The sequence below is a fragment of the Lissotriton vulgaris genome, chromosome 5 (assembly GCF_964263255.1).
Source record: "Lissotriton vulgaris chromosome 5, aLisVul1.2, whole genome shotgun sequence".
NCBI classification, from domain to species: domain Eukaryota; kingdom Metazoa; phylum Chordata; class Amphibia; order Caudata; family Salamandridae; genus Lissotriton; species Lissotriton vulgaris.
The window spans coordinates 1,863,853,837-1,863,925,925 of NC_141693.1; the positions used below are offsets into that span (position 1 = coordinate 1,863,853,837).

General features: G+C 44.9%; 1 protein-coding gene across 1 annotated transcript; it reads left to right on the forward strand.

Annotated features, from left to right (window-relative positions):
- The first annotated feature begins 22,418 nt into the window (after nucleotides 1-22,418).
- PNMT (phenylethanolamine N-methyltransferase) lies at nucleotides 22,419-41,847 on the forward strand. Its single transcript, XM_086920528.1, has 3 exons — nucleotides 22,419-23,002; nucleotides 29,914-30,121; nucleotides 38,760-41,847. Exons 1-3 carry the CDS (start codon nucleotides 22,849-22,851, stop codon nucleotides 39,196-39,198), a joined length of 801 nt encoding a protein of 266 aa, XP_086776654.1. The 5' UTR covers nucleotides 22,419-22,848; the 3' UTR covers nucleotides 39,199-41,847.
- Nucleotides 41,848-72,089: the final 30,242 nt, after the last annotated feature.

Sequence of the window (72,089 nt, forward strand, 5' to 3'; positions counted from 1 at the left end):
AAATGCCCCTTTACCCAAAAACTGAAAACTGACCCTGAACCCTAAAAATGCCCCTTTACCCAAAAACTGAAAACTGACCCTGAACCCTAAAAATGCCCCTTTACCCAAAAACTGAAAACTGACCCTGAACCCTAAAAATGCCCCTTTACCCAAAAACTAAAAACTGACCCTGAACCCTAAAAATACTCCTTTACCCAAAATGTATCAATATTATTTAATTACCAAATAATTATTAATTAACAATAACAATAAAGTAAATATATTAGCACATTAGCTGTTATTATTTTAATAATTAATATTATTTTTTCCCAATTAATTACTTAACAATAACACAAAATTATATATATTAAAATGTACTCTAATTAATGTAATTAACTAATTACAATTAATCAATTACCAATTAATTACTAATTCAAAATATGTACAAAATTATATTAATTAATTAACTAATTATTATTAATTATCAATTAATTATTAATTATAAATATTTACAAACATATATTAATTAATTAATTATTATTAAATTACTTCCCACCCTATTCCCCTATAAACCCACAACCCGCTACAGAATTACATAACGCAATTATTAAAAAAACAAAATCCATTTAATAAAATATTTTATAACATTAATACACACTTTTCACACATATTATTACATAAAAATACACTATAAAATATTATATATTATTAAAAATTCGATATTTTTGCTATCTATATTTTTAACAGTCGATATTACTTCACTTACCTGAAAAACGATATTTTTGTAGTCGATATTATGTCCAGTCGATATTTTGTCCAGTCTATATTTAAAACTCGATATTATGTCCAGTCGATATTTTGGAGTCGATATTTTGTCTGTTCACCGGTTTTCCTGGCTTTGATCGGTATCAGGTCAATGATTTTTCTGAGAGTTCTTAATGTGCCGATGCATTTTCCGATGATCTTGTTAACTTGGGATTTTCCTGATAGATCCGAGTCGATCATGATCCCAAGGTTCTTGACCTTCTCGACAGGTCGAGGGCATTCGCCGAGAGATGTGGGCCACCACGCTTGAGACCATAGGGAGGATTTATTCCCTATCACTAGCACCTCAGTCTTATCTCCATTAAGACGGAGGCAGTTACTGTCCATCCACACGGCCACAGCAGCCATGCACTCCGAGAAGTTTGAGGCGTACTCCTCGGTATTAGGAGTAAGCCTAAACATCAGCTGAGTGTCATCGGCGTAGCTAACAATGCCAACCCCAAAGTTCTCTATGATCTGAGCCAGGGGTTCCATATAGATGTTGAACAATGTAGGGCTCAAGCTAGAGCCCTGTGGAACCCCATGGCTGACGGTCCGAGATGACGATTTGAAGGGCGGGCAATGAAGCTGGAAAGTTCTGTTGGTGAGAAAAGATTTAATCCACGGCAATGCACAGTCCTTTACTCCGATATCTGAAAGACGGGACAGCAGCGTGGCATGTAGCACAGTATCGAAAGCTGCGCTTAAGTCAAGCATGACCAACGCTGCTGTTTCACCCTCGTCCACCATCTTGCGGATATATTCCGTGGAATACAAGACAGCTCTCTCCGTTGAGTAATTTGGTCGGAAACCGGATTGAGTGGGGTGAAGAATGTTTTCTTCCTCTAAAAACGCCATAAGTTGGATGTTAACAATTTTCTCTATTATTTTGGCGCATTGAGGCAGTAGAGATATTGGCCTGAGGTTTTGGAATTGAGTGATCGGAACATTAGGTTTTTTTTTCAGGGGAATGACTTGGGCGTTTTTCCAAGTAATTCTTGACAGATGCCAGCATTCCGATGCCCACTTCCAAGATGCTCTCCTTCAGCCAATGCTTCCGTAACTTGCCGACTACAAATACAAACCAAACAAAAAACAAATGCTTCAATATACACACAATGATGCAGGGAGGCAAATCAATCTTGTGACCATGAATGAATAAACACTGCATGAAGAATGCTTTTATTAAAAAATGAGAAATGTTTTGCTTTATTTGATTTATGGAGCTCGACAGACTATCAAGCTCATTAGCTCAGTTTATTCCCCAAGGAAGGCTGTGTTCCACGCGGACTATTTTCCTTTCAAACTATAAAATGCAGATGAAGGCTTGCGAGAGATTAAATAACATTTTACAAATAATTGCAATTTCAGACGTGCGCGTTGAAAAGAACTAATCCCCATTTTTAAAGATTTTATATGAAAATATATAAACACATAGTCTTATAGAGCAGTGGGCATTCGTGAATAATGTGCTCGTTTATGAGCGAGAGCGCTGCCTCCTCGCTCATTAAAGATGGCATCCTTAACAAAACACAAGGCTTTGCTGAATTCCCATTCTCCAATCCCTATCGTTTGGCAACAAATACCTAACTCTTCCTCAAAGCTGGCACTGACACCATTAGGATATTCAAAAGAAAAACGGCCTGCGTCATAAAGCTTTGAAAGTTATAAATTTGTTGCGGTAGGAGTTACTCTCATGTTTGAGCATCTTACAAGTGCTCACTAAAATCTTGACATGTTTCTTTGACTACTCACAGGCATTAAATATAACACGTATTTTCCCACACGTAAATCTGAAGCAAATGCACATTTATACCTATAGCTAAAATGTGTACATTTAGCCATTTTTTGTTCCTGCACGGTAAAACTATTTAGCCTCACCCCTGGAGACAGGCCTTCTTCCGCTTTCCCTTTATTTATGGTGTTTTCACTTCCTACTCTAAAACTGGAAATACCACGTACATTTTAAGGGCAAGCACAGAGGCTTACATTATACACCAGTCTAGCAGTTGTTAGAACATAGAAAAGAACACATCACGAAAAAACTTGCTTCCTTCTTACAGCCTGGAGCCTTTCAACTTGCAATCATAACCAATTCTGATTCTGTAAATACAGATTGTGAATTTAAGGGGACAGTGTGTTGTGCACCTACATTCGGCTTAGAGACGCAAAATTCTTTGTGAACCTGGCTGGTCAGCAGCAGGAATACGGTCGGAGAAGTTCAATTTCTTAAAATCATAATAACATTTTTGCTGACTTTCATTCCCAAAACACCTGGATAAGTACCCAATGTGACGCTGAGAATTCCAAGAAGAAAAGAAAAGTAACAAGCATTGGCATAGCCAATAGGTCGCGCCTTTGGGACATTATTAGTGTTTAGCCATGCAACAGTTAATATTGTTGCAGTAAGGATATTGTGCTGCATAACGAAATACCTGTAAGGTCCCAAAGGCGAGACCTATTGGCTATGCCAATGCTTGTTCTGCTTGTCACTATTACCTGTCTTTCTCTTTCTCTTTCCTTCTCCCTTTCTCTTGTCTATTTGGTAAATGCAGATGCTATCATGATAAGAGAGCTTCTATACTTAAGTATACTATAGAATTTACAGCAGATGCTTTCATAAATATTATTGCAAGAGCAAACTCCCACCCGACCTCTATTGCTTTACCATTGGCTGTTAACAACTCAAATGTCTAGGGCAATATCAAAAAATTATCTCTGTACATCAATTCCTTTGGATTATTTCTCACTTCTGTATTTATTTCCACTTTGTGAGAAGCAAGAGGCTTAAAAGAAGACAGTAGACATAGTAAAATTCTATTGACACTAGGCATACATTGAAAGACATTCCTGGTAAGTTTAGAAAGTACTAGACCTACAACTGGTCCGCTAGACAAACTTATTTTGTTGTGACAATACAAGCTTAATGATATCTGTTTGATTGTAGGAAGATTGCCTGACACAGAGATCAGGAACATCATATATAAGCTACCCGCCTCTACTCAGTCGCTCAAGAGCCTCGTCGAGGACACGAAAAGTACCAAAGCAAAAACTAACACATTTGGTAAATATACATAACAACTTAGTGTCAAAACTATAAAGATTTGGGGGCATATCAGCAAGGGCCGGCGATAATTATCGCAAAGCGCACTTAACGCTAGGATAATTATCGCCGGCCAACTCTGAATTTTATCGCGAAGATAGCGTGCTGTCAACAACGCTTATCTCCAAAGCGAAAAAATTCAGAGCACAAGTTGCCAACTGTGCGATTATCCCTGAAAATCCAGCAATAATCGCACAACTTTTGGCGAAAGCTTGCTGTTAGGGCTACACATACTTAGCCATGATGTTCACCTTCCATAGGATATCATGGCTAAGTCTGTTTCAAAGCAGGCGTAAGGAAAGTAGCGATAACAGAGGTTATCGCTACTTTTCTTGTCGCTGTGCTTCTTTGCGTGAGGCTTGCTAATAGGAGTAATGTCGCTTAGCAACAATTCTCCCGTTATCCTGTGGAGGAACGCCCACTTTGCATCTCATTAGAGATTCCAAGCTGATCGTTAAGGGAAAGGGCGAAGAAGCATGGATTCACGCGTTAGCGTGTCCTTGCTAATAGGGCGTTAAAACGATTGCTGCTTTTCGTCCAAAATGGATGCTAAAGCGGCGATAATTTGAACTCCGGCCCTTGCTGATATGCCCCTTAATATTTTCTTTATATAGTAGGATCAGGAGGGCACATGACAAGTATATTGATTCTACCTATTAAATCTGCAGAGAAGAGAAGGCCCCGCATACAAGGCCTTAGTGGCCAAACAGTGACCACACAGCAGCTCTACCAACCCTGCCGGCCCTGAGCAGGTTGGAAGGCCTGATTAAAGCTTCATTTCAGGCAGGAAAGTCCGTTATTGCCCTAGACATTTGAGTTGTTTACAGCCAATACTCTTGCAATAAATTATCATATTTACAGCAACTTCCACCTGCAACCGTTCCCGACAGACCTTGCCAAATGCCTCTCGATCTTATCCAAAGAACCAGTGTTAACCACACAGCCCATCATTACCCCAGAAAAAACTACGCTCACCATTAAGTCCATCCTCTCATGAGTCCCATAGGACCCCAGCCTCCACCATGCCTACTCCAGAGGACTGTAACTCCTCAGCGCCATGCTCACGCCAAATCTGAATAGATCCACCTCTTCCGCACCCCTCCCAGGTGCTTGGAAACACGCAACTGTTCTCCCTTTGTTGAAAAAACCCTCCTTGAGTTTCTTGCCAACTACAGAGTTTTGTGGAGTTCTTTTTTTGTTTTTTTATAAAGCGCAAATTAGACCCAGAGGTATCAGAGTGCTTTACATTACCACCAGTTACAATGCAGACGGACACATCTTTTTTTAGACACAGGGAGATTAAGCAATTTGCCCAGAAGCACAGAATGTTGAGCATCTCTGCTGAGACTAGAACCCGGTTCCCAAGCTCTGAGGTTTACCACCCTAGCTGTTAGGCCACAGTGATGTCCCTGCTACCTTTCCTTGCCAAGGTCTTGGAGGGAATTATCAACAGATGCCTCACCAAATACCTCAATGACGACCAACTCCCTGGCACCACTCACTCTGGTTTCAGCCCAACCACAGAACAAAACTGCCCTCATCGATGCCACGGATGGCATCTGGACAGAGTAGATGAGGAACCCTCATCCTTCTAGACCTCTCTACAGAGTTTGACACTATCTCCCACCCAATCCAATCCTCATCATATGACTACACAACATCGGAATCCAGAGACACGCACTTCCTATGGATCTGCTCCTTCCTTAGTGGAGGGACCCAGTCAACTCGCCTGTAGCCATAAGGCTCCCATGACCTCATGTCTGTAATTCCACAAGGATCCTCCCTGAGCCTGACCCTGTTCAACACATACGTGCCAACCTCATCCACTCTCATGACATCAATGTCCTCTCCTACAACAACTGCATACAGCTCATTTTCTCCCTCACAGGGAAGATGCCCTGTATCCAGATCAAGTTCAATGCCTTCATGACTGAAATCACCTACAGGCTGAAGACTAGCTGGTCTTGTCGGTGAAGACACAGACAAGACCAAAATCATGATCTTCAGTAAGAGCAGATCACCTTGGAACTCCACCTGGTTGCCAACAGAGTTAGGACCGGCATCCACCCCCACTACCCAGACCAAGAACCTCAGGATCATCATCGAGAGGAAACTCACCATGACCATCCAAGTCAATGCCTTCACCACCTCATTCTCCCATACATTGAAGATGCTGATGCAGACTTTTAAATGGCTCCCATTCAGCACCCAGAAAACCACCACACACGCCCTCGTCACAGGCCAGATGGACTATGGGAACACCCTTTACGCCGTGATCAACTAAAAACTCACCCAAAGGCTGCAGAACATTCAGAACTCACAAGCCAGAATCACTCGCAACCTCCCACGCCACACTCACATCACACCACACCTGAAGGAGCTCCACTGGCTCCCCATACACAAATGAGCACAATTCAAAATCCTCACCCACACTCTTAAGGCATTACATAACACTGGCCTGGTATACCTCAACAATCACATCTGCTTTTACAAACTGCTTTTCCAGACACCTCTGCTTATCCAGACTCCTTTTTGCACACATCCCATGCATACAGAAAACCAGATCTGACGGTTGAGCCTTGTCTTAGATCCCTCCTGAAGTGTGGAACTACTTGCCGCTACACATACCAGCCTTCTCCTCACTTCTTGAGTTCGATAAGAAGCTGAAGACCTCAAGAGCAATACCAGAGCTAGCTACAGGGTGTGAGTGATAGTAGTCTTTGCTGTCACACATCCAGAGCTGTACATTTTGTTCTACCTTTGATGTTGTAGTTCCAGAGCTCTGGGTGTCAGTACGGGCTGCCCTTTTGAAGTTGCGCAGCCAGGAGTCTCTTAGCTTTTGCTATTTTGAGCCTTTGAGATACCATGCAGCCAGAACTTTAGTAATTAGTTGGAGATGCTGGCAATAAATGATTGGCTTACCTATTTTTTCAACACAAATATTAATTTTTAAACATTTTGGGGGGAAAGTACTCATCCACACTAACATTTTTAATTTAATTTAATAATTAGCAAAAATGGTTGTGTTATGTCTTTTAATCATATATTTTGAAAATGTTTAAAAGTTTATGCAATTTTTTCATTACATGTATTTTTCAATTTAAAAAATAAAAATTGTATATATAATTTAAATGTTGCATTAATTTTATTAATTTAACATTTGTTCCTATGGGGTTTTATTTTAATTCCCTGCCTCTACTGATTTGTATGGGACAGTGTTGCAGACCTTTTGAGGGTCCGTGTGGGTGCTTGACTTTATGCAAATTTGGGTTGAAGTACATTTGACCCTGTTTTGAAACCTTTAAGTCTGTAGTAACTTTTGAAATGCATTGTGTTAGTTGCAATGATCTTAATCTTTTGAGGATGTGTGTTTGTTTTCTATTATCATGCACCTTCTAAGACCCTCCTTAAACTTACCTAAACATATTCCATTTAGTAGTAATTATTCTCCATTTGCGGCACACTGTACACGATCATATCAATGATTCAAAAGTTCATAGGAAGTGTAGTTTTTATTTTTCACAATTTTTGTTGGAAGGTAATTCGGCGATATTGATTTCATATCATTCCGATGTTGTACTCATTAAGGTTGTCATGATACAATTAAACTGCTCCAATGCATTTCGGGCGGGTAGCCCTTTATCACGGAGTGCTGAAAGGAAGACAGATAAAGATCAGGAGTCATGATAGTGCAAGCATGCAAGATAGTAAGTGCAAAGTGCTCGGTGTTAGGGGAAAAAAATATTGGCGTGTGAAGTATATAGTGGTGCTGGGGGAAGTGAAGAGGTAAGAGACAGCATGCAGGATGTGCGTGGAATGTAAAACATTAAAACAGGTGAAAGGCACAATGTACAGAGGTGTTACTGCTAATAGTTCAAGCTTCGGACTTACTTAGTATCGATGATGGTGGCAGCCGCTACCTCAACGAGTCGGGACAAACGCGTGGCGTTGTGACAGTTAGTAAGGGGTGTGTTGTGAGATTTAAAGTGCGTGTGAGGTGGCAAAGATAAACAAAGGACTATGGTATAGATGGTGATCATGGGGTCGAGGTGACGCCATGTTGAAATGGTGTAAATAGATAATGGAAGTAAGTGTAAAGAAAATAGAATGAAGGAGATAAGGGATACAAAGAGCAATGCAGGACATATGTACAAATATATACAATGAAATTACAAATAACAACTGTATTCAGTGCGGTCATTGAGACCGTGTGGTTTAAGAGTCTGTAAACGGTAAGTCCATTCAAGTTCTCTTCTGAGTAAAGTTTTTCGGTTGTCAACACCTTCTTTGGGGATGATGATTTCCAAGATGATGAATTGCAGTTGTGCAATGGTGTGCCGAGCTTCATTAAAGTGAACTGCAATGTTTGACTTCTCCTGTTTTAGGCGTATGTTCGATTTGTGTTCATTCAAACGCGTTTTAATTTTACGTTCAGTTTTTCCAACGTATAACTTGCCGCAAGGGCATTTTAAGGCATAGATTAGATTGGCCGAGTCACAGGTGGCATTGACTTGAAGGTGAATCGCGTGTCCCTTCATGGGGTGTCTGATGATGTTGCCCTTAATGATACTATTGCAATGATTGCAATTAAAGCAAGGTTGAGTGCCTTTGTAGGTTTTTGGTGCAGGAGTAGGTTTGGAGAGGATTTCTTTGATGTTTTGGTTCCTGGTGTATGCGAACAATGGCAGGTTTGAAAACATGTCCCTGAAATCGGGTTCCATTTGTAATATGGGCCAGTGTCGAAGTATAATTCTTTTGTAGGCCAGGCTCGCTGTAGAATATTTGGAAACCAATACCATACGTTGTTCGGTGTTTTTGGAGGTTCTGGTAAGGCTTTGTTCTCTGGAAATTTTAGATACTCGGGTCTGGGCTTCCTTGATGATTTGTTCTGGATATCCTCTGTCCAAAAATCGGTTTTGCATTTCTTTGATGCGTTGGTGATAGGTTTGTTCATCAGACACTATGCGTTTGATGCGCAGCATTTGGGAGAATGGCAAATGTTTTTTAAGAGATCCCTGGTGGAAACTGGTGTAGTGGAGGGTATTATTCCGGTCAGTGTCTTTTCTGTAAAGGTCCGTGATAAAACCTTGTTGTGTGACTGAAATTTTAACGTCCAAGAATGTGATTTCTTTCTCGCTAATCTGCCAGGTAAGTTTGATGCGTTCATCCTTGGTGTTTAGTTCAAGAAGAGATTGATTGAGACTTTCTTTGGAATCCTTCCATATCATGAATAAGTCGTCGATGTATCTGACGTACATTTTAATCCTCTTGTTGAAATTGGTGTTGGCATATATGTGCAGTCTTTCAAAGTTTTCCATATAGATGTTGGCATAGGTCGGGGCAGCACAGTTTCCCATAGCCATTCCAGATAGCTGGAGGTACCACTTGTTGTTTTCTTGGAAATAGCTGTGATATAAAGTAAAACCCATGAGTTCAATCAAAAAAGTTTGCATTTGTGGGTTGATGTCGCTGTTGAGTAAAGCGTGTTCAATGGCTTCAATTCCACCCTGATGCGGAATCGAGGTATATAGAGAGTTGACATCTGCTGTGCAGAGTATAACTGTTTCGTTGCTGTTGCATTGGATGGTAGAAAGTTTTAACAGAAATTCTGTTGTGTCTTTAATGTAACTGGCGGTTTGTGTCACCAGTGGTTGAAGATATTTGTCGATGAATTTGCCTGTGGGTTCATGTATCGATCCTTTAGTGGACACGATCGGTCTAAAGGGTGGATTGTTGAGATCCTTGTGAATTTTCGGACACATGTGGATAGTGGGACTTCTGGGGTGTTGTTGTAAAAGGTAATTCTTGGTACGTTCTTCAATGACTCCGGTGTGGTATGCTTTAGTTACGATATTCAGCAATGTGTCTTGAAATTCTCTGGTGGGATTATGATCGAGTTGCATGTAGATATCTGTATCCTGTATATGTTCATTGAGTCGTTGTGTGTACAAGGTGGTGTCAAGGATTACGAGGGCGCCGCCCTTGTCAGCTTTAACACATCTGATCTCAGGATTATTCGCCAAGGATTGAAGGGTATCCCGGTCTTTGGTGGTGAGATTCTGATGTTTAGTGTGTCCTTTGAAGTTGATTTTAGACAGATCGCTGCGCACAAGGTTCTCAAATGTATCAATACTTTTATGACTGTTAGGCGCTTGAAATGTGCTCGGTGGTCTTAAGCCTCTCAATTCATCAGGTTTGGTTTGGTTGGTAGGTGGTTTAATGTTGTCAAAAAAATGACGTAATCTGAGTTTCCTTGTAAGTTTGAAAGTACTCACTTCCAGTTCAAGTAAATTAGTGTGTGTCGTGGGAATAAATGAGGTACCTTTTTCGAGTAGAGTAATTTCATGGGGTGTAATATTAGTTTTGGAGATGTTGATGACTAGGTGTTTCTTTTGTTCTTGAGGTCTTTCTTGGCTATTGCGCTCCGTGTAGTGGGGGGACTTTTTTCCTTTTCTTTTGTTTTTGCTCCGCCGGAGTCTTCGGTTCTGTCCTGGCCTGGTTCTAAAAAAGGGACCGCAGATGCTTGATCTTGTGCTGTGGTGGATGTGGTAGCAGAAGTTGAGGGTTGATCAGTGGTAGATCCTCTGTTGAACTGTCTTGGTGGGCGGTATGAGGCGTCCTTTTCTGAGGATGATGTGTCGGTTTGTGCCTTTTGAGGTCTATTGCGGCGACGTTGGGCATACACGTCTGCCCACGTGTATACTTCATCAAGCTTGTAATCAAGCGTGTCTCTTCGGAACTTTCTAATTATTCGTTCATTGACTTCCTTGTGATGTTTGTCAAGGATGTTTTTCACCTCGTCGAGGTATTTTGTTAATTCTTCCGGTGTTAGCATTTCTTTCAATTCTTTGTCGATTTCTTTCATTTCCTGTTCGAGATCTTTGAGTATACCAGAGAGTTCTTCTACTATCAATAAGATCAAATCAAGGCTGCATTTGTTAAGTATCCCATCCCACTTTTCTTTGAAAGTTTTGGAGTTTTTGCAGAGCGACGGTTTGAGGGCTATCCGTAAACCGCGAGGGATCCTGAGTGCTCGATGGTATTTTAGTAAAGTGCTTGCGTGGAGTTTTTGGTTTATATGCCGTTTGGATAAATAAATGAATTGTCTAATGCATTGCTCCTTGTTACGGGTAGTGGACGTCGGGCTAATGTCTTCCTCGATCAGCGAATAAATTCGTTTGCGTTCGTCTTCATCGTATGCTAGAGTGTGGGCTCTAGCTTCGGTGCTTTTACTGATTTCTTCAAATTGCATTTCAAATGCGTGCTACCCACCCGTTTGGCGGATATTCAGGATAATCAAAGAAAGGGTGTGGGTGGTGCAGAGCTGTGTTAAAGATAGAAATCGTAGGTTCGGTTGATGTTGAATGTTCAAAAGTTTGGGGTGCTCTCGTGGGTGGTGTTTCCGTCAAAAACACGTAAGTCGATACTGGATAGGTGTGTACGCACGAAGTGCTAATACATCCCCAGGTGAGGCACACCGTACACGATCATATCAATGATTCAAAAGTTCATAGGAAGTGTAGTTTTTATTTTTCACAATTTTTGTTGGAAGGTAATTCGGCGATATTGATTTCATATCATTCCGATGTTGTACTCATTAAGGTTGCCATGATACAATTAAACTGCTCCAATGCATTTCGGGCGGGTAGCCCTTTATCACGGAGTGCTGAAAGGAAGACAGATAAAGATCAGGAGTCATGATAGTGCAAGCATGCAAGATAGTAAGTGCAAAGTGCTCGGTGTTAAGGGAAAAAGTGTGAAGTATATAGTGGTGCTGGGGGAAGTGAAGAGGTAAGAGACAGCATGCAGGATGTGCGTGGAATGTAAAACATTAAAACAGGTGAAAGGCACAATGTACAGAGGTGTTACTGCTAATAGTTCAAGCTTCGGACTTACTTAGTATCGATGATGGTGGCAGCCGCTACCTCAACGAGTCGGGACAAACGCGTGGCGTTATGACAGTTAGTAAGGGGTGTGTTGTGAGATTTAAAGTGCGTGTGAGGTGGCAAAGATAAACAAAGGACTATGGTATAGATGGTGATCATGGGGTCGAGGTGACGCCATGTTGAAATGGTGTAAATAGATAATGGAAGTAAGTGTAAAGAAAATAGAATGAAGGAGATAAGTCCATTCAAGTTCTCTTCTGAGTAAAGTTTTTCGGTTGTCAACACCTTCTTTGAGGATGATGATTTCCAAGATGATGAATTGCAGTTGTGCAATGGTGCACCACCCACACCCTTTCTTTGATTATCCTGAATATCCGCCAAACGGGTGGGTAGCACGCATTTGAAATGCAATTTGAAGAAATCAGTAAAAGCACCGAAGCTAAAGCCCACACTCTAGCATACGATGAAGACGAACGCAAACGAATTTATTCGCTGATCGAGGAAGACATTAGCCCGACGTCCACTACCCGTAACAAGGAGCAATGCATTAGACAATTCATTTATTTATCCAAACGGCATATAAACCAAAAACTCCACGCAAGCACTTTACTAAAATACCATCGAGCACTCAGGATCCCTCGCGGTTTACGGACAGCCCTCAAACCGTCGCTCTGCACAAACTCCAAAACTTTCAAAGAAAAGTGGGATGGGATACTTAACAAATGCAGCCTTGATTTGATCTTATTGATAGTAGAAGAACTCTCTGGTATACTCAAAGATCTCGAACAGGAAATGAAAGAAATCGACAAAGAATTGAAAGAAATGCTAACACCGGAAGAATTAACAAAATCCCTCGACGAGGTGAAAAACATCCTTGACAAACATCACAAGGAAGTCAATGAACGAAAAATTAGAAAGTTCCGAAGAGACACGCTTGATTACAAGCTTGATGAAGTATACACGTGGGCAGACGTGTATGCCCAACGTCGCCGCAATAGACCTCAAAAGGCACAAACCGACACATCATCCTCAGAAAAGGACGCCTCATACCGCCCACCAAGACAGTTCAACAGAGGATCTACCACTGATCAACCCTCAACTTCTGCTACCACATCCAACATTGAAGCAATCGAGGGAGGGGGCACATTTTGTTGTTTAGCTCCATATAGGGTCCAGCCCCCCCTCGGCCCCGCCAAGGACCTATCTCCTTTTTTTGTGTGCTGTTAAGAGCGGATGCTATATCCGCGAGAGACTTAGGGGCAGCAAGAGAACTTTCACAGTGGAAGGACCTTGAGTCCTTCAGAAATTATGGCAGAGAAAGATACACTTTCTTACAGCGAGAGTCATATTCAGTCTCTCATAGCCTCTTCACCGTTTGGATCTATTTCCTTGAGTACCGATGCAAAGCAACAAAACGAGACAGAGAAATTGACTCGTCTTTGTAAAAAACACGTCAGAACAGAATTACACGGATATTTCTTGTTAAAACATCTACAGGGTGGAACTATTCCCTGGGGTCTCCAGGTTAAGAATACCCCCGTTATCTTTGTGGAAGACGCTGAATATAAAAAAGGATTCAGCCAGATCAATACTAAATGCAGCCGAGACTTAATGGTGCACACCATTGAGACGGCGCAGAGGTTGTGTAAGAAAGAATTGGAGGAAATTGAGGAGCTAACAAAAGCAATAGCAGACAATCCTGCAGTCACTGACGCCAAGACTCTTCTTGACAAGATCCAAAAGGATATCCAGGTGTTTAAGGACATTACTATAAACAACAAATCCTTAAAATACGAGAAAGATAGTAAATCTTTTAAGCTTGAATCAGTATATCCGTTCCTCAAAGAGGACTACTACACTCAGGCTGAGTCACGCAGGGCGCTGTACGAATTCCAGGGTAGATCTAGGAATCGTTTCTCTACCTTCTCTGATACTTCGTCTTCAGGGTCATCTGACCCTGATTTCAGAGGCAATAACCCAAGAAAGCAGGTGGCTTTTTTAGACAGAGGCCAGCAAGGAAAAGCCAAATCCAGAGCCCCTTGGCAAATGCGAACACGGAAACGATTCTACCAGTCATAGATAAACCTAATGTGGTAGTAAATTTATCGGATCGAACGTTAACCACGCAAGAGGAATCCTTATTGAATCTGGGCTTGAAATTCGTCCCATGCAAACGCACTGATTATACCAGACTCAAAATAGAAATTTTGGAGTTTTGTAGAAAACTGAGGTTGAAAGCCTTTTTCTTCAACCAACCACTTACTCAAAATACGGAAGTCACTGGACTAAGGAACAAGTCCACCTTTGTCCCGCATCAGAACATCCCCAAGCAGATAATTGCCTTCGAGCAAATCATGCTTTCCTCCATAAATAAAATGGAGAAATCCAATAGATATGTGCCGTCTAACATTAGCAAGGGCGAATTACAAGCATTACAAAGCTTGAAGGAAGATCCCACCTTGGTCATAAAACAGGCCGATAAGGGCGGTGCAGTAGTGGTCTGGCCTCGTGAAAAATATGTCATTGAAGGTCTAAAACAGGTCGAGAACACCACATGGTATCGCCCCCTAAATGAGGACCCTACAAAACAGATTCAGAGTTTGATTTCTGATGTTCTAATACAAGGGAGAGATGCAGGCTTTCTGGGTAGCAAGGAGTTTGAATTTTTGAATAAAAAATTTCCCCGCACACCAGTTTTATATCTGCTACCCAAAATCCACAAGAGCCTAGCCGAACCACCAGGGCGCCCGATAGTATCGGGTGTGGACTCCTGCTTGGAGCCACTATCCAAGTATGTTGATTTTTTTCTAAAGCCCTTCGTGACGGAGGTGAAATCGTATCTCAGAGACACGACGGACTTTTTGAAGAAGGTGGAGGGTATCGAGTTTGACCAATCAAATCAGATCATGGCAACTATGGACGTTACGTCCTTGTATACACAGATTCCTCAGGAAGAGGCGCTTGAAGTCATTGAACTGGTTTTAGATAAAAGGGAACGGCCCCACAGGGTACCTACTGCATTTATTCTTAAACTTGCAGCAATTGCCTTACAAAAGAATTTCTTTACATTCAACGGCCAGTTTTATATGCAAATCAAGGGCACTGCCATGGGGTGTCCTTATGCCCCAGAAATGGCAGTGCTCTATATGGCTCAGTATGAGACCATGTTTGTTGACAATAACAACCCCTATAAAGACAACATCCTTCAATGGTGGAGATACATTGATGATATCTGGCTCCTGTGGCAGGGGAGCCAGATTGAACTGTCAGAGTTCCATGAATGGATTAACAATAGACACCCTGACATCAAATTTTCCATCGAATCAAGCACCACAAAAATGACGTTTTTGGACGTCGAGGTAACCTGTAAAGAGGGTAAACTCCAAACGTCGTTGTACAAAAAACCAACTGACAAGAATACCATCCTCCACCACAAAAGCTACCACCCAAGAAGCCTAAAGGCGAATTTGCCGTATGGACAAATGCTACGCATCCGAAGAAATTGTTCGGAGCTTGGTGACTACGACCAACATGCGCAAACATTCTGTAGTGAAATGATACATAGAGGCTACCCAAGGAAGCTTCTTCGGAATTCATTCAAGAGGGCACGCTGCACCCCCCGTGAAACCCTATTGGAAACCAATGTCAAAAAGGAACTGGACAGGTTGGTATGCGTGACAACGTTCGGGCCAGACACCCACAAATTGAGACAGGCAGTCCTAAAAAACTGGCACCTGTTGGAGGACTTAGAATGCCCCTTTCAACGCCCCATTTTTGCGTATAGAAAGAACCGCAGTCTGGGTCAACATATCGTGCGAGCAGATCTCCCAAAGCCCCCACCTAAACATGATATCCGAGCACTTTGGGACATGAAACCGGTCGAGGGACACCATAGGTGTGGGAATTGTGTCTCGTGCAGCACCACCATTGAGGGAGTTGAGTTCGAGCATCAGGGAACTAAATGGAAACATTTGGGGTTTTCTAATTGCAAAACGAAGAATGTAATTTATGCCCTGATCTGTCCCTGTTCCAAATTATATATAGGGAAGACCAATCAGCAGGTTAATCTCCGAATAGGACAACATCGCTCACAGATCAAAAAGAGAATTCTAACAGCCCCGGTGGTAGAACATTTCATTGAAATGTCTCACAATGAAAATGATTTCAAGTGGACTGTTCTACACACCATGAACCACGTACAGCGCCCCGCTGACATTGACAAGATGCTTCTTGAGAAAGAAGCGTATCTCATACTGAAATTTAATTGCACCTTAACGGGCCTTAACACCATGTCTGAATTGTCAAGAATTTGAGACTTGGCGCCACACTGCCGCGTTGGCACTATTGCATCACTCCCCTGTGCAATCATGAGGAAAACCTTCATTATAAACAGAGATATAAGTCATCATAATGTTCACCATAGAATGAATCACGATTTGGCTCGAACTCCAAATCCCATAATTCATTGCGGTTTTAGCAACACTCCTCCGTTTTTCCAGAACGGTGCCCCTTTAAGTAGGTGTTAATGGCCGCCGCCTCTTCCTGCTTGCAGCAAGCGACAGAGAAGCACCGCGGCGACTGCGCTAAAGAAAAAGAATAAGATTCCCGAGGTAAGCCGAATCAACAGCCAGGGTCATCTACCCGGAGCTTTTCATCTAGCGTGCCTCATAGTAAATAAACCACTCGTGCGTTCTTTCAGACAAACGACTGCTCGCGTCTGTGAAGCACTTACTGAATTCACATCCCTGTGATTCCTTACAGCCCCGGCCGGGGCAGTAGAGTGGGGACGAGGTTTCCTGCAAAGACCCAAACATAAGGTACATTTATTTCTGGCTAAGCAAAGCGCCTCTGTATGTAAACCATGAAGGTTTCCCCAATCATAAAAAGGTACAATTTTTATGCACAGGTTCACAAGCAAAGATAATCCTCCGCCCCCCAGCCTCCACTGTTGACAACGGAATCGATCACCTCAAGGTACGATTCCGCCAATATTTACTATTGTTTAGCAAAGTGTATAGGGGATGTTATTCCGTACACTGGGGACCACACTCTAAATGATGATAACACCTCTGTTCCAGGGTGATGTTGTCAAAGAAGCCATTTTTGGTTGAGCCCTAAATCAAGGATTCGGTCCGTTGATACAAACCCACACAGGCCAACCCATTACCAACAATCAGGTACTTTTAACTTCATTCAAACGGTACTTCTATATGTTCTAGGAGGCCATTTGGTTGTATTAAAACGAGTTTTTTACATTCCATTAGATTATAATCAAGAGCCCTGATGAGAGTTTGGAAACTTCATGCCCAAACTTGAAACGCGTCGGCAATCCAGCAAGAGACAACTATATACATTAAATGTGTACTGAAATTTATTGCCTCACGCCTATGTGCTCTTGCATTTAATTGGCTCTTCTTTCGTTCTTCATGAGTTGTCTGTATTAGAATTATCTCACTGTTACGTTTTTGGTTCAACACTGTAGTACTTGTGGGATGTGACACTTGAAACTGTTTTTCACATTATAGTTTGTCAATTTCATTGTGTCCATGTAGTTTAACGTTTTTTGTCAATAATTGTGTATGTTGTATTATTGATCTGCCATGAAAAAGTAGTTGTTTTCAAATAATCACTAAAAAAGAGGTATAAATAAATATACCGGACCTGATTTAACTTGTGTTTATTGGGTTCTCAACATTGAAGCAATCGAGGGAGGGGGCACATTTTGTTGTTTAGCACCACATCCACCACAGCACAAGATCAAGCATCTGCGGTCCCTTTTTTAGAACCAGGCCAGGACAGAACCGAAGACTCCGGCGGAGCAAAAACAAAAGAAAAGGAAAAAAGTCCCCCCACTACACGGAGCGCAATAGCCAAGAAAGACCTCAAGAACAAAAGAAACACCTAGTCATCAACATCTCCAAAACTAATATTACACCCCATCAAATTACTCTACTCGAAAAAGGTACCTCATTTATTCCCACGACACACACTAATTTACTTGAACTGGAAGTGAGTACTTTCAAACTTACAAGGAAACTCAGATTACGTCATTTTTTTGACAACATTCTACCACCTACCAACCAAACCAAACCTGATGAATTGAGAGGCTTAAGACCACCGAGCACATTTGAAGCGCCTAACAGTCATAAAAGTATTGATACATTTGAGAACCTTGTGCGCAGCGATCTGTCTAAAATCAACTTCAAAGGACACACTAAACATCAGAATCTCACCACCAAAGACCGGGATACCCTTCAATCCCTGGCGAATAATCCTGAGATCAGATGTGTTAAAGCTGACAAGGGCGGCGCCCTCGTAATCCTTGACACCACCTTGTACACACAACGACTCAATGAACATATACAGGATACAGATATCTACATGCAACTCGATCATAATCCCACCAGAGAATTTCAAGACACATTGCTGAATATCGTAACTAAAGCATACCACACCGGAGTCATTGAAGAACGTACCAAGAATTACCTTTTACAACAACACCCCAGAAGTCCCACTATCCACATTTGTCCGAAAATTCACAAGGATCTCAACAATCCACCCTTTAGACCGATCGTGTCCACTAAAGGATCGATACATGAACCCACAGGCAAATTCATCGACAAATATCTTCAACCACTGGTGACACAAACCACCAGTTACATTAAAGACACAACAGAATTTCTGTTAAAACTTTCTACCATCCAATGCAACAGCAACGAAACAGTTATACTCTGCACAGCAGATGTCTATATACCTCGATTCCGCATCAGGGTGGAATTGAAGCCATTGAACACGCTTTACTCAACAGCGACATCAACCCACAAATGCAAACTTTTTTGATTGAACTCATGGGTTTTACTTTATATCACAGCTATTTCCAAGAAAACAACAAGTGGTACCTCCAGCTATCTGGAATGGCTATGGGAAACTGTGCTGCCCCGACCTATGCCAACATCTATATGGAAAACTTTGAAAGACTTCACATATATGCCAACACCAATTTCAACAAGAGGATTAAAATGTACGTCAGATACATCGACGACTTATTCATGATATGGACGGATTCCAAAGAAAGTCTCAATCAATCTCTTCTTGAACTAAACACCAAGGATAAACGCATCAAACTTACCTGGCAGATTAGCGAGAAAGAAATCACATTCTTGGACGTTAAAATTTCAGTCACACAACAAGGTTTTATCACGGACCTTTACAGAAAATACACTGACCGGAATAATACCCTCCACTGCACCAGTTTCCACCAGGGATCTCTTAAAAAACATTTGCCATTCTCCCAAATGCTGCGCATCAAACGCATAGTGTCTGATGAACAAACCTATCACCAACGCATCAAAGAAATGCAAAACCGATTTTTGGACAGAGGATATCCAGAACAAATCATCAAGGAAGCCCAGACCCGAGTATCTAAAATTTCCAGAGAACAAAGCCTTACCAGAACCTCCAAAAACACCGAACAACGTATGGTATTGGTTTCCAAATATTCTACAGCGAGCCTGGCCTACAAAAGAATTATACTTCGACACTGGCCCATATTACAAATGGAACCCGATTTCAGGGACATGTTTTCAAACCCGCCATTGTTCGCATACACCAGGAACCAAAACATCAAAGAAATCCTCTCCAAACCTACTCCTGCACCAAAAACCTACAAAGGCACTCAACCTTGCTTTAATTGCAATCATTGCAATAGTATCATTAAGGGCAACATCATCAGACACCCCATGAAGGGACACGCGATTCACCTTCAAGTCAATGCCACCTGTGACTCGGCCAATCTAATCTATGCCTTAAAATGCCCTTGCGGCAAGTTATACGTTGGAAAAACTGAACGTAAAATTAAAACGCGTTTGAATGAACACAAATCGAACATACGCCTAAAACAGGAGAAGTCAAACATTGCAGTTCACTTTTTTGAAGCTCGGCACACCATTGCACAACTGCAATTCATCATCTTGGAAATCATCATCCCCAAAGAAGGTGTTGACAACCGAAAAACTTTACTCAGAAGAGAACTTGAATGGACTTACCGTTTACAGACTCTTAAACCACACGGTCTCAATGACCGCACTGAATACAGTTGTTATTTGTAATTTCATTGTATATATTTGTACATATGTCCTGCATTGCTCTTTGTATCCCTTATCTCCTTCATTCTATTTTCTTTACACTTACTTCCATTATCTATTTACACCATTTCAACATGGCGTCACCTCGACCCCATGATCACCATCTATACCATAGTCCTTTGTTTATCTTTGCCACCTCACACGCACTTTAAATCTCACAACACACCCCTTACTAACTGTCACAACGCCACGCGTTTGTCCCGACTCGTTGAGGTAGCGGCTGCCACCATCATCGATACTAAGTAAGTCCGAAGCTTGAACTATTAGCAGTAACACCTCTGTACATTGTGCCTTTCACCTGTTTTAATGTTTTACATTCCACGCACATCCTGCATGCTGTCTCTTACCTCTTCACTTCCCCCAGCACCACTATATACTTCACACGCCGATATTTTTTTCCCCTAACACCGAGCACTTTGCACTTACTATCTTGCATGCTTGCACTATCATGACTCCTGATCTTTATCTGTCTTCCTTTCAGCACTCCGTGATAAAGGGCTACCCGCCCGAAATGCATTGGAGCAGTTTATTTGTATCATGGCAACCTTAATGAGTACAACATCGGAATGATATGAAATCAATATCGCCGAATTACCTTCCAACAAAAATTGTGAAAAATAAAAACTACACTTCCTATGAACTTTTGAATCATTGATATGATCGTGTACGGTGTGTCTCACCTGGGGATGTATTAGCACTTCGTGCGTACACACCTATCCAGTATCGACTTACGTGTTTTTGACGGAAACACCACCCACGAGAGCACCCCAAACTTTTGAACATTCAACATCAACCGAACCTACGATTTCTATCTCTAACACAGCTGTGCACCACCCACACCCTTTCTTTGATTATTCTCCATTTGCCCCACTCCCTTCCACATTTACAACTTACTACTTGTGCAGAGATCTCCACTCAGAAAAGATAGGAAAGGTGGAGGCGCAGGTATCTGGCAGCAGGTCAGTGGATCGTATTTTGTTGTATGTGAGTAGTACGACTGTAATACTTTGTATACCACAAAATCAACCTTGTGATTTGGGTCTAATAGTATTTTTATTGCACCAGTGGCAACTAGTTTTCACATCGTTGGGTTTGTTTTTACCTTATCAGTAAAACTGTAAAAAATACATTAAACCAGTACGTTTTAATACAATACAATGAAACCCCTGCATGCTGTAAAAAGAGCAGACTTACAGGTTCCTCTAAGTATGAGCGCATCTGTGCACATTTTGTAAGAGGTACATTTTGCACCACATATCCATAACCTGTTTACATTGGGTAACTGCTTTGGTATTGGTAATAAACTTAACCCAGCTTTGTCGCCTTAAAGAGAGATTCATAAAAACACAAATCAATCAGTCAAAAATGACAGCAGAGATGACAGGGGCACCTCGGATAATGCACGTCTATTCCGCTCTCAATCTACCATCATCCTTTTTTGTGGGGTGGGAGAGAGAGTTATATAGGGCGAACTCCATCCGAAGGTGTCAGTGCGCTTTGCATGAACAACAGTTGCGCTGCAGGCAGACACATCGGGCAGATTTACAATAACTGGTGCATCACCAGGGATGCGCCAGTTATTGTGCGCCGCAGCTCCGCCACCCATGGTACGCCGCATTTACAATGCGCGCACCATGGGGCAAAAACGGCACAGATGCGTGACGCATCTGTGCCGTAAAGGCGGCGCATTGCTGGAGTTGCGTCGCAAGCGCGACACAGCTCCAGCAAGGCTTGGGGGGCCCTATTTGTCCAATGCTGCATCAAGCCTTACGCCTGCTTCAAGCTGGCCCAGTGTTTTGACGCAGCATTGGCCTAAAAGTGACTGAGTGAAATCTTGTAGATTTCACTCAGCCATTTTAGGAGGCGTTCCTGCGCAGGAATGCCCCCCCCTGCGCCGGACCGCCTCCTTATGGCGCAGGGCTTTACAACGTGACGCATCTCCCAGATGCGTCACGTTGTAAATACCCCGCACCATGGCGCATCTTTTGCGCCCCCGCTGCGTCACAAAAATTACTCAACGGCGGCTTAAAAGAGGCGCAAGTGGCTTGTAAATCTGCCCTATCATTTTTAGGCACGGGGAGATTAAGTGATTTGCCCAGAATCACAGGATGTTGAGGGTCACTGCCGAGACTCGAACCTGGTTCCCCAGCTTTGATGCGCCCGCTTGTCACTCGGGGTGAGATAAAAAGAGAGCGAGGAGGGGCCGGCACTGAGGACAACGCACAAACACTACTTCCGCAGCCCGATCTGATGTGCGTCGGCCTCCGCATCACAAGCCGTAAATGCCAATTAGGCCGAGCTCGTTTATTTGGTATATTTGCACTCTCCTGGCCCGCGGTTGCGCGGTGACTGATATCCATCTGCCCGCACCGGCAGGGCCTCAAGTGTCAGTGTGAAAGATGGAGCCCAGACACTAACTTGATTTGGGTGATGAGTGTGCGGGCCTGTGCTGCCGCCAGCGCTTCCCAATCCCTTAAAACTGGCCTGTCTCCGCTCCTCGGCACTCCAGCGGCGTCCAGCGCGTGCCAGGGCCCTTCAACCACTCGTGGCTGGCAGCGCGTGAACCGTTCCCGCCATTCCGCCTCCTTTGACGCGTCCCGCCTTTCCGGTGCCTCTGCTAGACGGCTCCAACTTTCCCACCCCGCAGGTCTCTGAAGATCCACCCTATTCTGCAGGACCCCATTGCTTCTTCTCTCACCCCACAGCCCTTGTCCTTTTCCAATTCTGCAGCCTTCCATCTATTTCCGCCATTTTGGCGCCCGTGACATTTTCTGCCACTTCTCTAACCTACGTTTCTTACTGACCCACAATCCTCCATTGTTTCCAACCATTTCTCGGACCTCCGGTGTTTCTCTCAGCCTTCGGCAGCCCTCTGTCGTTTTCCCTCTGTTCACCAGCTTTCTGACACTTCCCATCCCTTCCGGTCATCACCATGACCAGCATTTCTGCACTTGGGGAAATCTACCAAAAGTTCAACCCCCGCGCCTACCTGCAGAACAACTACATGCCCCCGCGCGCCGACTTCAGCTCAGAAGACTGCGCCGTGCCCTGGAAGATGCGCTGCCTGGCGGAGGCCTTGGCCACAGGTGAGGTTTGCTCATAGGTACCTGTATTTGCCATTTTACCAAATGCAGCTTATCAGAGCATGAGGTAAGATAGTTCAATGATTAAATGCACCTCTTGCAGCCAGTGGGGTAGCTAGGGGGCAGCAGGCCCTAATGTAAGAAAGCAACTACCCTGGTTGGATAGTAACAAAATGGACCTGGCGGGAAATTTGATTGCCATTTATGCAAATAACCCTGGTGCTCTTACACCCGTTGTACAAATGACAGCTGCAACCCTGTTTGATCTGAAAGTCACCTGAAAATACTGAGAAGCAGCACCGGTCCAACTTTCATTTTTCAGAGTTTTTTTTAACGTTTTGATGGGTAAGAGCTACATAAAAAAGTCAATAGCATGCCTGGGAAAGGGTTCTCAGTAAAGAACCGTGGTAGCTTTGCCGAGGATAAGGTCATAGTGTGTGGAGGACTGGTGATTATTGGGCATTACTGTTGTTTTCAAAACTAACCTTACCTGGTCGTAGAGTTTGTAAATAAAGACAAGATTATTTTATCTCAGAGCTGTTTTAATGTAAAGCATACCAGTAAGCTCTGTTTCTGACTGCTGACAGCTAGTTATTTGATTTAGGCGCCTTGACGCCCATTGGGCATAGCTGTGCATTACAAACGCCATTTCATTCATTCATTCATGTATTTAATGCTGCAATGTCGCCTTTATAGTGGTAGCATACAAGACTGATAAAAAGATGCCTCCAGTTGGTGCACTCTCTACAGAGGAGGGGGTGGCCAGCAGCCTGAGCCTGACTTTCTTCTTCACTTACCACTATGAACTAGGGGCGCTTAGAAGCAAGTTAAACTGCCAGCACGTGACAGAACACTGCATTGGGCTGGTACTATACTAAGATCTTTCTAGTCAGCTGCCAAGGGAGCCTTTTTCAAGGGTGGCAGATTCTATCTAAAACCATCACATGCACCCGCTTGGTAAAGGATGGGTGTGTGAAATGTCACTTCACAGATGGCGCTAAAATTCCTGCACCGCTCCACACCTCATTTACTCCTCCTAAGCGTTCTGAGCAGACTTTGACCCAAACAACTGTGCACCTCGCGCCAGCAAGCTGACGTGGGGTGCTGGCATGTGCCGGAGTGAAGCCTCCTATTCTCTTTCTAGCGCTTGGACGCCTATCAGAGGGGCAATGTAATGAGAGCGTGTACTCTGAATGTCAAGTCAGGATTCTCCCGGCTGCTTTAGAGCAACACTGGAGAGACGTGGCACTGTGGGACCCGGGGCGACACTTAGGGTACTGCCGGAAGATCATTCATTTTCCTAGGCCAGTCAGTTGAGTATCTGTCTTTTATACTAGCCTTTGGTAAGCCTAGGTCATCCAGGGCCCTTGTGAGGGGGGTGGGAGGGGGGGGGGGGGAGGGGAGGGGGAGCGAGTGAGTGACATGCCTCTATGGGTTAGTCATTGGGGACAGGAGTAGCAGGGCAGCCTCCCAATGGATCACAGGGAGAAGTACATAATGCCGGATGCAGCAGGAAGTGGTCACAAAGGGAAAATGTCGTCATCGAAGTGTATGGGGGAGAAACAATGTTTAGGTCTGGGAAGAGTGAGCTTGGTTCACAGGGGCAGCCCTCAACATTTGAGCAATGATTTTATTGCTAAAGGGGTAATACATATCTGTTTGCGGGGTGTACATTTGAAAAATGATAATTGAAGCTTTGTATTGGTGAAAGGGTACAAAACAGAACACAGCCATGCTTGGGATGTGTGCACCAAGGTACGTGGGAGAGAGAAAAAACGAATATGTGTGTATGAGAAACAGGAGGAAAGAAAGAAAGAGATGTGAAGAGGGCAGGCAGAATGGCAGAGAGGCTTGGTGTAAGATAGAGGCGAGAGCGAGAGGGTGAGAGAAACAACGAAAACAGGTCTGCTGGGGAAAGTGTGAGGGAGGAACGTGTGAATGTGTGTGGGGTGTGGGATTGTAAAAGAATGAATGGGTCACAGTGGAGTATCGTAAAGAGAGGTGCTTGAGAAGAAAGCAAGAATAAAACATTTGTAAATAGAATTTGAGAGAAAGTTAGGAGGGTTCTCAGAACTGACTATCCAGTGCAGATCTTTGCATACCACTGCTTACCACTGCTAATGGGCAAAAACTAACACCCCGTTATAATCAAGAATGGATAATTGTAGGGTATAAAAGAAGTAGGTTTATTAGCTGAGTTGTAAGTTACAGATGAACCCCCAGCAGGAGCAGTATCCTGCCGAGCCCTTCTCACACCAAGTGTCCACTCATTCAAGCACAAACGCGCTCATCATTCCAACCATCCAATGGACTCACTCACCGCCTGAGCGGCAGGGAGCATCAAGACTGTGGGGCGAATGCATAAGATAGCAAGAGGCCACAACATCCTCCTCTAGAACCAAGGGGGCACTGAAAATACCCGATAGGGCTAGAAGAATTTCATTTCAACTAAAACTAGTGACAGACAAACCTGAGACAAGCAAATGCTCTTTTATGAAAAGACAGTGGAAGAAACTAACCCCTGCCTCTATGGGTCCAGTCCTAGCCCAAAACACGCCCACCCTCACCTGCAATGCCGACTTGGATGCCAGGATGCTTAATGACTGGGTTGGGAATATGGTGTCCTCAATCGCACTGTCTGCACTAGCCATATCAAAACGCAGCTCGCCCTCGGCCCCCTGGTTCTCGCAGGACCTTAGAGCTCAGAAATCCGAATGCAAAAGGCTGGAGAGGCTTTGGAGGTTAAACTACGATCCTCGAAATAAAGCCAGATATAAGGAAGCCGCCAATAAGTTGCACAAAGCGATTAGAAAAGCAAAAAAGTTATTCTACGCGGACTCGATTCTGAAAGCAGAACACTCAAGTAAAGAAACATTTAAAATAGTACAATCCTTCCTCAAACCCCGCTGTATTGAGAGGGAGATTCTACCGTCAACCGTGATGTGTAACAGGATCTCGGACTTTTTTGAGTAAAAAATCAAATTAGTCTATGAGTCCTTTGGGCCTGATAAGAAAACTCAAAAAACTGATCTACCTGAATCAGTATTAGATGGCAGGACCTTGTCACAATTTCAGCCCATAACCTTGGACACGGTCTTGCAAGCATTAAACAGTTGCAAATCAGGCTCACCAGATGATCCATGCCCACCAAAAATTTGGAGCTCGATAGCTGTCTTTGTAGCCCCCACAATCCAGCAAATATGGAATACGTCCATCTCCTCCTGGATTTTCCCGAATGTCTGGAAACATGCCACTCTTTTCCCACTAAAGAAAAAACTTAACAGGGACCCACTAGACTTGAGCAATCTGCGCCCAATCTCTTTATTGGCTGCGCCAGGCAAAATGCTTGAGAAAGCAATCCAACGCCAACTTAACAACTTTATTGAACAGAATACAATTCTGCCTGAGACACAATCTGGCTTTAGGCCCGGCTTTAGTACAGAGACAGCACTGATAGAGGTGGCAGAGTCGGTGAGGTGGTCGATGGATTCAGGTAACTCAGCAATGCTGGTGCTCCTGGATCTGTCGGCCGCCTTCGACACGGTCAACCACAATAGATTGCTGGCACGCCTGGCTGAGATAGGCATCCAGGGTCGGGCTTTGAGCTGGCTTCAATCATATTTGACCCAGAGAACACAGAAGGTAACACTGGGGACATCCTCCTCAACACCGAAGCCCCTTAGCTGTGGCGTTCCTCAGGGGTCGGCTCTCAGCCCTTTGCTATTTAATTTATATCTTGCCCCTCTGTTCACGCTAATTGCCAACTGGGGAGTCAAGGCAATATCTTATGCTGATGACACCCAGTTGGTGTTCCCGTACTCTGAGGTATCGGAGGCATCCTTTTTGCGTTTTAAAGGTTGCCTCCAAGATATAGCTTACTGGATGAACACAAACAAACTGAAACTTAACGCCAATAAGACAGAAGTCATCTTTTTTGGTAATGGCCCTCCCCCGCCTTCTGATCTTTGGTGGCCGACAGAGATGGGTGTAGCTCCCTCTCCCAGCCGGGCGGCAAAAAACCTGGGAATTCGGTGGGATGACAAGCTATCTTTTACATCCCACATCCAGCAAACAGTCGGCAATTGCCTATGTAAGCTGAGGAATCTACGGAAGATTCTGAAACTCTTACCGGAAAATTGCCGAAAATCTGTAATCCATGCCACAGTAACATCTAGACTGGATTACGCCAACGGCTTGTACATTGGCCTTCCCAAATACCAGATACAGCGTTTGCAACTGGTCCAAAATGCGGCTGCGAGACTGTTAATGCGAATCCCTTTCAAGCAATCAGTCTCTCCGCATCTCCAATTATTTCACTGGCTACCGGTAGCTAGCCGAATTAAGTTCAAGGCACTCACACTGGCATACAGATCGCTGTACGGCACATGCCCAAACTATTTGAAAACACGCTTACCGAGATACAGTCAAGCCCGTTCCCTCTGTTCCAATAGTCGTACTCAAATTGTTGTCCCTCAAGCAAAAAGAGCTCGGCTAGGAGGTCGGACGTTCTCAGCTAACGTGGCAAAACTTTGGAACTCCCTGCCCCCAGCCCTCCAACAAGCCCCCTCTGAGCCGTGTTTTAAACGTATGCTGAAAACTTGGCTTTTCACCCAACCACGCTAGTCACTTACCCTGCCGAGTCCTCACGGTCAAAATGTGTTCTGTAGCGCCGGGACACCTCTTGGTTGAGGTAGATGTTTGCGCTTTAGAAAATTCTATATTATTATTATTATTATTAAGAATCCGAAGCTTCATGGAGTTGAGACTCACCGGCAACTTCCATTCCTCATGTGATTAATTTATAGCTGAAATAGCTGGACGTGTCTGAAGAGACACCAGAAAGGAAACACAAACGTACTGGCACCTGTCTTCCTCAGCCGAGCCCCAGCCTGGAGTTGCTTTTCTTGACACACCTGTAATGTCTCTATGATGCAACGACCCTCAAACAGATACAACACGTGTTGAATGTGCTACCTCACAATGGCCAAAGCTTTTGCTAATATTTTTTTTAAATATGCACAGACTGTGTTTTTCCTTTGCCCAGAGAAGTATTTCTGACATCCCATGATACTGACTGTTTGGGGTATCGCTTCGTTCCTTCCAGAGGGGCTGCAATACAATGCATGAGCAACTCTTTCAAATTTAAAAGTTTCTCTCAAGCTTTACACTGTTAATTTCATTCAATTTCTCATGCACTACCACCACCCCCTCCAATAATACCACTACCAATACTATCAATACAATTACCACCAAAACCACCAATTCCAGCAGTACCAATACCGCCAATATCAATGTTACCAAAAACACCCCAAATACCAGTCCATCACCAATATCACACCACAACCAATAGTAACAATGTCACACCAACACTAAAACCACAACACCACCAACACCACAGTCCTTAATACCATCAATACTATTCAACTACCAATACACCACAAACAGTAACACCAATAGCATTGTTCACTAATACCAACACAAAGACCACTACCAATACTACTATCACCACAAATGCCACCAATACAATCAATATCAACACCACCAATACCACCACAATAACACCAGCATAATACCAAACCTCATCACCAATTCCACTATCAATATCACCAAACCAAGACCACCTCCACCTCCGATACCAACTCCACCAATATCACCACCATCAATTAGATACTACTACCACAACTATCAACAGCAACACCCAAAACACATGAGCAATTCTACCAGTACCACATCACCAATAATTCCACACTACTACCAATACCTCACACCACCTATGCCAATACCACTACCACCATACCACCAATTTCACACCAGTACCAATACCATCACCACCAATAACAAGACCACCACCGCCACCACTGAGGAGGAAGCTGACACAATTATCATGTAAAGACATTCAGATGCTTATGTATTAATGTTGCATGGTCATTGTGGAAAACAGCAGGTCTAGTGGTGAGTTTAGGATCGATCCAGGTTTCGGTGGTGGCACTGAAGTGAGTGGTGGGAGTGAAAGCTTAAGCAATTGTGATAAAGATAGTCGCATTGCAAACAGACTTTGTGTTCCACAGGCAGATATTGAGGGTGTGCGTGGCATGTCAGACTTAACTGATGTTAATTGTCTATTGCGAGGTCACTTTTAGTGGAGTGATGGGGCTGGTGGTGGGTTTTACCTGGGCGTTTGTGGAAGAATGCTGATGACATGGCAAATGTAGATGTGCGGGTGGTAACAGTGAGCAGTGAGTGATCTGGGATGGTCAAGGAATCCAATGACTGAAGCAGGGACAGGAAAAGGAGGACATGTGGTGGTAGGGAGCATGGTGGTCGGGATTCCCCAGGCTCAGTTGCTTAGTGATGAGCATTACACATCATGAAGTGGGGGCTTGTGGCCATGGGTGTAGTAGCACTCAATAGCAATCACTCAATGGCCAGGGAAAACCATTCAGCATGGTGCAATCGCTAATAGCCAAAGGGCACAATTCACCATAGTGGTGAGAACAAAGTAGCAGAGGAGCACAGTTTAGCATTGTGCCAATAGCTCAATGGTCAGAGGGTCACAGGGGGCTGATGCTTGATGGGTGGAGGTCACAAAGCCGCATTGGACCGACCACTCACTGGCCAGGAGGCACAGTTCATCGGGGTGCCAATAGCTCAGTGGCCAGGGGGAGTCACATATCTGCAGAGTACCGTTCACTTAGCGGCAGGAGGCTGCAGAACAACAGTTGACCAATGGGCCGTGGTCTGCCTTGGCCAAGGTTTCAAGCATCTGCGACTCTGAGGGGAAAGGGGAGCTGTATTAGGGGGTTCTACAGTACACAAGTAGCAGTGGTGAGCTCACAGGTTTTAGAGGATCAGTAACTATGGCTCACGTGCCTACAGGTGAGATGAATGACTCTGCCTCAAATGTCTCCCCACAGGTGAGATCCAGGGGCGCACACTGATCGACATCGGCTCTGGGCCCACCATCTACCAGCTTCTAAGTGCGTGTGACCACTTCGAGGAGATCATTCTAACCGACTACCTGGAGGTGAACCGGCAGGTGCTCCGAAGGTGGCTGCACGAGGAGCCGGGGAGCTTCGACTGGAGTCCCTACCTGAAACATGCCTGCAGCCTGGAGGGCAAAGGGTCAGTGAGTGCAGCTGTGCAGGGTGGTGGGGTGCAGCACCCTATGCGTCTTCCTGTTCATGCTTTTATTCATCCAGTTCTTAATTTGTAAAAAAAGAAGTGCCGGACCCTCATCAGGAGGACACAGCAGTTTGCACCACACATTACACTGTACTTACTCAACTACTAACGACCACACTGATATAAATATGATAATTTAGACGGTTCAAGGCCACCAAAGCTTTAAGCATGGCTTGGTTTTTGCTCATCTTTAAATTGCACTAACAGGGCCACCATGTGGTAGCTGTCATAAGTGCAAGCTCCGGCAATTAAGTGGAGGTGTCGGCAATTAAGTCCTGGTGCCGAATACCGGAAACCACCGGCTTATATGAAGCACTGATTCATCCACGCATCAATCTGGCGGTCCTTTAAATCATTATTGTTTTTTCTTGTTTTGTTCAGTGATAAGGCCATTTGCAAGGCCGTCTACTCACGGGAGTTGCAGAGAATACAGGGGAGGATGAATGAAAGTTGTGTGGTGCAGGAAAGCATGCGCATTGAGAAGCAACGAGCTGCAACACGGACAGAAAAAGCATGCAGCCACATTCAAAAGCTTGCTGCTAATTAGCATACACAGTGACATCACAGGAAGTTGTTACAAATGTCCACGATACATGCAAATCAACTAATTTGTCTTCTCAGCAAACATAAATGCTTAAACCTCGCTGAACTGAACTCAGTTTCACAGAATTATCACAATTACTCCTGATTCCACCAAAATGAACACAGCTACCACAGGCAACTGTAGATTCCATATGGCTTGTGGGAGAAACGTACATACAGCACATCTACTCTTATGTCAAATATATTGTACCCGGATGAAACCTAAGTAGCCCTGTGAGAGCGGACAGTGCCAGCAATACCGCACCCATCAGCAGAATATTGAACCAACGAGATGTAAAGAGAACGCATGACTGCAGCTACTAGAGACATGGGCCAAGTGGACGATTTCCAGGTCTCCCACCTTCCAGGGGGGCCTTTGCAAAATGATATGGTCAGTTGGGGGACCCTCTCTCACCCGTCTCTTTCAGTACACTACTCTCTGCCCACCGCTCTACCCGTCTCTCGTGAGCTTGCCTCTCTCTACCACTTTCTGTGCTTAGATGCACATCTCTGCCACTCCGCCCTCTCTGTCTACCTCAACCATCTCTAAACAATCCCCCCACCTCATGACCCTGTTTGCATCTTACTTCCCTGTATCTCTCGTCCATCTACTTCCCTCTTCTCTCAATCCCACCTCTCTTTGCCTCTTCCATCCTTCTACTGACCTACACTGCACTTCGCCGCTCACTACCTCTTCCATCCTTCTACCGCCCCACTGTGTACTTCACCGCTCACTACCTCTTCCATCTTTCTACCTCACTGCTCTGTACTTCACTGCTCTCTACCTATTCTAGTCCTTCTACTGTCCCACTCTGTACTTCTCCGCTCTCTACCTCTTCCAGCCTTCTACTGCCCCACTCTGTACTTCACCCCTCTCTACCTCTTCCATATTTCTACCTCACTGCTCTGTACTTCACCGCTCTCTACCTCTTCCATGCTTCTACTGCCCTACTCTGTATTTAACTGCTCTCTACCTCTTCCATCCTTCTACTGCCCCACTCTGTACTTCACTGCTCTACCGTTACCATCCTTTTACTGCCCCACTCTGTACTTCTCTACCTCTTCCATACTTCTACTGCCCCACTCTGTACTTAACCTTCTCTGCTTCTTCCATCCTTCTACTGCCCCACTCTGTACTTCTCTGCTCTATACCTCTTCCATCCTTCTATATTTCTAACTCACTGCTCTGTACTTCACCGCTCTCTACCTCGTCCATCCTTCTACTGCCCCACTCTGTACTTCACCGCTTGTAACGACCGGATTTTCAGACCAGATAGAATCAGCTCACCAAGACACCACCAACCAAGCCAAAACGTAACCACCTCTCTCCTCAGGACCTACTTACCAAGGCACCTGGGTACCGACCAGAGGATGGGGAATTAGCAATATACAAGCTCATATCATCAAAAACACCACTAAATCTGTAGGATTACTAGAAATACTCACTGATTACTAAGGAATTCCATGTTCCACACCACACTCATACCTTATAGTCTTGCGGCAACTCAGGCCCAGACTAGGCTACCCTCCTACTCATAATGAAGGGGGCAGTTCCGATTACCTACCATTACACACTGACCACAATCAGTGCTCACTCAAGCCACTATCCTGTGGGTATTTACTCAAGCCACTATCCTGTGGGTATTTACTCAAGCCACAATCCTCTGGGTATACACATTGATCACAACCAATGCTCTCACTCTCTCACACAAGCCTCAATCCTGTGGGTATACACATTGACCACAATCAATGCTCTCACTCTCTCACACAAGCCACAATCCTGTGGGTATACACATTGACCATAATCAATGCTCTCACTAATGCCACTCTCTCTAGCGGCAATCTCTGTCCTATGAATACCTTCAGCTCTCTCTCTCTCTCTGTTGGGAAGTTTCTCTATATATCTAATATCTACTGGGGATGTAATTTTATAGGTTACTAGCAGCCCGCCCCGACGTTGTCCGGGGGCAATGAGGCTTCAGGGCCAACCGCCCGCCTAGGCCCCCGCCCGCTCCGACATTGTCCGTGTCCCGGAGCCACCTTCCGCCCCGGCCCCCTCCCGCCCCGACATTTTACGTGTCCCTTTGCCTTACCTGAGCCGCCGCTCCTCCCGCGCTCCTGACTTCACCGCCGCTCCTCGCGCTCGTCACTGCTCCTCCCCGCCTGTCCGCCGCTCCTGTCCGCTCCTCACCGCCTGTCCGCCACTCCTCATCGCGCTCATGTCCGCCGCTCCTTCTCGTCATCACGCACTTCGCGGCCAGCGCTACGTCGCAGCCAGCGCTACATCGCGGCCGGCGCTACTTCCAGGGGACTACTTTTTTTTTTTAAGTTACATTTTTAAATTTACATTTAATTTTTATTTTATATAGCCTATGTCCATCTGCACACCCTGACATTTTCAACAATGTATCGGGTGTGTGGATTGGCGCTGTGGTTCCCGAGTTTACCTGGCTCAAAGGTTTGTGTTCTCTCTTTATAATAGTAGTATAGATGTGATAGATAGACGGTTCAATCCTCTCACACAAAAATGGCCAAATCACAATATGCAAAGGTTATTCTCTGATGTAAGTGCTCCCTGCTCCCTTGCTCAGTTACCACTTACCCGGACGAGAAACGCATCCATCCACATAACAGCATCTGACTAGAAGAAAGGTTAACCTCATCAAGAAACAACAGTTACACAATGGTTCACTAGGAACTGGGGTCCCTTTTTTACACAATAGCAAATTATAATATCACAATAACTAGCAATCTAGGCATAGCCTGAAAAGTAAAGGGGAATAGACACATACACAGATCTGCGGGGTCTCTTTATTATAATGGAAAACAAGAAAGCTTTATTACTAACACATCCACATGTAGCTGACAGGAACTGTAGATAGCTAAAAAGGCAAATGGATTATAACAGACTGCACACCGCTGAAAGAAAAGGGATTAATCAGTGTAACAATACAGTAGAGAATATAGCTTAGGAAATAAAGGACAAGATTAATGTATATATATATATATATATATATATATATATATATATATATATATATATATATGGGCACTAATATAACAGGACAGATATCACCTGATTATTATGAAGTCTTGTGCTAGCTGTCATCTGGGTTCCTCTCTCGTCTGTGCCTTGGCTCATCTCAGATTCTCCCCTGCACTCTTGGACACACATCTGCGCTGATCACTCTGCACTGGATTCCTCTCTCCCACGAACTGTCTTCACCTTCCAACTTCAGTCTAATGATATAGTTTCTGCCGCTCTGATAACCGTCTGCTTCACTAGCTTCTTCACTCTGTCTGATTGTTCCAGCTCCAATGTCCAACTCACTCCAGCTGCTCCCACAGACTAATCCACGATATAACTTCAGTCTCTTCCAAAAGGCATCACTCCAAACTCCAGCTGTTAACTGCCTGCTCCAACTGATCACAACTCCTTCTGACAAGTAACTGCTTCTGCCCACAACTGCTTCTGACTGCTTTCTTCTGCTCCAAAAATCATCTGACTGCTCTCTTCAGCTCCAAACACCATCTGACTTCTCTCTCCAGCTCCAAACACCATCTGACTTCTCTCTCCAGCTCCAAACACCATCTGAACTCTACCAATCCAAAAACCAACTGAACACTCTGCCTCTTCTGCACTTCGCTAATATGGAATGCTCTCCCCTAGTGGAAAGTTCCAGCCAGTAGCCTCCTCCCACCAAATCCATGTACCAGGCTCCTTGCTCCAGACGTCCTCACAGTGATCAACTGCTTGTTTCGTCTAGAGACTTGAGCCCAGGGACATTTCCTGATAAGATTCAGCTCCAGCCGGTTCTCTCCAGTTTGCAAAGAGCGAACAACACCTCATAACTAAAACATCACACTTGACCTACATGCATCTCAGTCTGCAGAGGCAGAAAGCAAAATGGAGTCTCTCTGGTTCTGGGCCTTGTAGGCCCGAAAAGGATGAAATAGACACTTAGCTCTATACACAAACCCTACCAATAGGTAATATAAAGTCAGAACGACAGGATCCACCCTCTACTATAGGTAGAATGATGAAAGGACACATAATTATGTCAAAGCCAATAGGCAATAGATGGATTAGAGTCAGGAATAAGGGATCTATCATCATATAAAGCGGCTATCCTCTAGTTTATGCTCCTAGGTCTGAAAAGAGGCCTGAAAAGGACCAAAACAAGCTAAGAATAGGGATCTAGGATGGTAGCAAGCTAAAGTCACCATCACTCAGAAATAGAGCCAAAAACCCGGTCAATACACCGCTCTACCTCTACCATCCTTCTACTGCCCCACTCTGTACTTCTCTATCTCTTCCATCCTCGAATTGCCCCACTCTGTAATTAACCACTCTCTGACTCTTCCATCCTTCTACTGCCCCACTCTGTACTTCACCGCTCTCTACCTCTTCCATCTTTGTACCTCACTGCTCTGTACTTCACCTCTCTCTACCTCTTCCATCCTTCTACTGGCCCACTCTGTACTTCTCTACCTCTTCCATCCTTCTACTGCCCCACTCTGTACTTCTCTGCTCTGTACCTCTTCCATCCTTCTACTGTCTCACTCTGTACTTCTCCGCTCTTTACAGCTTCAATCCTTCCACTGCCCCAATCTGTACTTCACCGCTCTCTACCGCTTCCATCTTTCTAACTCACTGCTCTGTACTTCTCTGCTCTCTACCTATTACATCCTTCCACTGCCCCACTCTGTACTTCACCTCTGTCTACCTCCTCCATCTACATACCTCACTGCTCTGTACTTCTCTGCTCTCTACCTATTACATCCTTCCATTGACCCACTCTGTACTTAATCACTCTCTACCTCTTCTATCTTTCTACCTCTACCTCTTCTATCTTTCTACCTCACTGCTCTGTACTTCTCCGCTCCCTACCTCTTCCATCCTTCTACTGCCCCACTCTGTACTTCACCGCTCTCTCTCTTCCATCCTTCTACTGCCCCACTCTTAACTTAACCGCTCTCTACCTCTTCTATCTTTCTACCTCACTCCTCTGTACTTCACCGCTCTCTACCTCTTCCATCTTTTTAGTGCCCCACTCTGTACTTCACTGCGCTACCTCTTCCATTCTTCTACTGCCCCACTCTGTACGTCACCGCTCTACCTCTTCCATCCTTCTACTGCCTCACTCTGTACTTCTCCACTCTCTGCCTCTTCCATCCTTCTACTGCCCCACTCTGTACGTCACCGCTCTACCTCTTCTATCCTTCTACTGCCTCACTCTGTACTTCTCCGCTCCCTACCTCTTCCATCCTTCTACTGCCTCACTCTGTACTTCACTGCTCCCTACCTCTTCCATCCTTCTACTGCCTCACTCTGTACTTCTCCGCTCCCTACCTCTTCCATCCTTCTACTGCCTCACTCTGTACTTCTCCGCTCCCTACCTCTTCCATCCTTCTACTGCCTCACTCTGTACTTCACCGCTCTCTACCTCCTCCATCCTTCTACTGCCCCACTCCGTACTCCACCGCTCTATCTCTTCCATCCTTCTACTGCCTCTCTCTCTACTTCTCCGCTCTCTACCTCTTCCATCGTTCTACCTCATTCCTCTGTACTTCACCGCTCTCTACCTCTTCCATCCTTCTACTGCCCCAATCTGTGCTTCTCCGCTCTGTACCTCTTCCAACTTTCTACCTCACTGCTCTCTACTACACCGTACTGTACTTCACAGCTCTCGACCTCTTTTCTCTCTGAGTGAAAACCTCATCTCTCTCTATCCCACCACCTCGCTACACCTAATATCTCAATTTACCCCACGTCGTTCGCTACCACACTTCCAGACCTGTTTCTCTATTGTTATCTGTGTTCGCTCTATCCGACCTCTTCCACTGCCTTACCCCTTTTTTTGCTACGGATCTTTCTCTACATCTACCTCCTTTTCACTGTCTTCACTGTCACTCTGCATTTTCTGTACATACCCCATCTCCATTTCCTCTCACCTCTACTTCTCTCTCTTCATAGATCCTTCTACTTCACCTCCGTACCTTGCTGTCTCTACATATGTACCTGACTACCTCTGCGTCAACCTCTCTCTCTTACTGATTCCTAGCTATACACCACCCATCTGCATTATCCTCTCTTTATCCCTTGCTCTCTCTACTTTTCTACTCTACTCTAAAACATTTTCAGTTTCTCTACGTACCTCTCTGTATGTTCCTTTCTGGTTACTTCACTTTTCTCTATTTATCTTACATTCGCCTACCTCGCCTATATTTCTACCCCATGTCGCTCTCTCCCTCTGTCCCCCCTTTCCCTAAATTTTAACTCTCTCACTATAGCATTTTCTTTCTTCTTGACATCATGTCTCCTGGACTCTCCAATTTCTCCTACTCAGCAGAGCTGCGGTGACTATCTAGCCACAGAAGCGAACAGATAGGAAGAGGAGAGGCGAACCAAGGCTGTGGGAAAGGAATAAAGGAGAAACCGGTCAGATTTTGATAGTGAAAATCCTTGCCGCAGTGTTTTAATTTTCGCTTTTGCATTGATCGTGACACTTGTGAAGGGGGGTTTGTTTGTGAATATAAATCTGGCAATTAAAGCTACAATTACTAGTGTTTTATGCGTATACCTTATTTTAATATTCTGCAGTAGTCCACTAAATTGCCGTAAAGTCACCATTAAGGTGTCTTTCCTGGAGTCCTATGACCAGCCTGTTAGATACAGAATTCCATTTAAATTATTACTTTTGCAAGACAAAGCGTAAAAAGAAATGGCTTAATCAAGGCTTGATGTGCAGTGCCACTTGTGTTCCCAAACTGAGACAACACCGTCTCTGCTTGCCAGGATTGCCAATCAATATTTAAATATCTCTTTCTTGATATAATTTTCTTCTTTGTAGGTGTTATAATATGCTTACGTCCAAGTAGGATTCACGTGTGTCCTTGATGTCACCAAGCTTTGGCAAAGCATGGGAGGCCAGAGACATTTCTAGGTGATCGGAGCTTGCCCCTCATTGAACTATCCGGGGTGGGCAATGGGCTCATCATGCAGTCCTCGGGTGCAGTACGTTGGCATGGCAGGGCAGAGGCAGAGCAGATCTTTCTGGTGAGTTCTCTAGAGAGTAGTGTGGGTGGCTGGCTGCCACCGGATCCTAAGCCGGCCCAGCTCTCTTGGTTCCCTTGCCCAGCACTTTCACGTGGCTTCGGGTCAGCATAAAACACTTTACAGGTAGACACATATCATGATGAGGTCTCTTAACCCTGCCAGGCAGCACTACTTTCATTTCAGTACTGGGGTCTTCAAACAGCCCTGCTAATGCATCTTATTACTGAGCTCCTTCTGTAATATCCATACTGGAGCCTGTGTACAGCTCTGCCAATGCACTTCTGTTCCGAGAACACTTTACTATCACAACACCAAAGCCTAAATACAGTTCTGCTAAAGCACCTTAATGCTGAGCATCCTCTGCTGTGTAATATCTTCATTTACTCCAGAACTAGGATCTCTAGGACAGCTCTAATTCACTTCAAATCTCCTATGTGAACTCCAGCTCACATCTCAACAAATTCACTTCAATCTGAAAACCTGCTAATGCCAGAAAAACCCCACACAACTGCTTAACTACATTTATATCCAGGAAAGGCACACGGATTTTCAGCTTTTCTCACAAAATATGATTTTGGCTGGAGCACCCCGATTAGACTGAAAGAAGGCGATTTTGGGCCTGTGGTTGTAATTTGGTGCCACCTAGTGGTCACTTCTAAATTTGCTGCCTTCATTTGCCTTATGGAAGTGCTGGGACTACCCCTATCTTAGCTTGAAGAACCTCATATTTTTCCATACTGATTTCCTACAATCACAGCTGTACACTACATCCCACCGTGTTTACCTGTGCCACTTCAGTATATTCCAATACTGAAACCCACACACAGCTCTGATGGTTTACTCCAATCCTGATTTGCAGCACCCCAAGTTTTCCCAATGCATCTCCTATCTTTGGTTGAGAATTTCCCACAATTGTATCATTTTATTTCCTCACAGAGAGCACTGGAAGGAGAAGGCACAGAAACTGCGTGAGAAGGTAAAGCGAGTACTCCCCATTGACATCCATCAACTCCACCCATTGGGGACCTCAACCCTCTTGGAACCCGCTGATGCCCTGGTGTCTGCCTTCTGCCTTGAGGCTTCCAGCCCAGACCTTGAAAGCTTCCAGAGGGCCCTCGCCAACATCACCACCCTGCTGAAGCCCGGCGGGCACTTCCTGATGATCGGGGCACTGGAGGAGTCCTACTACCTGGCTGGAGAGGCCAAGCTGCAGGTGGTACCAGTGACCGAGGCCGACGTGAAGGAAACACTAACGCGGAGTGGATACCGCATCTGCCAGTTCCGGGCCTACATCATGCCGCCTAGCCTGAAGATCGGCGTGGACGACGTGCGCGGGATTTTCTTCGTCAACGCACAGAAGCGAGAGCAGCAGTGAACAAGGTCATCACCAATGCTCAGAACATCAAAATCAAACTGAAAGTGACCTGGGACTGTCAAAAAGAATGAAGCTGACCATTTCCTGTCTCTTGCTAGTTCTCTTCCATTGATGTTAATTCATTTTTTGCAAAATGTTCCTAAAATGGTCAGAGCAATTCAATTATACATAACATCTTACTTGGTGTTGTGTCTATATACAATTTTGCTCTGAAAATATCATTTAAAGTCATACAAATTAGGTCAAGGATAACATATGAGAAAAAAAAGACAAAAACAAATGCATGGAATTGATATGGGTAGGGGAGAGACTGCATAACACCCATTCGTGTTTTACAATGTTAAAAGGTATGATTAAATACTTTTAACCTAGGGATAGCCAAGTATCTTTAAGGATGTTTTTTTTTAAATTTACTATTCCAAGCATTTTCAGATAATTATTTCTGAAGAGGGCACCAGCATTCTTCAAATCTCTGAAATTCATCAAGACAATTTACATAATTGTTTGCTCTTACTCTTCTGATCATAATTTTATTTATCTTTACATTTCTCCCGAATAAGATGCTATCTACAAATTATATGCATTAAATGCAAATAAAAAAATTGACCTTCCGGTATTTTGAAATTACTCTGGCTTCTGGGGTTTACAATGTGTCTATACTTTCCATTTTTGAGGTTGATGTGAAGGTGTTTTGCCACAAAAAAATAACCTCTTGACACCTGTGCAATGTTTAGATCTGTAGGTATGCAGAATTAATTGCGGATAAATAAAGCCTTTTTGGGTGTTGATGAGATAATAACCCATGGAGCTAAACGTCCTGGGATTTGTAGATGTCTTCTGAACGCTGACATGGCTTTGTAAAATCAGAATAAAAAATCAATGTAATTTTATGTTAGACTTTTAGTGCGGTGCAGTTAAAAAAAATGTTCTGTTCAAACAGCAAATGTTTATTAAAACAGTAGGTAAAATGCTGGATTGTACTGTTTAGTTGTTCATAGCAAAAAAGAGAAACAAATTCCTTTGTTCAGAAAATGGGTTCTTAATAAAACACGTGTTTCTTTGTGTAGAAGTGAGAGAATCTGAAGCTAACAAAAGGCCCTGATTACAATTAGAACGTTTAGGTTTTGCTCACCCTTCACGGAAAGGATTCTAGTTGCACAAAGGGCAATGATGGTGCAGTGTGAATTAGTGCAATTAATATCCAAATGCACTATCTCTAAAATTAGGTTTGCCTTCTGCTATTTCAAATTTCGGAAACTCCTGAAGACCTGGCTTTTCAGGAAAGCTTATGATTAAGCAGTAATAGCATAACTGTAGCTTTGCTTCTGTAGTCGTAGCTCCAAGAGACCTTTCTGTGACTGTGCGCTCTATAAAACCCGATAATATAACATAACTGTCATGCATAGAGCTCAATCCCATGGTGGGAAGAATATCAGGCTGATACCATGAATCACATTAAATGTAACCCATAATTCTCATGAATGATCTCATTGCCAGAAATTATGGAAAATAATTCATAATTATGAGATTCTGAAACCACTGCCTTTTGAGCAATAAAATTAGCTTAAAGTGCTGTTAACTTTGGAGTCATAACGACCTTACTGCACGGCTCAGGACGTAACACGTGACATCGCTAAGTCATCATCAAAGCCACCAGAGGAGGCATCACCGGCAACATTATCGTTGTTACATTTATTACATGTGCTAAAAAGGCTGTAGTTCCACTGACAGCCACTAAATGTCCTCACAAAGCTTATTAAAAATATAATGTCACCTTAATAGCAACTGTTAATGACGGCCCTTACTTATCCGTATTTAAGGTAAAGTCTTAAATTCTGCAACCAGCTGATGTCCTCGCTTACTTAGAAAAGCTGTGGTTACATTAAAAGCTAATATCTTTGCAGATGTTAATGGTAGCCCTCGATTTTGATTAATGTAATTTAATTTAAATTGTAAAAGCGCGTTCTACACCCTAAAGTATCCTGGCGCTGTGTGCGCATTCTTACCAACTGGAAAAAAGACCACAAAACAATACAGGAATACATTTACACAGTCGATGAGAAAAGCCGGGTTTTTAAATACCTTCTAAAAACAATCAGATTTGCCTGTGATCTTAGATGAAAAGGCTTTTGGTTCTAAAGAATGGAAGTAGCGTGACCAAAACTTCTACCTCCCCAGGAGGTTTTACGGACCATGAGGGCTTCCATAATCTTAGAGTTGGTGGGGGGCTAGTTTTACATTTTTCAGGTGCACTAAAGGCCATTACAGCACCAGAAATGCCTTCTTGTTCTCCGAAGGTGCCTTTGTGTTGGTATGTGGTGTTGATATATGCTGCCAGGTGGTGTCATATTGCATTAAGTTGGCATTGGGTCCCCCTGAGTGAAATAGCATATCCAAAATGTTCCTCACGGGTTTGGCGTGAAAGCATGCAATTTTATGGCGAAACAATAATATTGATTATGCTATTAGGCAATGTAATAGTATGTGATGTTATCTTGAATGCAGTCTTTCACTGAATGCCATTACATGAGGCCCTCTGTTGGAGGCGCTTATAGAATGGAACCTTATTCCCATAGATTTTATAATTTGAGGACATTTATTGAAATTGATTTATATTGTAGCTCAAATTAATAAAACACCCAGATCTGTATTAATGTAGCACATTTTGCCCCATTTTTGCTGAGTCATAGCAAGATGTTGTGGCATCTTATTAAAGGTTTACAGTAGTGGCCTTCAACAGGGGTGGCATTCCTCGGGCTCAATTCTGCACCTGTATAGCTCCTGCTCATTGCGTCCTTTTGCAGCACTCCTGGGATCGAAGTAATCGCACTTCGGGTGGGCCCTGATGCCGTGCAGTGAGAGGAAGAGCACCATGCAACATCTTCTTGTGAAACCAGATTGAATATCTGCATAAGGTTCCTTATCCTGCCCAAGACCTCGTTCTAATGACCATCCCACATTAAAGGTCAAGATGCACTGGAACCTCTGACAGCCTCAAAGAGCTATGATCGGGGCACTTCGAAAGCGAGAAGGAGGGGGCTCCACCAGAACACATGAGAAAGGGCTGTCAGACACCTTAATGTTTACCTGAGCATGAATGAGCGCGTGGCCAGCAGGGGAAAATGTCCAGCACTCCTTGGGAATGAGAAGAGGTCCTTCCCCCGATGAAAACAAGGGAGAGGGATTACACTGCTTGGCATACTGGCACACAATTCGCCCAGCTGCTATGTGGTAAATGCATGGTAACACTCACTTCAGTTGAAAGTCTTCAGTAGTCACCACCTTCCTTTTTTGTCTCTACCTCTTTCTGTTTTTCCATATCTCCAGTCCTGTCTTTTTCTATTTGTTCCCTAACTTTTGTTCTTTCTCCGTCTCGCCGTATGTATCCATATCTCTATCCCAATCTTTGTTGCCTTTCCCAATCTCGCTTTCTTTTCCAAACTTCATTACCTCTCACGGAAACTCCGACTGCGTCTTTCCGTTTCCCCTCATCTTCCCCTCTTCTTCAGTCTTTTTTCTCCTGTCTTTATTTTTTCTTTCTCTTGCTGTCACTCTCTTTCCTTTACTCTTAATTTGTCTCTCTGTTTTTGTTTCTGTCCTCTGTGCTAGCTGTCTCTCTTCCCAGCTCCAGTGCCCTGTTTCCCTTCCCCTTTCTGTTCATCTTTCTGTTTCACTTTTTTCTCTCACTCTCTTTGTCTTTCTCACTCTTTTCTACATGTCTTTATCTGACGTCGTCTTCCTTTTTTTTCATCTTTTCTTCTCTTTCTCTGAATCTAAGAGGCACAATCTGACCCAGCATCTTACTGGACGGATTCACGTTGTGGCCAGAGTTGACCCTGCATCTGCCCGGACAATTGTGCGCAGTGGGCCCATTCTGTCCCAGCATCAAAGGCAAGAAAAGTGTTTTGCAGCCACAATCATTCCATGCATCTGTTAATCAACAGATGCAATGGCGCACCTCCCACACAGTTCCCTAAATTTAGAGTAGTGCACTTCATCCAAGGCATCAGCCATTGCTTCATGCCACTGTTGAGAAGAAATACATAAATGCAAAATACAGAATGGTGCACCCTGTCAACGAAAAGTCCACAGTTCTTTTCTGATATATTCATTAAATCCTGTATTGAAATGTAGTTTTTTTTCCCTAGAAACTGCAAAAGTTACAGCCAACGTGTTTTGTTCAATCAAAGTGGAACTTCATCAGGGCTTTTATTTTATATAAGATGAGTATCCATCTCTGTTACTGGCTCCAATGGGAGTCCCATCCAGGATAATCACCCATTTATTTATTTTGTGGCACAGTAGTCATCCATTGTGAGATGGGGTTATAATATTACCCAATCACAACACCTGAATCCGTATACGGCCCTAATCCGTTAAGTACTTCCTCACCCAACAAACGGCTAACGTTGGTCCATGCATCTGTTGTGACACAAGTAAGAGGGGCCCATTCTGTCCCCGGGGATTGTGCCCAATCTGCACCAACACCTGCGGAGACAGAAATGCATTGTGGGTCCAATCTATCCACACATCTGGGATAGAAGTGCTTTATGGGCCCAATCTATCTGGGATGTGGGCCCAATTTGTCCGCACATCTGCAGGGACCAACGTGGATTGTGGGCTCAATCTATCCCTGAAAGCACTGGGACAGAAGTATACTGTGCACCCGGTCTCTCCCACAAACTGCGGGGACATATTCTCAGACTTAAAATAAATAAATTAAATTCACTTTCATTAATTTTTAACCTAAAAAGATTGTTACTTTTGTTCAAGTTTAATAAACTTATTTACTCCTCCCTATAGTTTATCATAGGGAGATCTCCACCACCGGGGCTTTTGAGTAACTCTATATGCGTAAATGACTAGACAAAAGTAATAAAGTTACTCTACAGTGTTAGAGTAAACTTACATGTTTAGCTTGCTCACATGCGTAAGTTACCTTTGTCACTATCCCCAGACATCTCTGAGTTCTCATTCTTGATGAGGCCTGTTCATATGTTTTCGCTTGAACCAGGGCTTTACTGACTCACGTCCTATCTTCTCTCACACTCTCAATAAAGACCTAGACACCCTTGTATTCTTCAGAGGAAGTGGCTTAGGGGCATATTTACTAGGACGTCGATAAATAAACACATAGCGCATTTAGCGCTTGTTTATTTATCGCCATCTATCACAGGAACTTATCGCCCTGGTAACACGTTAATAACAACGCGTTACTCCAGGGCGATAATATTCCAGGGAAATGGGCCAACATCGCTGGAAAACCAGTGATGTTGCACCCAAAACGGAGATAGCCTTGGTGATACGACCCTGTGGTCGTATCACCATAATCCACCTCCCATGTTAGCTATGCCTTAGTCAGGAATTTAACAGACGTTAAATTCCTGTGTTAAGGTATAGTTGATGGAATTTAAAATATTGCTACCCCTCGTTGATGATGTTATGAAGCTGGGGTAGCGATATTTGCCCATGGTGTTTTGTTAGGCACGCCTCCGTTGCATCTCATTAGAGATGGAAAGCGAGGCGTGAACAAAACGGGAGCACAAAGATTCTAAAGTGAAATTTCAAGTCTGTCTTCCCCATGTTCGCTATCTAGGTCATGAATTCTCAGGAGGGGAGGCACTTCTCTACAAACTGCATTGAAGTCAGTCATAAGTTGCCTGGATCAGGCACAGTCCCTCAGGTACACACATTGCTAGGCTAGCAGATTTCTGAAGAGAGTCGATATTAGGGTATGCAAAAACTGATAAGGTTCGTCAGAATTTCATTAAAAAGGACCCCTCTGAACCACAAAATTGGCCCAAGGAGCCAGAACAAGTTTTTGGGCCAAAAGGGGGGCAGCACTGACCACAGAGTAGTTTGTTGGTGTGGAAAAGACCACTTTATTGGAAACAGATGCACCTTAAAACAAAATCCCTTGGCCTGTGCCGCACAAAACTAATCCTCACTAAATATTGTCTCCCTACCTTACCCCCACCCCCTCCCCTAAACATGTTCCCCCCCTGCAACAATTATAAACACAACTTGCCATTCCTAACTTCTCTACACCTGCCTAACTAAGTAAACTTCTTATGTTCTTTCATAACTGTATCCATACATCGTTATATCCCGAATGACCTAGGAAAAAGCCCACCCCCTAGCAACATAGTGCACCACACCAGCACCTGTTCCAGCGAAAACCCCATACAAATGTTTCCCCCGATGCACCTGCTCCCAGGAAAAACAACCTAAAAGAAAACTGAATTGGCTAACAAAAAACCCCGAATAGAAAAAAGAAAAAGAAGGTAACTCTAGGGAGGGAGGGTGGGAAAAGCAACAAGCCCAGAGACCTCCCAAACCGGCTGTCGTGTCACGAACACCAAAATGGTGGCTCCTGACTCGAAATGGCCAGCTATAAACCCCCCAAAGCCCAAAATCAGCCCAGCCCAACCAGTCCAAAAACATTCCAATAGAGCCCAACCAGCCCCCCGGGTCCGACTGCCCCCGGCCCAAAAACCCCCAGGAGGGGAAGGCCTCCTGCTGGTTGGCCACCCCCCCCCCTTCCAAAGCCCAATTGGGCCAAAAGGGGGCAGCACAGACCACAGACTAAGTGGTTGGTGTGAAAAAGGCCGCTTTATTGGAAAGAGGAGCACCTTACAAATAATATCCCTTGGTCTGTGCCTACAATACTAATCCTCAGTAAATATTGTCTTTCTACCTTACCCCCCACCCCTCCCCTAAACATGTCCCCTCCTGCAACAATTATAAACACAACTTGCCATTCCTAACTTCTCTACACCTACCTAACTAGGTAAACTTCTTATTTTCTTTCATAACTGTAACCATACATCATTATATCCCGAATGACCCAGGAAAACGCCACTCAAAAGTCGTCCCTGATGGCTTTTGACCCCCCCTTAGGCATCCTGATGTTTCGGGTACCTGTGCACCTGCCTTGTCCAAAGCCTCCTTCAGCTGCACTATGTACAGTTACATGCTATATCGGGACAAATGAACCCCATCCTCTTTAAAGAAATACACTGCAGCATAACGCACCTCCAGGTGTTTCATCCTCCCAAACCCCTCCTTGTCGCAAAATATCCTCATGTCCCTATTGATCTTCCTACGTACCCTATCTATAGCCGTCGGCCGCTCGACCCCTCTCCAAATTCTCCTAGGTATAAATTCAGACCATATTATATGGCAACCTGCTCACTGCTGTCGAATCTCCAGCAAATCCCTCTTCATTTGTTTCAACAACGCCAAGCCCTTGCATTGCATCAAATCGTTCTCTCCTAAGTGAATGACTAAAACATCCAGACGAATTCCTCCCCTGACCACCTTATTCATTGCCGGAAATAGCTCATACCACCTCATGTCCCCATTTCCCTGCCAATGACAACGGACAAGCTTAGAATCCAATTCTAAATTAGGATTCCTGTTCTTATCCCATTCGGAATGTTCCGCCCGCTTCACAAAAGAATGTCCTAAGATGAGATGGACAATCTGCCGCGTCCGGCCCGTCACCGCACCTTAAAAGACACACAGGTAAGATAAGGGAACAGCAAATCAGGCCTCCTCCTCCATCCCGCAACCCCTCAACCTGATGTACGTCTTGTAACAGTCCGATTTCCACCACCCCAAGTGCATAAGTCCCTCCCCCACCCCCTCTGTGCTGCATCTGTCGCTGCACCTATGCAAAAAGAGTGCGTCCCAAAAAGTCTGGGGTCCTCACCCATAATGTGCAGGGCGTGATGAAGAACCTAAAGCAGTTGAGCCACTGTCACCAGTCCACCATCGGCCCGGCGAAAAACTTCCCCCGCTACCGCACTCACCCTGGACGCCACACCACTGGGCACACCGCTCGAACCACCACCGGTCCCATGACAACCCACTTCCCCACACCACGATGGTCGGTCTTCGAGCATCGTAACAGAACCGCCACCTCCGTTGACCGCAATTCCACCTCCCCCCATCGCAGCCCCTGTTTAGCCCTTGGCCCTACTAGCTCCGACACCCGAAAGGCCCCGAAATACATCCACGACATGAGTGTGGAAAACAAAGTGATCTCTTCCCGGTTGCGGCAGATATTTGGCATGAACCGTATTAAGCCGCCAAGAATACCTGCCGTGATGGGACGGCGCTGAAGGGCCTTGACGCCCCTTTCTTGCACCCATCCTTCCAATATACTTGCACCCAATTCACCCGCTGATGGTTCATAGCCCCACCACATCTTCCTCATAAATGCTATGGCCGATAATTTGCCTGCAATCATCACTTTTAACATCCCCGCAATCATCACTTTTAACATCCCCCTGTCCATCATTGCCAAAATAAACTGTACCACCTGTTCCCCCCTCACCCATTGACTGTCATGTCGCACTGCCCCACTGTCCAAAAATTCCCGCCATGCCTTCTCATACGCCTTCCAGGTGGAAGCGGCCACTGACTCTCTTACCAGTTGAACAACCCTTTCTCTCCTACTGACCACAGCCCGCTGACACTGGTGTCTTGCATTCGTCCGCCTCCGTGGCTAACCCATGGAACCTCTGCCACTGTGAATGAGGCAAAGCATCTGCAATGTCATTGTCCACCCCCGGCACATGTCGGGCTTGAAACAAAATGTCATGTTCCAAACATTGCAGTACAAAATCCCTAGGCTTTCCTGTTTTCAGTTTCAATTTTTGGTAAATTCTGGTAGGGTTTTTTCAGTGTTTTCAATATCTTAAAAAACAGTTGTAATCAATGGTTACACATTTTCGCGCCACTAAAAACAACAGAAAAAGTGTTTTTCCGGTGTTTATGGAACGTTTTGCTTTTATTATTGCTTGCTTTCTGCACTGAAAGAACATGGTATATAGACAGTGTACTTCTAGTGTATACGAGGTCCAAATAGATTTTTGCAAATTAATCTTATTGTAGTACACCATACAATATTTCTTCAGTGAGTCTTTGGGTCATGTGTGCTCGCTCTTTCCTTCCCATGTAAACTTCTGTGAAAAGGCCCTCTCAGCATTCTTAGCCCATTGGGCTGAGAACCATCAGCTAAGGGACACAGTTGGGATGACTCTTTCTTTGATGGCACATAAAGCACGAAATGATAAACAGTTGTGTTTTAGTTCCTGTGCATTAGAAACCAGTGCACCAGAATGGACTAAAAAGTCAATAGCATCCCTCATTAACTTAAGATTGTAAAGATGCTTTCAGCATACCATCTAACAAGTGGCAAGGATCTACTACAAGGAATCACTTCACCTCGGGTATCAATTTTGACAGGTCATCACACAACTTTTTTATATACGTAGCTGAATCACTGCAAATACAAACAATATCGCTCCAATCTTTGTTGAACTTGGAAAGAACCTTTTTTGCAGAGCTTTACAAGTGACCCTGCGTTCCATGTTTTCCAAAAGTCTGGTTTCATGTTTTCACCACTATCCCAGATGCTTGGTGATATATATACTTGTCACTATACCTTGCATTGAATGTTTAAAGCCTGAGGTGTTGGCAATTCACCTACTATCAATACTGACCCACTAGAAACTATGGTCTGATGTATTAAGGGTTTTTACCCATTCTCTGTGGGTAAATGTGATGACACATATTAGGAAAGATTTTTATGAAACCAGCCATTTTACCTATCGGTGAAAGAATCAAATGCAGCCAAAATATCAAATATGAGTTTGATATTTCCTGATTCTCTATAGTTTATAAAATAATTAAAGTAGACCTAAAACATGAAACTAAACCTTGCATCTTGAGACCAAAGGCCACAAAACTTAAAAAGTAAAAGGAAGAAGAAACAATATTTTAGTGGCATCCCTAAAGAACAAAACTCAAGCCGAATAATGTTAGCCAGTCTTTCTTTCTGCTACTTGTATAACAAAGTTACATTGTATTGACCCCTTCAGGAAGAAAAAAATGACTTTCACTCTCTTTTTCCTTTCTTTGAATGGCATTTAGTTAGTTTGTGGTTGTCCAGGTGTTTTTTCAGTGTTTATATGTTTTCACCGGTGAGGGCTATTTTTTTTCAGTGGGGTTTTATCAGTTATTATAGGTTTAAACCTAAAACCCCACAGCCTAAAAATCCCTCAACAACTTGAGCACCTGTGGATCTCTAGCCAACTGCCGATTGACGACATGTACCACAGACGTTATCCACCTTGAAAATAACCTTTTTTGCGCTAGCTCCAGCGCCCACACCATCAATGCCACCACCAGGGGGAACAGTTCCAAGAATGCGATGCTCCTTCCCCCATTCTGCCAATGTGGCGGCCTGACCTCCGCGCACCACCTCCCCTGCCAATACAGACCAAAACCGCCTACCCCCGACGCGTCAAAGGAGATGGTCACGTCCCATTCCCACTCTTCTGGAGGAGCCATAGGAATACCATTAAATCGCACCCAAAAAACTTGCCACATGCGCAAGTCCTCCTTGGTACCTGCCAACAAGCGCAGATGAGTGTCAAACCGAACAGGGACAACCTCAAATGCCTGCAAAAAGTGCATCCAACTGTGAAAAATAAATACAAACTTGGTGAACATTATCGGCGCCATCTTGCCCCTTTCCAGGCCCATTCGTGCGCGTAAGCGGCAGCCATTTTGAGCACCATGGCCTCCCTGCCCCTCACTAATAGCCAGCGCGTCTCTCTCTCTCTTAACCTCGCAAGCATTCCCCCGCACGCTGACAACCCCCCGCTCTCTCATGCCTTGGGTCATAAACCCCTCTCCAGCGCAGCTTCACCACGGAACCCCATCCTGTTCCCAGCGCGACACCTCCCTTCATTCCTTTCATGGCCTCAAACCCTTTTGATGCAAACCCCCTTTCCCTGTGTCCCCGTTTGTCTTCCTCGTTCCCAGGCTGCCACCTGACCCTGCGGATACTGTTTATTACCCCGTACAGTAGGAAGCTTCCCCTCCCCATCAAAAGACCCCCGAACCGATCAAAGCCCCCACCCCATGAGATCCGATCAACCCCACGCATTCCGTGAATCGGCGGAATGCCCTGCTGTGCGACCACCATCACCTGTTGTGACCGGGGTGGGGAATCCAACTGTAAATGTATGTGGGAACGGGTCTGGAGGGGAGATTCCGAGGATGTTCTTTCAAGTATTAAAATATTACGAGAATGTGTTATGTGCAATAAAGGTCGTAAACTCTAGTATAAGAGGCCCGGCCTCAGAGATGTGGTTAGAGCACCTCGTGACGATACTTGTTGTCTGAATTGATGTGTTCTCCTCCGGAGAGAATAAAATCCTCGTTTCCCGCCTTCCAGTCTCCAGCGCCTGCTTCTTCATTGATTAATATTGGTGGGTCATAGAGGCGATACCGCCGGGCAACAAAAAAGGGTCTTTGGTTACCGGTTGTCTTTGGAACCCTTTTTAACAATTGGCGTCCCAAACGTGGGGCCCATCAGCGACTCGTGGATCCAGTGGGAGAGGTCCTGACGACAGAGTGAATGACTGCAACGATCGGAAGGTACCCTGTCCGATAGACCCTCGTCTGACAGCCGATCATCCGAACTTCACTGGTTCCGAACAGACCTCTCTCGAGTGATCTGCGGTCCTGACTGGGAACCATCAGGAGTGCCACGAGAAGTACGAAGAGAAGAGGACGATCGGGCGCTGGATTCGGAAGACGAGAAACTGTCCATGCGGTCCGGGTAAGGTCGTGTAAACACGACGAATTGCGAAAGTAATAGATAATTGAAAGAAATTGATAATTGTTGTGAAAATACTAGTATTACTCTTTGTTAATTTATTGGAGATTCACTGTCTACAAACGGAGAAACAACAGGCTCTCCCTTTATAAACAGCGAAGGATAGGTACGCACCCGTCGGACCCATCTTTCTCCCCCATTGATTAACTGTTATAGACTGTTTTCTGGAGATTCTCTGTCTGCAAACAGGGAAAAATAGGTCCCCTCTTTACAGATAGTGAAAGGGTAGGTGACGCAAACTTTTGCGAGCCTACTTATTCTCCCCATTGACCATATTGATTTTTTATTTTCGACCTAAACATTGATTAACTGTTATAGATTGTTTTCTGGAGATTCTCTGTCTGAAAACAGGGAAGATTAGGTCCCCTCTTTACAGATAGCGAAAGGGTAGGTGACGCGAACCTTTGCGAGCCTACTTATTCTCCCCATTGACCATATTGATTTTTTATTTTTGACCTAACGTTGATCGATTGCTCAGAATTGGTTCATGAGGTATTCACTACGTGCAAACAACGTAGAATAGAAATATTCTGTCTAGTCTTTGCGCGCAGTGATAAGATAGGTAGTGCTGATTATTATCCCATTGTGATCCGTCATGCCTGTCTTCTCCTCACTGGTCAGTAGCCTGTTTTACCCGGACCGCTTATTAGAGATGAACCATCCGGCTCCGCTGGAAGGCACCCCTAATAAGGACATGTTCATGAAGCATGGATTAATCGCTATAGCCTACAGTGAACTATGGCATAAATATACGAAAAAGGATCGAGAAAGTCAGTGGCCACTGAGAGGATCCTTTGATCTTGACAAAATAGAAACGGTAGAAATAGCCCTTCGTAGGAATGAAACAACACCTATTATGCTCGATAGTCTCGGCATGTGGCGCAAAGAAGCCACACGACGAAGGGAAGGCGACGAATTTAGAAAAGATGAGGGGACACGACGGATAACCCTCCAAACGTCTAGTAGGCAAAGGGAAGGGCCAGCGATGGCACAGTCCCGAGGAGTAGACATGAAAAGCGAACGGTGTAAAGGGATGTGCCGACAAGCCAACCCCGGAACACAACGACCTGAAGGTAATCCCCCGACACTATGCACAGGACGAACAGATGTAAAACAAAACCAATGTGCTTTCTGTAAATGTCTTGGACACTGGAAAGCCCAATGCCCGACTCTGCAAAGCATAGGTAAGAACGGAGGGTCGACAGAAAGAACAGGCCGACAGAAAGGGAAAAGGCACGAGATAAAAACCAATCAGACTAGTGCAGACAGGACCACCCCGTTTGATTATGCTCGGTGGCACAGATTTCGTCAGACCAATTTTAACGACATGTTAGAGTTCTGGGACTGATTGCTCTCTGTTGCTCCCCCACTCTGAAAAACAAACACAACTGCAGGTCAGTGTAAACAACCCCCCGTTAGAGAAAAGACTCAAGAAAGCCAAGCGTCTATTATATAACTTAAGGATTTAATTACGGTAAAACACACAACCAACAGTAAATAGAATAACTAGTAGAACTCTCTAAAAAACAAACTTTACTAATAGGAAAAATACAAAACATATTATGCTCACTCCGGAAGTCTTCCAATGTAACAGTTCGATGGTCCCGCCCATCCGAAACACATAGCACGTGTGGGGCGGGGCCTGCCAGCAACCATGGGCCAAAAAGAGATCGCTGGCGAGAAGGTACTGGAGACTCCACACAGCAGGCAATGAAATGGTCTTCCCATACTGCCCTTCCAGGGATGGCGTCCCCCGGACCGCGAGTAGGGAGGGGGCGGATGAAAATGACCCCCTCCCTTGTATCTCCTGGTCCGGCCATCACGAATTCCTCCATCGAACGGATGCAGGGTGGGCAGGGAGGAAGAGGCGACGCGGACGAGCCTCTTCCACCTCCACAGGTAGGAGGCTTCCCTGCCCTGGCCCGACGCCGATGTCCTCCAGCCGGGCGACGGCCATATACCTACGCTGCACAGGAAATATAATGTCCGGCTGGTATATTTCCGCAACACAGGACACACAATGCCCGACTCGTATATTTTCTCAGTACAGGATATACAAGACCCGGCTGGTATACTTGCGTGGTACAGGACACACAATGTCCGATGGGCATATTTCCGGAGTACCGGATGTACAGTGGTCCCCCAAGAGTCGGAATCAGGGGTGTAGGGTGGTCATCATGTGCGCCCCTGATTCCAAGAGACGGCGTAGGATGCACCGGGAGAGGAAGACGGCACGGTGAGCCTCCCTCACCTCCCCAGATGAAGGCTCCACTGCTGCACCCTGGCGCCCCGAACCAAAATGTCCTGCTCCAACCGCATGAGGCTCTGTTTTTCGCCATCACAAGCAGTTTCCCTCCACTCCTGATGGGTACGGCAAAGGTTGCTGCAGGGCCTCAAAATGGCGTCTGGGCCCTTGAAAGGCGGGTCTAGGCCGCTGGAGTAACTTTGTCCGAAATTGCAACTCGGGCGCTTGCCCACCTGGGCGCAAGCCCCCACCATCGACAAAACATCCCCTCGACTTTGAAGATTCTACCAAAGTCCCAAGAGCCCTCGGCCCCTTCAGGCTTCCGGTGAGGAAAAGCTGCATTAATCTCAAATGAAATAACCACGGCACAGCAACAAGATGGCGGTGCTCTCGTGTCTGCATCAGCTTCCGTCTGAACCACCCAGGAACATTATGGGCTAACGAACTCGAGCAAGTTCCGGCTGAACATCAACATGACCCGGTAAGAGAGACTTTACCCCCTCCCTCTCTTGATTGACGGTCCACACCACCAGCCCCTTTGTTAGCACAGTTTTCTTTTTGGACTACCGAAAGGGACTCTGGTCCAACCGCCAATTGTCGGGGATATTTTGCCCCTGATGCTACTTCCGGACTAAACCGGCCTCGCCCAAAATGGCGCTGGTATCAATGGAACTTACGGGTGCCTCATGGTGTTCCTTAGCTAATGAAACTTGATGTACTAAGATATATATGTATATATATGAACCATTGCGCACTCAATGTTAAAGGGAGGAGGGTGCACTTGGCAAACATTTAAGAAGAGGTTCTGTAAAAATGTTGATTTCAATGAACAATTTACTTTTGATATTTGTTGTAACTGATACATAACGTCGCTCATGATGCACGCCCGCGGTTTGCATTTAGGAAATATGATTACGATGAGCTTGACTGTGTTTCCATCTATGAACTGAAATGCCCCTGATTCCTTCGTCACGCAATGAAATGTTTTTGGTTACTTACAAATAATTAATTAAGACCTTTTTACATGTTCTTGTACTACAAAATAACCCCCTACTGTATGTGCTTCCATCGACGACATGTCAGGCCAAAATATGAATTGCGCTCTCACCTTTTACGTACTGAATAACTCTACAAATAAAAGTCTTAGAAGCTATGGATAGGCTCCGCGTACTTTTGTAAATACGGGTATCGGTGGGAGGGTTTTTCTGTGCGCAACTGTTCTGCTCTCTTTTTAAGGTTATCCGAGAAATGGTTGTTCGGCCCTGGGTTGATAGTCAAAACGAAGGTATGATACACTGCTTATGAAGAAGGACCTCGACTTCAGAGAATGGGTAAAGTAAAATGGTGTGATTGATAAATTGCTATAAGGATATGGTGGTCGAAGGTACTAAGGTACAGGGTTGAACAAAGAACTGGTATGCCTTAAAAACATCACAGCTTTGGGAATGATTTTGGGACCCCGATGACCGGATACATCTACGAAACCGGGTACCTCGCGCTAGGTACCTCTGATTCCTCTTTTTAGCGTTTTTCACTACACACGATCCTTAACGCCATCCTCGAACCTCCCCATGAACCACCTATCACATTGCCTGCCCCCATGACTTTAAGAAACCAGAACCCTAAGGGATTATATCCCGAAGAGACAAGTACGAGTATGTGGTAAGTAAAGGATTTTCGTGCCCTTACATTTGATGTGTTCGAATGTTGTCCCCCTACCCCCCCCTTTTTCTCCCCCTTTTTCCCTCTGCAGGTTACCTTAGAATCCCGATTAGAGTATCATAAGGGATCTGGAACCACGTCACGCCCGATGCATGAAGACGGACTAGCGCTACAAAATGGCACAACAAGGACGCTCTCACGACCTTTTTACCAAATCTAACGCTTTTCTGTCCCAAAACTGCATGCTTCCCACCTCCTAACACAGACCCGAAACGTCTAACGTTGGGTAACGCACTGAATAGCCCAAACAATACACGGTCATTCTCTATATCACACGTGTACTGTTCGGCCTATTTGTCTCTCTCTCTCTCTCTCTCTCTCTCTCTCTCTTTCTCTCACTCACTCTTCCACCCCTCCACACTTTCCCTCTTCCTAGCAACTGGCACCTAATTGGCGAACCTGGTGCACCTCCTGATTGGCCCCAAATACCACAAGTATTTGTGCAAATCTGTCCTAAATAAAATTGTATTGGTACCACGTTACTACCTCTCCTTTCTACTAAAATATGGATGAAATTTAAATTGGCCGATAGGAAAGGGACAGGTAAGACGACTAAGGTTCCCTAAATTTGACCCACTCTCAGGGAACTCTTTGTCAGTGGCTCCTATGATAAAAATGTGTCTGTGGTGATGCGACCATCCCCATTGAAAATTGTCTCCGTACCCCAAGCTGTAAGAAATGATCGAGACACCCCCATCTACCCAAAAAGCCCCCAGTTTGGTATCCATCAGATCCCTCCTTCCCCGAGGATAAGTTTAATAATTATTGCAAACCACCCCTCCCGAGTTTTTGTAGTAACCAGGTTGCGAGGATTTATATAGAAAGTTAGAAGGATGTGTGCAAAGTTGAAAATTAGATTGAAAAACGAAAGAACTTGTTGCAGTAGGCATGGTTGAAAATAAGATGTTTTTATGTAATGCAGACTCGTTTAGCCTATGTTCATCCCTCAGAAGGATGCTTATCAGACTATGGTGAATAGCACGTTGCACTTTTTGTAAAATACAAGGCCCTGAAGACTAGCCTAGCCATGCAAGACTCGTACTAGAGAAATGGGTCTCTGCCAGAAGAACTGACATCTACTATAATAGACATATGACAAATGAACGTAATAATCATCAAAGCGTCAAAGAATTAGCCAATAAAAGGAAGTTGCAAGGAATCCAGCAAACCCATCATCAATTGTTTATACGTAAGCCGCAAAAATCTCAAATGTAGCGAGTGCTTACGCTAGTCGCTTGGTGTTGGGAAAGAAAATAGATTCATGTAATTACCTTTTTCTGCAAAATCTCTAAAGACTGTCTTTTCAACACTCATTTAAGGATATCACTGTCGGAGGAGAAAGAGACCGGATGTGGGAGCACGCGGCCTGACTGCGGATTGTGGAACGTCAGCAACGGAGGCCAAGGCGAGACCACGGCAGTAAGGAGTCGCAGGACGGGGCACTGTTTCAAACAAAGCTAAGGAAAGGGCTGACCTGAAGCCCCTGCTCTATGATCAACGTGTGCCAAAAAGCCCCCGCTCTCTGAACATGGTCTCGGACTCGCCTGACGCAAAACTCTCCGACCCCCCCCCCCTGATCTGTTCCCGACTTGGCCTTGCTCCATCCCCTCTTCCTCCGACCTACCATAAGGACTGTTCACACCCGCACCTTTCCACCCGAACTCCCAAGTTCCTCCAAATCCTACTGAGCTACCCAGAGAAGAGTACTCCCTATGTCAAAAGGGAGGGAGCTCCGACTAAGTAGACCACGAACTGTGTTAAATCCCAGAACGGTGACCTAGAACTCCACCAAGGGTCGCCCCCGAAGAAAAGATAAACAAAGTCTGTGGTTCTGCCCGCTACCAAGCACCTTGGAGATGATGGAAGCAACAGGAAATGCCCACCACAGAGACTCAAGAAACGAACTGATCTTACAATTACCCCCAACGACTCGATCCACATGAACATTTCTGTTGATAGGTAATCCAGGTGTTCAACAGTGCCGACAGAAGACGACAAAAGGACAACGAAGAACTCTGATATTTTTACTGTATCTCCTTTCTCTCCCAATCACCATTGGACTGACTATGCACCCACCGTATACAAAAAGGACTTATTTATATGATAATTTACCAGTTCTTATTCTATGATCTGTACCCAACGCCCTCGCTACGTGATTCTAGTCTGATATTGCATTACGATGACTTTTTTCCTGCAACCAACTTAACAATGAACCCGCCTACTGACTGATGAGATTTTTTATATGATGTTTATAATGTGATGTTTACGTACAGTTCTTTCACCCAAGTCCCCTCTCCCTTACTTATGATCACTGCATATAGGGGTAGATAGGAAATAGGCCAGCAAGATGTCTTGGAAATGTTAAAGGGAGGACTGTGAAAAATAAATACAAACTTGGTGAACATTATCGGCGCCATCTTGCCCCTTTCCAGGCCCATTCGTGCGCGTAAGCGGCAGCCATTTTGAGCACCATGGCCTCCCTGCCCCTCACTAATAGCCAGCGCGTCTCTCTCTCTCTTAACCTCGCAAGCATTCCCCCGCACGCTGACAACCCCCCGCTCTCTCATGCCTTGGGTCATAAACCCCTCTCCAGCGCAGCTTCACCACGGAACCCCATCCTGTTCCCAGCGCGACACCTCCCTTCATTCCTTTCATGGCCTCAAACCCTTTTGATGCAAACCCCCTTTCCCTGTGTCCCCGTTTGTCTTCCTCGTTCCCAGGCTGCCACCTGACCCTGCGGATACTGTTTATTACCCCGTACAGTAGGAAGCTTCCCCTCCCCATCAAAAGACCCCCGAACCGATCAAAGCCCCCACCCCATGAGATCCGATCAACCCCACGCATTCCGTGAATCGGCGGAATGCCCTGCTGTGCGACCACCATCACCTGTTGTGACCGGGGTGGGGAATCCAACTGTAAATGTATGTGGGAACGGGTCTGGAGGGGAGATTCCGAGGATGTTCTTTCAAGTATTAAAATATTACGAGAATGTGTTATGTGCAATAAAGGTCGTAAACTCTAGTATAAGAGGCCCGGCCTCAGAGATGTGGTTAGAGCACCTCGTGACGATACTTGTTGTCTGAATTGATGTGTTCTCCTCCGGAGAGAATAAAATCCTCGTTTCCCGCCTTCCAGTCTCCAGCGCCTGCTTCTTCATTGATTAATATTGGTGGGTCATAGAGGCGATACCGCCGGGCAACAAAAAAGGGTCTTTGGTTACCGGTTGTCTTTGGAACCCTTTTTAACACAACCCGCACCACTCGGCACGCAAAGTTCAACTGCCCCAAGAGAACCTGCACCTCACGCACCGTCACCTTCTGTTTCACCAACATAGTGTCCACCAACAACAGCATGTGCACCTTCTTGTCCCCCTGCAAGCGTGCCTCCATGGCCACCGAGTATAGCTCTATTCCCAGAAATGACAGCACTGTGCTGGGACCTTGTGTCTTCTCTGGGGCCAGGGGCACACCCAGGTAGCATACCCAGGTAGCCCATGAGCTTTGTAAAACTGTCCAGCTGTTGCTGGCAGTCCACCGAACCGGGCAGTCCCACCAGGAAAAAGTCATCCAGGTAGAGCGTCACCATCTCTTTGCCCGTGCTCAATGAAAAAAACCACTGCAGGAAGGAACTGACACGTTAAAAAAAAGCGCATGAGATTGAACACCCCATAGGCAACGCTTTTTCTACAAAGATGGACCCGTCGAACTGTATCCCCAGCAGTTGGTAATCCACCTGGTAATTCTCGGACCCTTTTACCCCAGCTGGAAACCCTCCCGAAACCCTCGCCATAGCAGCCCCAAGTCTTTGGTCCGTGGGTAAGACGCCAAGAGGGTTTCCAGCCCCTCCTGTTTAACTGGCGTATGAGCCTTTTCCCAAAGTCCCTTGTTCTCCCCTACCTCCCCTACCTCCCCTGCCCCCTGACTGTTGCCCCATTAGTGCGGACTGCTGACCTTGACTGCCGCCCCGTCCCCCAGCATTGCACTACCGGGTGGCGCCTTGCACATTTGGAAAACACAAAAGATGAAGGACAGAATGTTGCACAATGGCAAAACATTCACCCCAGTCACAGATCTGGGTTTAATCCATCGTTATTTTGCTCACCAAGCCACCCCAGTTCAGACATGGCCATATGCAATTCAGTCTTGACCCTGTGCCTCATGGGAACAGTCCAGCCCGAACTGCCAAGCCATGTCTTTCCTGGACCGGAATCAAGCATCCTAGGACCGGTCTTCAGCCAGGATAGCTTGACTCCAGTGGCCTATTGAGCAAGAGACCCACGTCTGGGCATACCCTTCCCACAAAGGGTGAATAGCAAAACACACAAGATGATGGACGTAATGTTGCACAATGGAAATACATTCACCCCCAGTCACAGATCTAGGTTTAATCCATTGTTATTTTGCTCACCAAGCCACCCCAGTTCAGACATGGCCTTGCGCATTTGAACATTTGTGCCGGAACTTGCAATATTGCCTTGTAAAATCACCCTTGTTGTAGTCACAACACGCTCCCACCGGGGCACTGACGGTATTCTCTCCGTGTCCCACCCCACCACGGGTGGGGCGGGTTGGAAAGGGGCAGGGCGCAAGCGGTAAACCGCTGGCAGTGTATATCGTCCCCCACCCCCATTGTCTGCTAATAGAGATCCGAATCAATTTCCCCCATTTTGCCTCCGGGTCCCAGGCCAAACACGCTCTGAACTCCTCGTCATAGTGCGACCAAGCGTAACCCTTGTGACCTGAGCCTGCCGAATCACGACCATGTATTTAAAAAATGTGACAGACCTTTCCCGGTACTTGTCGCAGTACACACTGGCAAAGATCAAGAAACCAGTCGACCAATTCTCAGTGTTCAGGGGCACCCGGGGGTCGGCTGGCTAACTCCAGCTCTTCCTCCTTAGACCCCTCTTTCGCCTTCAGCTTGTGATGCAGGAGCTTTAAAATGTCCATGTACTCCCCCTTCCATATCTTCTCCTTGGTGGCCAATGATAAGTATGCCCCGAAGGGCTTCGCAATGCCCATGTACGGCAGCTTGCATACCGGGACATCATGACTCTCCTTACCGTCCTTACCTTCTTTGGGTGTCCCCCCATTCGCCTTGTTGCCCGAGGCCCCGTTCCCGTCTGTACCCACTTCTTCCGGCCCAACCATGTGTCCCGCACGTACGTTCCTTTGTTCAAATGCACCCCCCGTCCAACCCCCTCGCATCCATGCCTACGGATGCCCTGACCTGTGGGGCACTGCCCGACCCGCCCCGAACTCCGTGCCGTGCCTTACCTGGCGTCAAGGTCGGCATCCGCACAGGATCCTGCCGCCTAACCAGTTGAGCAGGAGGGGCCGTCACTCTATCCGCCTTGGGTCTCTGATGCGCACCCTTCAAGAGACTAGGAAAAACATGACTCCGATCCCCCCATCCTGACCCTCCTCCGCCTTTGCTCCAGCATTCTTGCTTGCTCCACGCTCTCCTCATCGTGGTCTAACTGTAACGGGCCGCCCTCCTTGGACTCTAGCCCTGTTGGACCCATGTGTTCGTGCCATAGGCCACCCTCCGCGGGCTCCAACCTGCTCAACCTCACCCGTTCCCTACATGTGCAAAGCAGCTATCCCAAATCCACACACTCTCTCTCCTTTGCCCTGTGCACAACTCCTCTGGGTCCCAATTTGGACTGACGTCCCCCGGTGGCCACCTCGACCCGTCGGGTGGGGCTGGGGGGGATTTACCGCCCTGCCTCCCGTAGGACGCGACCATCAGGTACCTAGTGGGAGAGCGACCACCCGCATATGGCAGAGCCGGCCCAGCCCCTCGGTGGAGTGGAGCCGCATGCTACCATGTATTCCTGTGGAAATAAAGAAGTGGAGTCCAACATGTCGGGGTTAAACCTATCCCCTGTGCCGCCACACCTCCCAGCGTCCCCCCGGAATTCACCCCCACCCGCCCCCTGCCCCCACCATCCCGAACAAATGTCCCCCCCGCCGCGACGGTGTAGACCTCCAGGCCCCGGGCCCCCCTCCCTTACCCAGGTGCCCCTCTTTTCCCCCAACTGCCTGCACTTTACTCCCCATCACTCCAAAACAAAGACTCCAGCTCCCGACGGGCTGCACGGCCGCCCTGTGTCCCACCCGATCCCCCTGCACCCCCTACACCTGACACGCCTGCCCACTCCCCCCAGGCCCCAGTGGCCGGCCACTGCTCACCCTAGCCCGCGGCCGCCCTCCCCCGCGTCCAGAGCCGGCATGGACCCCCATCGCTGAAAGGGGGGCCCCCCCTCCCCCGGGACATCCTCCACCCATCACCCCCTCCCCCGATACTCTTGGGCAACCCCTGCCTCCTGCCCACTTGGCCCCTCACCCGGACTTGGGAACCTAGACTGCACCCCAACTCCCCTGCCATCCCCCCTTGAAACCTCACACGGCCACGCCCTACCTCCGCTGTAATGCGCTTCCGCGGGGGACTCACCTTCATGCCGGGCCGCAGTATATCAATGCGGATGGCCTCCAACACGCGAGGATCATCCAAATGCGCCAACTCCGTCCTGCGAAGGGTCCCGTACAGGTAAGCCCCGATCTCCTCTGGACACCGCACGCGGCCGCTGCTGCCCAAAAGCTCCCGCTGATAACACACTGGGACGCCCAACAAAAACAGGAGATCCACCGAAACCCCCACGAAGCAAAGGCCACAAACAAAAGCAAGAAGCCCAGAGACCTCCTAAACCGGCTGTGTGTCACGACCACCAAAATGGTGGCTCGTGACACAAAATGGCTGGCTATAAACCCCTGAAACCCAAAACTAGCCCAGCCCAACCAGCCCAGAAACAGCCCAATAGAGCCCAACCCGCACCCCGGGTCCGACTGCCCCCTGGCCCAAAAACCCCCAGTGGGGGGTAAGGCCGCCCGCCCCCCACCCCCAAATCCCTATTGTGTCCCTGAAACAAACATTATCCTCCCCTCCTGTTCTGGGACTGCTTGATTATAACAGGCCATTCACCTTGTCATGAAATGGAGGGTTTTGCTGCAAGAGTATTGGTACAGGATCATGGAAACTAGAAGGAACTCATTGCCCATCCTTCTTCTGTCCTTGATGCAGACGCAGTAGGCCTTCTGCCATGCTTCTGAACTGTGGCAGTGACTACTCACCTTGTGCAGGCTTATGAGAAAATAGTCATTGGCTCCACTATAACTGTCACTGTACACCATGCTGCAGATGCCTTGTTAACTACTAAAACTCAACATCTGTCCATGGCAAGATTATCACAGTACAAAATCCTTCTGCTGTCTGCCTTTCATAATTTTCTGATCCAGTGCCCCATTCTGAACACCTCTTGTTGCTTCCCATAGGCCATGACGCTGAGCCACAGGGTTGCTTCTCTTGGACCGTCCACTTCGCCAAGCCCCGTACTGATCTTATTGGTGCACCAATACCCAATTGGGATCTTGTATTATGTTGATTGTTTTTGCCTTAGAAATGACCATGGCTCACTAGTAGTCAGATGTGCAAACTGAATGAAGTAGTTGAACGCTGATGTTTTACCTCACATGCATACTGCTTAGGTTGCCACGTTGATTTCTTTCACTCATGTTTATATTCTTGCTGTTCAGAAAATGTTTACCATATTCACAGATTCAAAGTATGCCCACGAGGTATCACGAACCACATTCAATTATTAAACAAAAACAAATAAAAAATAAAACAATAGTGCCAAAAAAACCTATAAGCAACAACTAGTGTCCATACAGTAAAAAAAAGGGGAACCCATATATTCCTAACAGTAATTGCAGTATGAACCTAATTACATTACAACCATAGATGTGTGTCAACGTTTCGACCTAGTAGTCAATATAGGGGGTCTCATCAGCCCTAAGCCATCTGACCTTAATACCCTTTATCTTGGATTACAGGAGATCCCTTTCGCTGGTATGGATATAGCGGCCAGCCAAGGCCCACATCGGTGTCTCACAAATTAGGACAGTGGCTTAGTCCGTAGGTCAACCCGCTTATATTCCAACCTTGGAGGGTCTTGGTCCAAAAAACCTTTCCCAGGAAGGTAGAAAAATTCCAGATGGCCATGCGGGTGGCTGATTCATGATTGTCATCAGAGTCAATACTCACTAAACCCTGTTGCTTCATTTAAGTAAAAGGATCAGCCTATAGTGTCCTAGCAATGTGCCACACTCCTGCTAGAATCCCTCATTGGAAGGGACTGGTTGGAGAAATATTCAAGACTACAAACTACTTCTTTGACATTTTTTATTTAAAAAAATACTTTGTAGACTTTGATTTGGTGCGTGGGCTGCTGTCATTGAATACTTTTTAGCTACGTGCACAAGGCAGTTTCAGATGACAGACAGCTCTGCAATAGCATGCGCTTTACGAATTCTTGTGTAGAGGGAAAAGACCTTGACCAAAGTGTTCCTGATTTTGTCTTCATCCACTGCAGACACAGTCACAACCCATGCTGAAGGCTGCCGACAAGTCTAAGGACTGGCATAGCAGGTCTCCTGATTGTCCATGTGAGTAGCTTCTCATCTGTACCAAGAATGGAGGCCTCTGTGCTCCTGCATAGATAGCAATCAATGTTCAAAATCTAACTACAAGTTTCTTGAATAAAAGGAGCTGAAGGCCAGGGCTTCGGCGTGCCGGCTCAGGCTTGGTCCTGATGAGACTGCTGTGCTGGTAGAGGGGAAGGATGAAACTGAGGATAAAGGCAATGTCAACTGACCCATTTCATTGCCCCATAAAGTGGCTGCCTAAGACAATGTTAGTGCGTGCACTCTTCATGTTTGACAGTGGTGGTAAATCAGCTCCTGATTCAGGGACTTTAGAAGCATCTTTTGTAACCACTGTCCAGTGTTTTAAGATGATTACTTATGCAAAAGAAGGGAATACATTGAAATACCACCATTTACCAGAGAGGGAGCAACACAGACTCAGACAAGCCTTATCCCTCCGAAACACCACTAAGCAGGGACTAACACCAGAGTAGGATGTGCGCCTGTGAAGCTGTGGGATGTCATTAATATCTGTGTGCGCCTGTGAAGCTGTCTGTGTCTGCGGGAAAGCAAACTCAAGATGATGGATGGAGTGCTGAAACTTTTCAGAAAATCACCCCCAGTCACAGATCTGGGTTGAATCCATTATCCTTCTTTAGCTCACTTCACCACCCCAGTTCAGACACAGCTATATGCAAATCAGTCTTGGGCCTGTGCCTCATGGGAACAGTCCTGCCCGAACTGCCAAGCCATGTCTTCCCTGGACCGGAAACAAGCATCCTGGGACCGATTTCAGGTTAATAGCCCTCATCAGCCAGGCTAGCTTGAATCCAGTGGCAAAATGAGCAAGGGGCCCACGTCCGGGCGTACCCTGCCAATGTAGGTCTCCCCCTGATTGTCCATGTGAGTAGATTCTCATCTGTACCAAGAATGGAGGCCTCTGTGCTCCTGCATAGATAGCAATCAATGTCCAAAATCTAACTCTAAGGTTCTTGAATAAAAGGAGTTGGAGCTAGAGCCTCGGAGTGCAGGCGCAGGCTTGGTCCTGATGAGTATGCTGTGCTGGTAGAGTGGAAGGATGACACTGAGGGTAAAGGCAATGTCAACTGACCCATTTCATTGCACCATAACGTGGCCCCTCACCAACGACCCCGCCACCGCCAGAGCCAACCTTCACGAAGGGATGAAAGAGGTAGCCGAATGGATGAAGAACAGCCGCCTGAAACTGAACTCGGACAAGACGGAAGTCCTCATCCTGGGATCCTCACCCTCCGCCTGGGACGACTCCTTGTGGCCCCCCGCCCTAGGCAGCGCACCCAAACCAACAGACCACGCACGCAACCTGGGCTTCATCCTGGACTCCTCCCTCTCCATGACCAGACAAGTCAACGCCGTCTCCTCGTCGTGCTTCAACATCCTGCGCATGCTACGTAAGATCTTCCGGTGGATCCCCACCGAGACCAGGAAGACGGTCACCCAGGCCCTCATCACCAGCCGTCTGGACTACGGCAACTCCCTCTACGCCGGAACCACCGCCAAACTCCAGAAGAGACTCCAGCGGATCCAGAACGCCTCAGCACGACTCATCCTGGACATCCCCCGTCGCAGCCACATCTCCGGACACCTGAGAGACCTGCACTGGCTCCCGGTCAACAAGAGAATCACCTTCCGACTCCTCACCCACGCACACAAAGCCCTACACAACCAAGGCCCAGGATACCTCAACAGCCGCCTCAACTTCTATGCTCCCAAACGCCAGCTTCGATCGACCGGCCACGCCCTCGCCGCCGTCCCCCGCATCCGAAGAGCCACCACAGGGGGACGGTCCTTCTCCTACCTCGCCGCCAAGACATGGAACTCCCTCCCGACCCACCTCCGCCTGACCCAGGACCACCTCGCCTTCAGGAAGCAACTCAAGACCTGGCTGTTCGAGCAGTAGCGGACCCCCCTCCCCTAGCGCCTTGAGACCCTCTGGGTGAGTAGTGCGCTATATAAATGCTTGGATTGATTGATTGGCTGCCTAAGACAATGTTAGTGCATGAGTTCTTCATGTCTGACAGTGGTGGTATATCAGCTCCTGATTCTGGGGCTTTAGAAGCATCTTTTGTAACCACTTTCCAGTGTTTGCAAAAGATTACTTATGCAAAAGAAGGGAATAAATTGAAATACCATAATTTCCCAGAGAGGGAGCAACCCAGACTCAGACAAGGCTCATCCCTCTGAAACACTACTAATCAGGAACTAACACGAGAGTAAGATGTACGCCTGTGAAGCTGTGGGATGCCATTAGTATCTCACACACTGCCTGACCAGTGCTTAATTTATAAAACAATAAGTGCCAGGGCCCTCATCAGGAGGCACTGCAGCTTTCACCACCCATTGCCTTCTAGCACTATTAATGACATTACCAAACCAATTACTAACCATCACACTCCTGCAAGTGTGACAATTCAGACTATTCCAGGCCCCCAAAGTTATACGATTAGCATGGGCAGCAGGTTTTAGTCATTTTTAACATATATTGACTTAGTAAACAACTGTTGCTGTGCTCACTCTACAGCAGACAAACAGCGCCACAAAGTGGCAGACTGTCATAAGTGCCGGTACTGTCAATTAAGTGCTGGTGCTGAGCACCCGAATCCACCGGCTCAAATTAAGCACTGCCTGAAAACAAGAACTCTATAAACTAAAGGGCTCCAGAGAGAGTTGGAGGAAAGTGTTTACGATGTCAAGTATTTACTGACAATATAGTATAATACACTTTTAGTTTTGGACTTCAGAAAAAGAAAGAAATAGCTATAATTAAACATGGAGAACATATGATACTGTTCAGCTTTTGAGACAAACAGTTTCTTTTTTGGTGCAGGATACTGTGTAATGTTGCCAGAACAGACTTCTGTCTCTCTGGGAAAAATAATGCACACTATTCATCAGAAGTCCATTTAAGATCCTCTGATAACATGTGTAAGACCATCAAATAGGTACATATTGTATAATAATCAACATCATGTTCCAAATAAAAGAGTAATCAGCCTCTTCCCATCTGGAGCAGTGATGCCCCTGCAGAGCATGAAGCCCAAGAGCACAAAGGAATCCTTTCACCACAAAAATATATTTCACTGAAAGCGGGCAGCTTGGGTTGACAAAGAAAGTTTCAGTACTCTGCATTTGCGTTGAAAATGAAAGATGTGTCTGTTAAAAAGTAGTGATCTCAAAAATCATGCAGCAGTCACCAAAGAGAGAACCTCCTAGAGGCTCAGCAAAAGTCACATTTTAAGTCCATATCATAAATTCCTACAACCGGTTGTATGAATCCAAATTGAGAGAAACAGTATCGTCATACACTAATATCACTAACATAAAAATATTGTGACCATATACTTAAACAGTAGCCACAGAAATATTGATGACTATAAGACTGAGGAAACAAGTCTCTAAAATACAACAATACTGTAAAGAAAAATAAGCAAATAACAAATATAGCCTACACAATAAATCTAAGGAAACATAACAGTCAAGAAAAACAAATCTAAATATACATAATTCTAAATGAAACACAAGATATTACATTACATTTATAAATACATCAACAATATGTCAAAATAACATTAATGTACATTAAATAAATAAGGAAAATACTATTTAGCTTTTACCAGAACTGGTGGCAAAAAATGCCACATTAGCTTCCCACCAACCAATAAAATAAAATTAAACTCAGTTAACAAAGAGAAGCAGTTTTCCAGTTAGCAAACACTTTCAAAAGTCCAAAAAAATGCTCAACAATATGCTTCCCAGAAAAGAATTACAGCAGGACAGTGTCAATGTGATGGATTACAAACCTGCAAACCACTAAATATGACAAAGTATGTTTTGCAATAAATGAAAGCAAACAAGATTAAAAAAATAGCTAACATTATTTTAAGATAATTAAATCATGCTAAATGTTTATTTCTCAAAATTCAGGTGCAGTCTCTATAAAAAGGAAAAAAGGAACAAACTAAAGGCAGAGACACCAAATTAGTCAGGATTCAAAAAATGACTACCTCAAAAGTAAATTTACTAACAAAACCCCAAAAATGTAATGAAACTAAAAATAATGGCTTTATAAAGTTAAAAAATAAAATAAAACTAGTAAATCCCTAAAATTTAGATTAAAAGTTAAACCAAAACAACGAATACATATTTCCTCTCATTAGTTAGTAACAAAAGAAGACTATGCCAAAAATAACACTAAACAAACCTTCCAAGCTAAATTCTACAACAAAAAAAAGTAAAGTCAACACCCTCAAAGTAAGTTCAAGTGTGCACTTGCAACTTAAAAATTTCCAATTATATACAACATCATGTATCTTTGTAAATAAAATGTAATATGTATTTTCTACACTTTAAATACCTGGGATAAAATATCAGAAATCGGAAAAGACATGAAATCCCCAATCTGTTATTAAATTATAAAGGATGTACTTGTAATAAGGAGAGCACCACCAGTTAAAAAACACCCTGGCAATGATCCAAATATTTTTGAATGCATCCTCTGACAGAGCTACTATTAAAAATGAAATAGTTGAACGATTTAGGGAACATAACCATTCTCCTAATATTACTGTAATATCAGTGACACATATTTACACAGGACCTGAAAGAGGCCAGTACGAGTACACAAGAACCGACAGGAAGAATATTTACAAATATTATTTTAAAAAGTTCCCGGACAAGCAACAGGTCAACTCCCTGATGTACCAACCCTAAAAAGATTAATGACAAGAAAATGTAGAAAAGCTAGGAAAACACGGGTAGCACTTGAAACATATGAAGATATACCAATAACCTTAAAAATTATATATATATTAACAATATATCTCTACTATATTACAACCACAATAATGGTTTTAAAAAAATCATATATGCTACCAATAACAACTTACTAACCTTGACTTAAAGTAACACATGCATGATGGATGGCACTTTTAAGTTATGTCCTAAATAATTCAGTGAAATATCCACAATAAAGGGTCACTACCAAAATAGAAACTTCCTATTAGTTTATGCACTGTTATCTATCAAACAAAAGTTTAACTTACAATTAATGCTAATACGTTTAGAACAACAAACTAACAACTATAACTCACAAATATCATCATCAATTTTAAACAGGCAATGTATCCAACCACACTTAAAATCTACTCACACACTACAATTCAGGGATGCTACTATCACTGTAACCAGAGAAAATAAAGGTTCCTCCAAACCTATGCCCTGAGCATAAAATAGGCATATAAACTAGAAATTACAAATGAAAAAAAGCTGATATTTAGAAGACATCTTGGTAGCAGAAGTCACTAAACATTATGATATGATACCCAATAACATAAATAAATAAATTAACACTTATGACTTTGTAAGTCTTTAATGGCCCCTATCAATAAATAAGCTTAAAATAGTTTTACCAGAACTACAGACCAACAACATAGTACCACTACCCCAAACTCCATGAACAGTCCAAAGTGATGAAGAAAGACTACAAAGTGAAACAAAGTGGAAAAATGACAGAAAATAAAAACGAGCAAAGACTCCCATCTCATAGAAATTAATGTTAAAAGCTGTTTATTTAATAAAGTATATACAATTATAAACATGTTCAAAATGTTTTCAAAATGTACAGAAATATTTTATGCCTAAATACATATTAAAAAAAACTGATAAGGAGGAGCTATGCTTGCAAACAAGATGGCTGCTTAGGCTCCCGGCTCCGTCGACCTCCGTCCCCCGCCAGATGATCCTGATGAAAATCCTGATTTAGCGCCCGACCTCAAGGTGTATGAATCTATGTATGCTCCGATGGTGCTATCCCGGAAACTTAATTAGCTAATTTGACGAAGTTATGTTGAGTTGAAGTTTGAGGCCTAGTTCAGCTGGAGAGCCGGGGTCTCGAGTTTTGGACTGGCCGGGCTGCAGTTGAACAACATCTGCCACCAGCCGCGATCAGGGTCCGGTCTACAGCGGTGGAAGTATTGTAAGCCCAATTTCGACTGCAATCACTTTGGAGTGTTTAACTTTGGTGAGAGGAGTGCAGCGGCAATACTGAGGCTGTGGGCGGGGGTCCTCGTCCCGTGGACCCGGTTTGGCCCCCATCGGGGCTCGGTGGTCGGGGTCTCTGCCTGCGGCAGCGGGGTACTGTTTACGGCCGTAGGAAGTGTGCTGCCACCCTCTAAAGCCGTCCACACTGCCATTGCCCGCTTCCCCCGGAGAGCCCGGGGTCTTTGGAGGGTACGTAAATGTTCGTATCTGTGACTAGAGTGATGAACCGGACGGAGCGTGAGCCATCGCTTGCAACAGTAATGGCAGCCATCGGGGAGTTTCAAGCTCGTATGGACGCTCTGATGTGTGGAATGATTGCGGGCTTAACGGATAAAGGATTTGCGGGACCGGACCCTGCTTTGCTACATGACCTGCACCCGGCAACGACACCCGAGACCGCCATGTTGTTTCCCAATGAGGACCCTGCGTGACAAGAGTGTTTGGAGCCCTTGGACAGTGTATCGGAAGATTGTGACCCTAATGCTTTGAACGTTCTGCAGTGTACATCGTCTCTATTGCGGGTTCGAGACTTGATTGACGTTTCTTTCCTTGAGTTTCCTGTCGCTGACTGTATTGGTGCCTTCTCTTCATCCTGTTCCCCCATGGCTGCGGCGTGGCTGTGGAGGAAGCAACATCGAGACTACCTGTCTTTGAGGGAGAGTTTTGCTGCCGTTGGCGTGGTTCAGGATCCTAGGTTTTGGATTTGTCTCGGACACTCATATTTTGAACTCTCTTGGAATGCGGCTGCTTGTCTCGACTCAGTGGTTCTACCAGGAGGGGTTCCTATGAAGGTGCGGAAGGGTCAGGGCTGAGAGGTATGGCGTAGGGTTAGTATTAGGGTCCTCCTGGAAGTGAGATTTATACTGTTGGGCACACGGGAGGCCGGGCTAGCGCAGGCGTCTCGGTCGTTCCCTTTAAATTGAACTGTGACTATTCTATTTTCACCCGCTCACTTTATCATAGTGTTTGAAGGTATGGCACCAGATATGTCTGTTTCCTTTTTCCTTTCTTTTTTGGTTGGGGGGGGGTTAAACATAAAATGAAACCTTTGTCTTATTCTGCAACATGTTGTAAGTTCAATACAATGTTTATCCTGATTTGCTGCCGGACCTCAGGGTTGTCGGCTGAAGAGCTGTGTCGTTAGATATTACATTGGATCTTATTCTTGTGTTGCGGCCGGCCCATGCGGTTGTTGGCCCGTGCTTGTAATTTTATTGAACTGTACAATAAAGGTTTAAAAAAAAAACTGATAAAAGTGTATATCCATTATTTCAGTGCGTTTTAATATATTACAATAGTTAAATTTTAAAAGAACTGCATGTTTATTAGAAATTCCTGTACAAAATGTATAACAAAAATGGTATAACTATTAATAAAATGTATGTATACTGCAACAATAACATATGTGTAATAAATACAGTTATGCTGCAGTAATGATGCTTTTTCTGGAAATAAAAATCCCAAAAACATGTTGCAATTATTGAAAAATAATTCAAAGTTAGAATTGTATATATTAAAAGAGATATTTAGAAAATGCAAAAATAATACTTCTTAAAAACTACATTAAAAATCAAAAACACATTTTTTAACATAAGTGTAACTTTTTAATGAATAAAATAACAAAATCAAACCAATACTAATATCTATTGATATCATATTTACTATTCCCAATAAAAAAATTAGTCTCACTGGAGAAAGTATTAATATTTGGGGAAAACTAACTTCATTGGGGAAACTGCTAGACTTCGAGGGGTTCAGATTTACTATTCCCACTCTAAATGTTTACAATGTAGGGGAAAGTGTGGGAAAGTACGGTTTAGATTTATTATTCTCTAAACTTCCCCACATTTGGGAAAGTGTTGGCCTTTTGGAGGTTCAAATTTACTAGACCTATTTTACACTTAACTACACTGGAAAAAGTGTTGGAATTTGGGGGTTCAAATTTACTATTCCAACTCCAAATGAACTACATTCAGGAAAGTATTGGTTGTTGGGGTTGGGGATTAAATTTACCATTCGAACTCCAAACGTAACCACATTGGTGAAACGTTTTGGACTTTGGGACTGTGGGTGGTTCAGATTTAGTACTGCTGCCCCAAACATAACCAGTTTGGGAAAAGTGTTGGATTTTGGGGAATTAAGATTTACTATTATAACTTCAAACTTTTCAACACTGGTGCTTTGGTAGATTCATATTTATTATACCTATTACAAACTTAAACACATTAGGAAAAAGTGTTAAACTTGGGCCATTCAAATTTACTATTCCAACTCAAAACGTAATGACATTGAAGAAAGTGTTAAATTCTGGGGTCGGGGGAATCAAATGTATTACATTGAAAGTGTTGGACTATGCATATTTACTCTTCTTAACCAAACATAAAAATGTGCAGAAGAGTGTTAGCCCTTGAGGGGGGTCTTGGAGGGGGGCCGTTGGGGCCAAACTTACAATTGTAACCCCAAGCTTCCACACATTGGGGAAAGTGTTGGATTGAGGGGGCACATTTCTCATACCCACTCCCAATTTAACCACATTAGGAAAAGTGTAAAACATTGGGCAGTTGAACTTTACTAGTCCTACTACATAGGGGAAAGTGTTCAATTGTGGGGGGAACAAATGTATTATTCCTACTCCAAACTTAACCACATCAGTCAAGGTCTT

Coding starts and splice junctions, on each gene's coding strand:
- PNMT (XM_086920528.1), top strand. CDS start 22,849: ATGACCAGCATTTCTGCACTTGGGGAAATCTACCAAAAGTTCAACCCC. Junction 23,003..29,913: donor GGCGGAGGCCTTGGCCACAG/GTGAGGTTTGCT, acceptor GTCTCCCCACAG/GTGAGATCCAGGGGCGCACA. Junction 30,122..38,759: donor TGCAGCCTGGAGGGCAAAGG/GTCAGTGAGTGC, acceptor ATTTCCTCACAG/AGAGCACTGGAAGGAGAAGG.